This window comes from Theobroma cacao, chromosome 9 (genome assembly GCF_053813885.1).
Source record: "Theobroma cacao isolate CCN51 chromosome 9, ASM5381388v1, whole genome shotgun sequence".
Lineage (NCBI taxonomy): Eukaryota > Viridiplantae > Streptophyta > Magnoliopsida > Malvales > Malvaceae > Theobroma > Theobroma cacao.
Window position 1 is genome coordinate 19,155,330 of NC_142647.1, and position 72,089 is coordinate 19,227,418.

Below are 72,089 nucleotides of genomic sequence, written 5' to 3' on the forward strand. Positions count from 1 at the left end.
GGATTCCACCACACCAATAAACGATTTCTCGACCAAACAAGTTTACCACTTATTCTTCAAAAATACTTTCAACTTGAACCTTGAGTGGACAAGGTGTGGAATGCAAGACTACAAGATGGCAACCGATTTTGTTTTCTTTTCTTTGGAAAAGCTTGGAGGAGGAGAAGATAAGTGACAGCTAAAACTTTTTTTTAAGAAAAAGTACATTCTTTTTTTTTCTTCCAATCTTTTCTTTTTTTGATAAAACTCTTGCTTCAAAGATTTAATCAAAATGAAACACCTTTGAATCAATCTTGACCATCCACTTAGAGTTATAGAAGCATCAAACATGCTCCATAATTATCAAAATAAAAATTAAAGAATAAATAAATTAATTCTTTAATTATCATTTAGAGTTCTTCATAAAATAAACTCCTTATTGAATAATAACTCTTATTTTATTATTATCCATCTTTATTTAAAAAGAATTAATATTAAATAAAAGAGTAATAATCAAACGTGGAGTCTCCTTTTATCAACATGGATGTCTAGATTCATTTTGCCTGAATACTCCTAAAATTCTCTTAATTTAAGACAACTCTTGTCCGTAATTAAAACAAAAAATATTTGATCTTGTCTAAATTTGAGACAAATATGTATTCTTGTCTAGATTAAGATAAAAAATATTTTTCTTGTCTTAAATTAAGACAAACATATTTTCTTATCTAAATTAAGACCAAACATGTTTTCTTTTCTAAATTAAGACAAACATGTTAAAGCAGCCGATTTTTTACACAATTTAATTAATCAAATTAAAGCATGCATTCCAACTTAAACAAGTTAAATTCTATGAAGCTAAGTGGGGAACCTATTTGGACATAGATATTCCAAGCTCCAATAAACTTAGAATTATTCTTAATCTCATTAAAAATAATTCAAGCTTATTAACCATGAAATCACTCCACCATAGATTCATGGTTGCACTCTTGGATTAACTATAATTACAAGAAACAATTCAATATTTGATATTCATTATTAGTTGTCCAATTGCAAACCTTATATTGTGAACCCTCATAACCATCCAATGACAAAAGGTAAAATTACTGTTTTACCCTTTATGTCAATTTTGTCCCCTAGTATCAAATTTCATTCAATTAGTGATTCAATACTCTGGATATAATCTTTTCAGTATCTAAATGTGATGAGTAGCTAATTCATCAATCCACTAGGCCCAGATTAATCACCAATCTTCTTGAAATCACTAGAAGTGATGTTAATGCTATGAACTCCATCATCTGGATATATGTTCCCAAATGTTCATCTCGATTATAATCCCAAAATACGGAGTCTAGATCAACGCTTTATGATGATCATGCTCATGGTAAATCAAAGATTGTAAGGAGATTAAACACGAGTCCACTATCCATTAGGATTTCGACTCTACTATAAGCAAATGCATAAGTGTGAGATCAGGATTTAGGTAACGGTAAAACTTAAATTTGATTCTCACATGATTCCAATTCATGTTATAGTGTCATTATTTGAAGTCAACCATTTCCAGACTCATCATTCCCTTGAAATGAATCACATTCATTTCGTTGGAAGTAATCTGGACACTACACCCTTAACACAATAAAGTGACTAGCTTTATTATATGGCTGTGAACAATTTTTAGATTCAATTAAAATACATGTCTCCTATGTATGACTCTTCATACAAATGTATTTTAATATCTCAATAGAATCTTGGTACTTTAATAACTAGATAATGAATGCTTACTAAAACAAACTCTTCTTCTTATTATCAAAATGTACTTTCATTACAAATAAATTTAATGAATTTAAGCATGAAAATATACTTGCTTTCTAGGGCACCATATTCTTAAAATTCCTAACAATCTCCCACTTGCCCTAAAGCAAGTATGACATATCCCTCATTCCAAGACCTTCTAAGTGACCATCGAAACTTTTGTGTTAGAGTCCTTGTGAATGGATCGATGAGGGAATTTTCTTCACAAGTACTTCTCCACGTCGTATGATCTCTCGAATGAGATGATACTTCCTTTCAATATGTTTTGCTGCTTTATGATTCCGCGATTCTTTTGAGTTAGCCACTGCTCCACTGTTATCAGAATAAAGTGTAATAGGCTTTCCCACTTCTGGAATTACTTCAAGGTCCATAAGGAACTTACGGAGCCATACAACTTCCGTTGCTGCTTCACAAGCTGCAACATACTTTGCCTCCATAGTAGAGTCTGCAATACAAGATTGCTTTACACTCTTCCAAACTATGGCTCCTCCTCCAATGGTGAAAACAGATCCTGATGTTGATTTTCTAGAATCAACATTAGACTAAAAATCTAAATCAATGTACCCTGTTACTACAAGGTCACTTCCAGAATATACAAGCATGTAATTCTTCATTCTATAAAGATATTTAAAAATGCACTTGACTGCAGTCCAGTGCTCCATGGCTGGGTTTGACTGAAATCTGCTAACCAATCCAATTGCATAGAAAATATCTAGCCTAATGCGTAATATAGCATACATGAGACTTTCAACGACAGATGCATATGGAATTTGTCTCATGTTTTCAACTTCCTCTGGAGTTTTAGGTGACATTTCCTTAGAAAGTTTGATTCCATGTCTAGAGGGCATAAAACCCTTCTTGGAATCTTGCATAGCAAACTTGGCCAAAATCTTGTCTATGTAGGATGCTTGAGATAATGTTATCTTCTTGTTCTTACAATCCCTTATAAGTTTGATCCCTAGAACATAGCTAGCTTCTCCTAAATCCTTCATATTGAATTGTTGGTTCATCCAACCTTTAACTATTGATAACATTCCTATATCATTCCCAATGAGTAGAATGTCATCAACATAAAGGACTAGGAAAACAATCTTTTTATTCTGTATCTTGTATAGACACAAGGTTTGTCAATATTTTACTGGAAATCATATGATTTGATAGTAGTATCAAATCTTATGTTCCAAGACCTAGATGCTTGCTTAAGTCCATAAATGGACCTATGCAATTCACAAACCTTATGCTCGTGGCCCTTTTTAATGAAACCTTTTGGTTGAGCCATATAAATGCGCTCTTCAAGATCTCCATTTAAAAATGTGGTCTTGGCATCCATTTGCCATATCTCATAACCAAGATGTGTGGCTATAGATAGGAGGATCCTGATGGATTTAAGCATAGCAACCAGTGATAAGGTTTCCTCATATTCAATCCTTTCTCTTTAGGTAAAACCCTTGACCACTAGTTTAGCCTTAAAGGTCTTTACATTCCCATCATTTCCTCTTTTTCACTTGTAAATCCATTTGCACCCTACAGGTTTTATCCCTTCAGGAGGATCTACTAGAGTCCAAACTTTATTAGAATCCATGGAGTCCAACTCAGATTTCATTGCCTTATGCCATTCTTTAATATCAACATCGTTAATAGCTTCTTTATATGTAATAGGATCATATTCATGTTCGTCTGAGAGTGCAATCATGTTTTCTCCCAGACCCATGTATCTTTCTGGTTGTCTCACAACCCTCCCACTACGTCGTGGCACCACTATTTGATGTTCAAGTTGTGTTTCTGTTTCAACCCTTGAATCAAACTGTGTTATGACATCTTCAGAATTAACTCTTAAATTTGAAGGATCAGATAATTCTTCTAAGACAATTTCACTTGTAGGTTTGTGATTTCTCACAAACTCTTCCTCTAAGAAAATGGAATTCGTACTAATGAAAACTTTCTTATCTTGAGGACTATAGAAGTAATAACCTTTTGTTCCCTTTGGATATCCTATAAACAAGCACACCTCAGTCTTTAGCTCTATCTTTGTGGACTCAGGCTTTAAAACATGTCCAGGACACCCCCAAGTTCGCGGATGATGTACAGATGATTTACGCCCTGTCCACAGCTCCCTTGGTGTCTTAGGCACAGCCTTAGATGGAGCAAAATTGAGCAAGTATTGAGTAGTTTGCATACAATTTCCTTATAATGAGATTAGAAGGTTAGCAAAGGACATCCTTGATCTAACCATTTCTAAAAGAGTCCTATTTCTTCTTTCAACTACACCATTATGTTGAGGTATTCTTGGCACTGACAAATTGGAAATTATCCCATTGTTAGTGAGATATTACTAAAATTCATCTGATAAATACTCACCTCCCCAATCTAATCGAAGTTATTTCAATGGCTTGCCTAGTTGCTTTTCAACTTTGGCTTTGAATTCTTTGAACTTTTGAAAGGATTCATATCACAGCCCAAATCCCAAGCCATGACCGGCTCATGGGCCTAATAGGCATAGCCCACTAAGCCCAAGCAAGCCTTTTTATGCAATCCCAATCATCATTCCCAACCATCATTTCTAAAACCACATATTGTAATTCTCTACTAAAAATATTTCAGTAACATTTTATAGTGACCCAATACTTACAATTTTATTATGTCAAAATAATGTCACCCGTTTGCCAACTCCAAGTGGCATCAGTAATCAAATATACATATTTGACTTATAACATGGATACTAGCAGATTACATTACATATACGTGTTCACAAGTAACAAACCCTTGACAGTCAGCGGAGTGACCGTGGGTGAAGGTACAGTTACTGAGATGCCAAAATACCTACCAAAAAGGCGAGCATACATGGACAACTCAATCTAGGTCCCAACTACCTCTAAATCTGAAAACATGAAGTTTAAAAATGTGAGTGTAAAACTCAGTGAGTGAACATAAGAAGGGAACAAGCAATCGATAAGGAGAAGTTGGAAATCATGATGCACTTGTTTCAAAAACAATGCAATTGATTTAATTCCTTACTAAAAACCCCTCATTTCAAACTTTGATTAATAACCTCATAGTGCTGTAAAAACCCATGATCAATCCATGAAGTTAAATGGGTGAAAAATATGTCAAAATCAAGCAAGGTAGCAAGCATGACAGCAAGTTTCTCACTGCAGCGAGAAATAGTCTCAATTTGCATATGTTTTGGTTTTTCAAGAATATCTCCAACTACAGAAGTCCAATTGATATTATTTTAGTACCATTAGAAAGATAAGATTTTGGGCTACAACTTTTATGTTTACCACTTTGCCCAGTTCTAACTAGAAAGTGGTCAAAATTGTTTTCAAAGTGGAAGCACTGCACTAGAACTTTAGGACCACCCGAGAGTTTCTCGCTGCAGCGAGAATCCATTTTCGCTGCAACAAAATACCTAGCTGCAGCGAGAATTCTTTTTCACTACAGCGAGAAACAGGGCTGGTTTGTGCCCCCACCACCCAAGAGTTTCTCGCTGTAGTGAGATTCAGGGCAGATGACAATTAAGGGATTTTCACATGCCACAAAATCCATTCCTACCATATTGCACATCAAAGTGAACACATTAACAATAATCAAGTTTCTCATTATTCATTTCAATCACACATTATAATCATAAACTTTCCATCACATATACATATATAAACATATATATAAACACGTACACACCACCCCACTTCATTCATCATCATGTGCACTCCCTACTCGCACACTTCAACATCATCATGTGCACTCCCTACTCGCACACTTCAACATCATCATGTGTGCACTCCCTACTCGCACACTTCAACATCATCACACAACATTATTCATCAATGCACAACATATATTCATATATATACATACCAACATAATATAGGAGCACATGGATTCATCTTTTTACACATTTCACATTTTCACAACATTAAAACATTTTATCAAGGGCTTGTTCCCATGCATAATTTAATGAAAAACCAAGTAAAATCATTTAAATGCTTCATCCCAACACATATGTATTTCCCAAAAACACTTTGATGCAAGTTCACTCACCGTTATTTGTTGAATCTTTAATCGACTTTAACTTCGATTATTGCTTCAAATGGACATGTGAGGCCTCGTTGGAACCTATCACACACAATATAACCATCGAAAATATAATAGCCCACAATTCTAATTATTAGCCATCTCTAACCACCTAAAATCAATCCTAACTCTTCTTTCACCTTGTGGACTTGTAGTTGAACTCCTTTTCAAGAGTTTTCAAGCTACTATGACAAGTCTCTCTTTCTCTCTCTAAAACTTCCAACTAGTGAGAGAAAGTGCTGAAGAAAGACTTTTGAGGCTTTTAAGGTGAGAGAGTGAAAGAGCACCAAAGGTTCTATGAGAAAGTGTAGCAAAGCATGTAAATTGAAGTTAATTTTTTTTTAAACAATAAAAGGTGCTTTTATTTCATTTCTTCCTTTTTCTTCAAAAAAGAAACAAAACAATGAGAAAAACAATTGAAGTTAATTTGAGAGAGCTATGGAAGATTTATGAGAGGCTCCCATGGAGATGAAGAAACGTGAGATGGGAAGGGAAGAAGAAATGGCTGAAAGCTGCTAGAAATTACTGAAGCTTTAGATAAGTTTATCCAATTCTTCATGTAATTTACCAAAATGCCCTCCATAAGGTGACTTTGTCTTCTTCTTTCCTTCGGTTCAACTTTTTACTCTTTGGACATTGAGACAAAGTCCATAATGGTCTAAAAGTACTCAAGTTCTCAAAAACTTAAAAATTTAGACCCGAGATGCAAAACGACCATTTTACCCCTACCTTGGAAATCATCATTATTTCTATTTCCTTCGTCATCTTATCCTTATTTTCATCATTCATTTGTGCCTTAGGCCTACTTAAGCCTGAATAATGTTTGAAAGCATACTTCTCGGGGCTCACTAAAAAAAATGACGAAATTACCCTTAGTCCATTTTATCACGTCTACTTCTAGTTACGTGTCTATAGAGGTCAAGTTTCACAGGTTCACTTCTGAATTACCCCTTTTACTCGGTAATCAACCTCAATTAGCAGTCGATAAGCATTATTAACCATCACCTCAAAGTACCAAGTACAACAATCTCCCCCACTTAAAATGAATTCGTCCTCGAATTAGAATCGGCGTGGGATGAACAATTTAAATTCTAAAATTATTTTACATCACTTTTGTTGGCCATTCTTAACATAAGATATATAATTATGTGTACTACTCTTGTTGGATCAAAATGATACCATTTTTCATCTTATGAAGAGAATTCAAATATGCTATTAATTCTAGTCACATATCAATCAAATCATCCTTAAATCATCAATTATACATGTTTACTTAACCATCCACAATTCCTTTACCTCGACCTTTTATCAAACCTTCCAACATTCAAGCATTTATTCCACCATTGACTGTGGGTTTAAATCATCAACCAACGTCTATTCCATTTTACATACTTCCATATAAATTCCATTCAAGCATTTCATAATATGTAAGCATCAAAACAAGCTTTATTTATTTCAAATATATTTAACATCATGGATGTTTCAAATCTAGTAACTATTAGCAACCATATTCCCAAAAACAAAACTCTAGTACTTTCATGATCGAGTGCTTACTAGATAAATCTTAACTTATACCACGAAGCATTTCAACAAATCATGACATTCATATACCTCCTATGATCTTAACCAATCGCTTTAATCAATAACTCAACTTCTCAAGGTTAAAGTTGCTCAAAATTTTCCTTTAAGGTTCCTTTCCAAGTCTCATCTTGATTACTAATCATTTCTATATTTCCAATGTCATAGCTAATTTGTTCATCATCAATCACATACAACATATCTAACTTGAAATTCTTCAAATTTACTCCAAATGCTAAATCTTGTGACCTTACTAGTTTATTAGTCCGAAGATGAAATTTGATACTTACCTCTCCTTAAGTGTACTTTAAAATCAAGGAATGATTTGTTAAAACCTATTCGAAATCAACTACTTTAGCCATTTTTCCTTAAAAAATTAAATCCATAATCCTTCATTTTGAATCATGGGCTGTATGCCAATCAAGGCAGATTTTACACTTTTAATTACACGAATTCAAATGCACACCTTTACGCATAAGCTATAAATTTTTACCCAAATCTTTATAAGTCAAAACCTTATATTAAAGCTATACCAGTACTCATACATTCTATTCCATTAGCCTTTAGAGAATTAAATCTATGGCATACTTCTCTATTTGGGTACTTCATAGTAGCCTAACAAATTCTAGCTTACAATAAGCTAGTTCATATGCCAAGCCTTTCAAGTTGTATCAAAACACCAAATTTGATCATGATATAATAAAAATTGAGGAACTTATACCAAAAGTATAAACACTTACTTTTAAGCTAACAGCATTATAACCAACTTGTTCACTGCCAAAATCATCGATAAATCATTTAAATCATTGTCTAGCGCTATAACCATTGATAGAATATTATCATCGAATCAAATTATAACCAACTCCATATGAGTTTTTTTTTTTTTTGCAACATATATATCCATACATATATATTTTTCCAAAAATTTTAACTTTGGGTAGCTTTAGGCATATCAAGCACAATAAGCCATCTGTAAAACCAAAATAACCAACAATCAAGTTTAGAATCAATTCTTCTTATAGTTGGTTAGATCATGCTCATCATTTGTGGTGAATACACAAAACTGCTCCCAATATTCTATTCTCATACGAGAATCGACCACTAATTGGCACCATCCCCAAAGCACCATGTGTCTTAACAATCAATTTTTCTTAACCAAAATTCATATTCTAATATCATGCTTCTAGGTCGTAGCTCATTACCAAAGTCTTTACTCGTATATAAATACTCGAATCATCATTTCTTTTCTAAGTAGATTTCTATAATTTTCGTAGAGTATTTCTATTCCCTTACCAAGGGTAGTATCATTTAATCAAACCATGTCACCCTCCTTCTCTAAACATTTGAAGCATAATTCAACCTTTGCCTATCCCTATCAGGCACTTTACCTTGATATTTACTCAAAATAAATTGGAACTTGTGGGGGAAGCATATTTCACAATTTATGCCTTGCCTCTACAATTAAGTCGAGACCAGAACTTCATCGGGTCCATAAAACGATAGGATAATCATTGCCTCAAACCAGCATTTCCAAGTATACTTATGCTTGTATCATATCTTCATACTTATGTGACATATCAGTCACGAGCCCAACTTGACTATATAGCCATTTGCTTTTTACCCGACAGCATACCCCACCCCTCTTTTCCCCTTTTGTTTTTAATAAAAAAATATTTTAATAGAAGAAAATATATATTTTTATAATAAAAAAATTTTAATATAAAAAAACCTCTTTTTCTTTAAAAAAGATAAATACAAGAAAAACTCCTTTTTCAAAAAAAATTAATAGTCATAAAAAAAATAGAAAGACCAAATATTACCTAAGTACCTTTTTCCTTTTGGCTTTGAACTTCTTTCTCCATGGATGCACCAATACATCATGAAATATTAAAATTACATGGTTTTCCTAGTTACATAAATCTAAAGAAAAAAAAAAAAAAAAAAGAAGGAAACATGGTGATGATAGACCACCCTTCTTGTTACATAACTAAAAGAAAAATGTTACATGTAAAATTTTTTAGGACAATTAATGTAGCAAAAACCTTGAATCATGCATCTTAACATATAACCATACATTGATCACATCAAGATAGTTAAACATATGCGAAGGTGCCAACCATGCAAAATAAACATAGGAAACAAACATGCAATAATCCTTGTTCTGATATCAATTGTTGGAGTAGAATCTTAGTAAATTAATGTGATTGTGTAAAGTATGGATTTCAAAAACTTATTTTATAAAGGAAGCAAAGAATCCAATTACACAAACGGAAACATACATTATTATTATTATTACAAGTAACATTATCACACCAAAAAAAAATAAGACTCTATTAAGTAAGAAAAACCATACATTTTATTTTGAGATTCTTATTTTTGGATTCCACCACACCAATGAACGATTTCTCGACCAAACAAGTTTACCACTTATTTTTCAAGAATACTTTCAACTTGAACCTTGAGTGAACAAGGTGTGGAATGCAAGACTACAAGATGGCAACCGATTTTTTTTTCTTTTCTTTGGAAAAGCTTGGAGGAGGAGAAAAGAAGTGACGGTTAAAACTTTTTTTTAAGAAAAAGTATGTTCTCTTATTTTCTTTCAATCTCTTCTCTTTTTATTAAAACTCTTGCTTCAAAGGTTTAATCAAAATGAAACACCTTTGAATCAATCTTGACCATCCATTTAGAGTTATGGAAGCATCAAAGATGCTCCATAATTATCAAAATAAAAATTAAAGAATAAATAATTTAATTTTTTAATTATCATTTAGAGTTTTTGATAAAATAAAACTCCTTATTGAATAATAACTCTTATTGTATTATTATCCATCTTTATTTAAAAAGAATTAATAATAAATAAAAGAGTAATAGTCAAACGTGGAGTCTTCTTTTATCAACATGGATATCTAGATTCATTTTGCAAGAATCCTCCTAAAATTCTTTTAATTTAAGACAACTCTTGTCCATAATTAAGATAAAAAATATTTGATCTTGTCTAAATTTGAGACAAATATGTATTCTTGTCTAGATTAAGATAAAAAATATTTTTCTTGTCTTAAATTAAGACAAACATATTTTCTTGTCTAAATTAAGACCAAACATGTTTTCTTGTCTAAATTAAGAAAAACATGTTAAATTTGTCAATTTTTGTACACAATTTAATTAATCAAATTAAAGCATGCATTCCAACTTAAACAAGTTGAATTCTATGAAGCTAAGGCGGGAAATCTATTTAGACATAGATATTCCAAGCTCTAATAAACTTAGAATTATTGTTAATCTCATTAAAAATAATTCAAGCTTATTAACCATAAAATCACTCCACCATAGATTCATGGTTGCACTCTTGGATTAACTATAATTACAATAAACAATTCAATATTTGATATTGATTATTAGTTGTCCAATTGCAAACCTTATATTGTGAACCCTCATAACCATCCAATGACGAAAGGTGAAATTATCGTTTTACCCTTTATGTCAATTTTGTCCCCTAGTATCAAATTTCATCCAATTAGTGATTCAATACTCTAGATCTAATCCTTTGAGTATCCAGATGTGATGAGTAGCTAATTCATCAATCCATTGAGCCTAAATTAATCACCAATCTTCTTCAAATCACTAGAAGTGATGTTAATGTTATAAACTTCATTATTTGGATATATGTTCCCAAATGTTGATCTCGATTATAATCCCAAAATATAGAGTCTAGATCAACGCTTTATGATGATCATACTCATGATAAATCAAAGATTATAAGGAGATTAAACATAAGTCCACTATCCATCAGGATTTTGATTCTACTATAAGCAAATACGTAAGTGTGAGATCAAGATTTAGGTAACGGTAAAACTTAAATTTGATTTTCACATGATTTCAGCTCATGTTATAGAGTCATTATTCGAAGTCAACCATTTCAATGATTTGAGACTCATCATTCCCTTGAAATGAATCACATTCGTTTCATTGGAAGTAATTTGGACACTACACCCTTAACACAATAAAGTGACCAGCTTTATTATATGGCTTTAAACAATTTTTAGATTCAATTAAAACACATGTCTTCTATGTATGACTCTTCATACAAATGTATTTTAATATCTCAATAGAATCTTGGTACCTTAATAATTAGATAATGAATGCTTACTAAAACAAATTCTTCGTCTTATTATCAAAATGTACTTTCATTACAAATAAATTTAATGAATTTAAGCATGAGAATATACTTGCTTTCTAGGGCACCATATTCTCAAAATTCCTAACAAAATCAAGATCACAAAGCTCCAATTATTAGTTTTCTCTCTTTACTTTTGTGTTTTTCTTATTTTCTTTGACTTGGATTATGGCTAATTTTCTTTGGATAAAGTTTTTATTAGATATTATGAGCTAAATTTATTTTTCTAGGATTGCAATTGAACTCACATGAAATCTAAATTTTTTATCTTTTTTTTGCTTATCTTTAATGGGATTTGAATTGTTTATTCCAATTTGTTCTTAATGCTTTTAATTGTTTGATCACCAATTAAATTGATTTAGGAACCTAAACAAACTTGGGAAAGGGAGTTTAGTGTAGATTAAAATTGGAATAGCATATGATCATATTAATTGATTTGCTATAAGATAAGGATATACCTATAGGCCATATGTAGCCAGATTAGAGTCTAAACTTAATTAGTCTGTTTTAATTTCAATTCACATAAAGATATAGTGTTTTGGTTAAAATAGATATTTTTATAAGATGAGTCAAGCGACCTTTATAACTAGGTTAGTAATTCAACCCATTGAAATAAGTTAAGGAAGAAAGTTAAGATTTAGATGAAGTGTGAGGGATATTGTAATCCTAGGCTTGTTTGATTTGACTTTTACTCAAGTTATTATTACTTTGATTTTTCTTTTTAGTTGAAATTTTGGTTATTTAGTTTTAGTTAATTAATTATTTTTGATTGTTTAGATAAGATTAAATTCTTATAAGTTTAGTACTTAGTAAAATTTTAAATCAATTATTTGTGGAATTGATGCTCTACTTGTTTATATACTATATATTCGATATGTATACTTGTGTAGTAGAATTTTAACTGACAGTATGCATCTAGATAGCTCAAGAGGCATGAGCAAAATTACCCCACACATGATTTAGAGATGGCTATCATAGTATTTGCCTTGAAGATATGGAGGCATTACTTGTATGGTGAGATTTGTCAGATTCATATGGATCACAAAAGTCTCAAGTATATTTTGAGTAGAGAGATTTCAACCTTAGTCAACATCGATGGATGGAGTTGCTTAAAGATTATGATTGTATGGTATTTAATCACCCTAGCCAAGCCAATGTGGTGGTAGATGCATTAAGCTGAAAATTTATGGGGAGTTTAACCCGCATCTTAGTTTAGAGGAGAACATTAGTGCAATGCATGCAAAAGTTAAGCGATATGGGTATTCAATTTGAGGTTGATGATACTGATGCATTATTAACCCATTTTAAAGTGAGATCGATGTTGATGGATCAGATCAATGAGGACTAAGACAAGGATAATTTTATGGCAAAGGCATTAAAAGATCCTAAAATAAGGAAAAGATAGATGTTCACTAAAGGCACTGATGGATTACCCAGATATGGATTCAGAGTATATGTGTCGAATATTGATGATTTAAGAAGGGAGATCTTAGTGGAGGCCTATGTGGCAGCATATGTTGTTCATCTAAGCACCATTAAGATGTACCATGACTTGAGGGAGGCGTATTGGTGGGAAAGCCCTAAGAATGATGTGGTCGAATTTGTGGCCAAGTGTTTAGTGTGCCAACAAGTTAAGGTAAAGCATCAAAGGCTTGCTAGATTATTACAGCCTTTACTAGTTCTCAAATGGAAGTGAAAGCACATTTCTATGGACTTTGTGACTGGAGTACCCAATACAAGTAAAAGGTATGATTTTATTTGGGTAATTATGGATAAACTGACAAGTCCATTCATTTCTTACAAGTAAAGACCACCTATGGAGTGGCACAGTATGCTAGACTATACATTGATGAGGTAATGCAATTGCATGGAGTTCCATTCATCATAGTGTCAAATAAAGGCTCATAGTGTACTAGTCGATTTTGGGGGAAAGTTTAGAAGGCTTTAGGAACAAAGTTAAATTTGAGCTCTCATTTCCACCCAGAAATAGATGGATAGTCTGAGAAAACCATTCAGACACTAAAGGATATGTGACAACTTGAGTTGTAGATTTTAGAGTTGCTTGGGACCGACACTTGCCATTGATTGAGTTTGCCTACAATAATAGTTTCTAAGCTACTATTTAGATGGAAAGCGTTGAAATTTTATGTTTGCATTAAAAAATATGAACATAAAATGAAACTTTCCTTTCTAGGTACTTTTCCACATTCTTTTCCATCTCATGTAATTATGGAGGTTCGGTTTATGTCCTCCTCCCTAATGTACTTAATCCTTTCGATTATTAATAAAACATTTACAAGGTAGTTGGGCCTTACGCGAATTTTCAGCATAAAAAAAAAGCTACTATTTAGATGGTGCATTATAATGCTTTATAAAGGCAGAGATGTAGATCTCACATATGTTGGTTTGAGGTTGGCGAAAAAAAACTCATTGGACTAGAAATAGTGCAAGAGACCACCAACAAGATACAGTTGATTAGAGAGAGGATATTGACAACATAGAGTCGTCAAAACTTATATACCAACCATAGATGTCGAGAGTTGGAGTTGAAGGTTGGTGATCATGTGTTTTTTAGGGTTTCGCCAACCAAAGGTGTTATGAGGTTTGGCAAGAAAAACAAGTTGAGCTCAAGGTATGTTGGACCATTTGAGATTTTGGAGATGGTTAGCGTAGTAGCTTATTGACTAGCACTTCTACCTAATCTAGCTAGCATTCATCCTGTGTTTCCTGTTTCGGTACTACAAAAGTACCAACTAGATCCTTCTCACGTGATTCAACACGAATCCTTACAGCTGAGTGATGACTTGAGCTATGTAGAGGTGCCAAAAGTTATTTTAGATAGGCAAGTGAAAAAGTTACGTTCCAAGGAGGTAACATTGGTCAAGGTACAATGGATCAACCATTCAAATGAAGACGTAACTTGGAAAGCTAAGAATAATATGTAAGCACGATACCTACATTTATTCAGCGAAGGTTAGTTAGTCATTTAAATTCGAGGACATATTTTCATAAAAGGGGAAGAATGTGAAATCTCACCTTAATGTAAAAACTAAGATAAGAAATCATTAGGTGAGCATGATGATTTTGTGTTTTGAACATTCAAAACAAAGTTTTAATCTTGAAAAAATTCATGTTTTGATGCATTAAGATGATTTGATAAGTTTGGTGTTAAAAGGAGTCCAATTGGACATGTTTCTATGGTTTATTTTTGCTTACTGAAGCCTATCTACTGATAGATGTTCGTCATCTATCGATACATACAATCTAAAAAGGTTTTCTTAAAACAATCCTAAAGAAAATTTATGGATAGATGACCAAATCTATCCATAGATAGCTAAATTTATCGACAAATGCTCTATCTATCGATAAATAGTAGCTAGAAAACTTTTTAAAAAGACACTAAAGCCCATCTATCGATAGATAGACCCTATCTATTGATAGATGATGTCGTTTTCTGAAAAATAAAAAGAGTAAAAAACTATTTTCACACCCAATACTATAAATACATCACACTTTTCAAGGGTTTTCAACCTTCAATAGTTTTTCCAAGGTATTTTCTAAAACTTTAAGCTCTCTTAGCCCATTTTTTGTTCAAATCACCATTTTTGATGATTTTAAGCTTGTTTTGGATTTTTAAGAAAAAGGTGGCATTTTTAAGCTTTAAACTCTTAAAAACTTGATTTTTAGATTCTAAAAATATGGTTTTATTGCTAGATTTTTGTTAGTTGCTGAAGCTCAAAGGTTTTGTAATTTTACTTAGCGCGTAAACTTACCTAAAGTAAGAATAGAGGATTCATGAGTTTCTAGAAATGGGTTTTAGCTAGAAACTAGTCGTAGTCAGAAACGAATAAGTTTTGAAAGTACCTAGAATCAATATTATGTGATTATTATTCTAAGAAATGATTGTTGAATGCTAGAAACACTTAAAAACTCCACAAATTTCATCAAAACGGGGTTGTAATTAGAGTTAGGAATCGAATCTCCAATTAGGTGAGTGGATACACCTTTTCAAGTATTTTGATATGTAAAACTAGCATGATTTATGTGGAAATGATTATTTATGCAATGATGCAATATTGTTTCCATTAATGGTTTATAAAGAATTTAAAGTTCAAGGTTTTCCAATGATTTTCAATGAGAATGATTAAGGAAATGGATTTGAAAGTGAGATGACAATGATTTTCAAATTGTTTACGAATCTATTACATATGTAAATATGTTATTATGTATTAGTTTTCAACAAAGGAGGACAAGCCCTTTTTATGTTTGTATTACACTTGATTACTCTAGCCTTTGGGCTAATGTGAGTATGAGACATTATCCATGTTATTGTATGAATGTTATGATGCACATGCTTGATACAATGTAGCATGTAAGATAATGATGGATGCATGAGTCTTCATCCATGATGCTATGTATGAACATGATGATGCTATGATTGCGGATGTATGAGTTTCCACTTATGAGATAATGAAAGATATGACATATATGCATATGACATCTTTATGTTGGAGGATGTATGATTTCCCTCTTAAGTTAAGAAATGATATGTAAGCCATGAGTTGTATGTGTTAAGGAGAATTCATGTACACTATGGGCTAAGTATGAAAATATTTACATGTATGAGAATGATCTACAAAAATGCACATGTTTATGATGTAAGCTAAGGATGAGAACGATCTTAAGCTTAAAAGATCCTATGAGGATTGTGGGTGAGCTTGATGTCCAATTATGATGGATGTTCACATGAGGTGGACTAGATAGTAGTGAGGACCTTGTCCTCTACCCGCCTAAGTAGGGTGGGACCACTCATTAGTTCGTGGGTGAGGCTAATGTGCCATCCACGAGAGCACATTTGGAACCCATGATAGGAGGAGTTTGTATCATTATTCATTGAGATAAGGTGGACCCACTCATAGTTAAAGATGTCAAGATTAATGAGGTTAATGAGTCTAAGTTATGATTAAATGAGTATGAAAATGATGTGTTTTACATCAAATGTTTATGTTATGATGTAACGTCTGATGATAATGTTATTCATACTAAAATTATGGTGATTTTTGGCTTGGTTAGATGGAGCCTTCGCCTAGGGAATGATCCTTTAAGTTAAAAGGACATATGGAATGGTGAAGTGTAGGATTTTACCCAAAAAACAATGTTTCAAAGACTATCTATTGATACTTGAAGAACATCTAGCGATAGATAGTAGTTAGAATGCTACAAGAAACATTCTATGCTCCATTTATTGATAGATACCCTTATCTTTTGATAAATGAAAGACAATATTGAATGTTTATGCATGTTTAAGACCTTTTCAAAGGTAGAAAGGTTTCTAAAGGTTATACAAGCTTGTTTTTCATGCAATGCTATTTAAAAAGGTGTTTAAATACCATGTTTCATGAACTATATGGATTTAATGAAATGGTTTATGAATTGCATTAGAATATAGGTACATGTTTACGAAATACTCAATCCCCTTGGCTTGTCCCATTTTCGTATCCACTCACAAAGTCTTTATGACTAACACATTATTTTTCCTATTTATTTTTGTTGTAGATCAGTGATAGCACTATATTTCTAGTAGCTAGAGTCATGGTGATGTGATCCATTCATCCTTCATTGGTAAGTGTCTAGCAGCCCCTTGATGCCTAGCGAGTTAGGTCATGTTTCGTTGACGAGTCAATCTTATTTATGTTTATTTTTATGGATAATGAACATGTTTATGATGATGTAGCCAATATTTGGCATTTTACTTATGAATGTTATGTTATATGTGCAAAGGATGACTCGAAAGCCTACATAGACTCCCAAAGGTGTTGATAAATGTTTATATGATATTGTGCTTGGGACTATGGCACTCTAATGACATATAATATGTTTCCACATACACTATTTATGTTGAGAAGTTCCATATATATGTAATGTTGCCTATGGTTGCATGCATGTGATTACAATGTATGCATATGGGTGATTGAATGTATGCTTCTGCACATGATTATGAAAGTTTAATGAATGAATGGAATAAGGCTTTCTTAAGCTTAGCAAGCTATACCCATCTGGGTCCATGTGCCAATCATATCCCACCATAAAATGGGTTATGATATTTTCCAACATCAAACATACTATCAATTCACAAACAAACTTAGAATTTTGAGATATTAAAACATTTAAAGTGCTTGTTCCCCATGCACAAAACTAAATACATAATAGGCATATTTACATATCATATACATAAATTTCATCAAACTCATTTAAACTTACCAAGCAGCGTCAAAATCCTTTCACATAATCCATGCTTCATCAAAATCAGATTTTTATATGAAATCGTGGACAAGGCATGCTTGATTATAAAAATAATTAAGAACACCATATCTACTCACCTAATTGAAGCATTCATTTCCCTTTAACACTTTCGACAACGAACTCTACCAACCCAAGCTATTAACACTTCCAACATAACTTATCAATGTGTAATCCATTATCAATACCTCTTTCTTTATTCATAACTTTCACAAATACCCATTTATCCTTTCACAAATTTCTTCAATCATTCTCTAACCTAAAATTAGTTACTAAATCTTAGTGTAGCTATGAATTTACAACTCAACTAATTAGAGAGGCTAGTAACCTTACCTTGGTGAGCTTGGGAGAACCAGAGCCAATCAACAAACTTTGGTTTTAGAGAGAGAAAATGAATTTTAGAAAGCTAATAAATCTGAAAATCAAAACTAAGTGATTTGGTATTAAAGATGTGAAAACCTTACCTTTCGAAGTCTTTAAAATGAAAATCTAAACTCGAATCTATTCTTAAACATTTTTAAATGGCTAAGAAAGATGAAATAGAGAGAGAGAGAGTAGAGAGAAAAAAGAGGTTAAGAGTAGAGAGAGAAAGTGTAAAACCGTTTGAGGGGTTTTTGGGAGGTTTAGGGTATTAATTTGGTTGGAAGAGTTTGTTTTACCTTTATTTTTTTCAAATCCGTAATGTAAATATCGATACCTTGGGTATAGGTATTGATACTTTTCCTTTCTGGGTAAGTGCATCAATACTTATGAAGCAAGTATCGATACTTGTTCATCAGATGCCTTTCTAGGTTTCAAGTATCGATACCTTGCTCAAAGGTATCGATACTTATGGTACAAAATGCATTTTTAAGTCTAAAACAAGGCCAATTGACCCTCTCTAAGTTTTATATTTCGAATGGGCTTAATGATTTCATGAAACACGCATTTTCCAAGTTGTAAACATTCAAAAATTTCAAACAAAAACATTAAATCAATAGCTCACCAATCTAAGTTACATTTCTTACCTTAATTCAAAGTTGGGGTTCCACATCTTTTCATGATGCACTGGGTTTTTAGCAATAGCTATTGCAAATTTGTTGTCAATGTTCAATATAGCACCTATGGCTTGTTTAAACCTAGATCATCAAGTACTTTTCTTACCCCTTAGGCATGATTTATAATGGATGCAGTTGCAAGATATTCGGGTTCAGTAGAGGATTAGGCTACCAACTCTTGCTTCTTGGAACTAAATGTGAAGACTACATTTCCCAACAAGAAACAAAAACCACTTATGCCATGAGAATCATCTACACAATTAGCCCAATCACTGTCATGAAATCTCCCCAACTCCTTGTAATCCTACTTAGTGAATTTGAGTCCAAAGGTCAAGGTCCCTTTAATGTACCTAAGTACCAGTTTAGTAGCTTTCATATGTAAAGCAGAGGGATCTTGCATATATCTTGACAATAAACTTGTAGCATATGTGATATCTAGTCTAGATGCTGACAAATAAAGTAAACAACCTATCAAACTCCTATAGCTAGTAGCATCAGCTTTGTTATCACCATCTTCTTTACTCAATTGACAACCAGAAGCTAGAGGAATTAGTGTAGGTTTACTAGTGTTTATTCCAAATATTCTTAGTAGATCTCTTACATATTTGCTTTGATGTACTAGTTTTTGATCAATCTTCTACTTAAACTCCATCCCTAGGAATTAGGTTATCTCTCCAAGTTAGTCATATAAAATTCAAGCTTCATTTGCTTTATGAACTCATCCATACCATAGTTGTTAGGCCCTGCTACAAATAAGTCATCAACATATATAGAGACTGTGAGATTGACCAAACCATTAAAGTTCTTTACATACAATGTAGGCTCATTTAAGTTGTGTATGAACCCTTTACTGAGCAAGCATGCGTCTATCCTTTCATACCAAGCTCTAGATGCTTGTTTCAACTCATGGAGAGCTTTGACAAGTCTGCAAACTTTGTCTTTGCTAGTTTTTGACAAGTCTGCAAACTATGTCTTTGCTAACTTTGACAAGTACACATTGAAGTAGACTGTAACCTCATTAAAGAGACTATGCTAGCTGGGATATTCAAGTTATGTATGGACAAATTTTACAGTTAGTTGACATTTTTATGAAAGCTTTACTGTCAGGACAACTTCAATTTTTGTTAAGCAAGATAAATGTTCAAAACATACACACCCATCTTGAGGGGAGTGTAAAGGATAATGAACAGCAACAAAGAAGAGTCAGGCTGTGCACGTGCTTAATTCCTGAATTTTAAGTTAACTTTGGTTAGCTTTGTAATTATATAGCTTAATCATAGTTAATTTTTTTAGAATGTATAGTTAGTGTAACTACCCTAGTTAGTTGCAGACATTAATCGCAAAAAAAGAATTTCCGTGTTTAATGCTTGAGACTATTGACTGTAATACATCGGTTTTCCTCTCTCTCGCATGCTTTCTTCCTCTTTCTTATTCTGGTTACTCGAGTCTTCTTGATTATGCTTGGATTTTCTGGAATTAACAGGGTCCGAGCCAAGTGAAGAACAATAGCAATGTAAGTGTACCCCAGAGGATTGAGAGTGGAACTTTCAACAAAATTCCTCTTAAGTTGTTCCCTCACATTCCCAAATTTCTTTGATCCGGGATCCTTTATTATATTCTCTCTTTGAATTTTTTTCTCAAAGTCTCAATTTTGATATTATCTTTATTATATATATGAATTTACAGGATCTTGTATCGTTCTTGTTGCTGTGCAATTTCCTGAAATATGCGGCATCATTGTCATTAATGAGAGAAAAACAAAGACAAAAAAGGAGGTTGGTTTGAATACATAAGATCTAATTCAATAGAATACGGACTTGAGCTAGAAGACTAGAACCTCATCTAAGCTAGACGAACACAAGAAAATAGGTGTGGTATTCCTACGAGTCTAGTTACTGAATGACAGAGGAATGGTCAACTTCGGCTAGAAAAAAATAGTTTTAGATCATAGCAAAACCTCTATAATTTGGTTAAACAATTTAAAACCATGCACAGAGCAACCCATATTCCCACTTATGGTAGGAAAAGGATTTAAAGGAAACCCCTAAATCAACAAAGAAAAATAACAAGGGGATGTAAACTTAATAAATCTTATGCCCTTAATGAATGCTTGAAAATGTCGAGGAAAATGACCTGCCATTCATGTTGGTTTAGGAAAAAACACATGACAAATTTTAGCTGGAAATGAGAACGATGGCTTTCTTACCCACATCTGTACGGGTTGATTAAAATGAATTTCAGCAAGATATTCCATCTCTAGATCTGTCCTAATCCATAACAATGAATTTCAACTAGGAGTCTGACTGTTTTACTGTATTTGGTTTCTGATATTCCAAGTTTCTCTTTCAAAATTTGTTGATTGTTGATACATCTTGGTCGGTCAAGTTATTTGCATAATGCATTATTCATGGTACCAACTCTTAAATCTCATCTTCGTTTTTGATAGAGAGTGCCTCTCCCTTTCTCATGAAAACTTAATTTAAAAAGGAAATACAAAATTGATTCATTAGAAAAGCAAAGATTTGAAAGTTGAAAGTTGTTTTCTATATTTTTAAAGTTTTTTTTATTTTATGAGTATTGTAGTTCTTTTTTAAAATCTCTTAACTTCATTTAAGGTTTTGAAATGAAATGTTCATTTTCAGCATCAATAGATCCAAGATCAATTATACTCAAAATCTAATAGTAAAGGTAATTTAACTTATTTTAACATATGTAGAAATCTTGTTGACTCCCATGGCCTATTGACATTAAATTTTTTTTTTTTGTTTTTCCTTTTTGTAATGAAAGGTAGAAAACATATAACCCAGTACAGAATTGGTTAATAAACTTTGCACGTAAAGAAGAGAGACAAGATAACTAGAGAGCACAAGACACGCACGGGCCCTCGCTTGGTAGTACGCTAGAGATGTAAGTCCTTAATTTCTACTGCTTGAAACAAAGGAAAAAAACCCTCCCTGCTCCTAATCCATACTCAAAAGTTTAAGGCAATTTGATTCATACATGTAGTTAATAACATAATCCTCAGATAAAATTTTAAATTATTTAAAAATATTTAAATATTTTTTTATTTTTTATTATATTAAATTTTTATATTTTTATTTTAAATTAAATAAATTTTTATAATTAATGGTAAACTGATTACTTTTAATCAAAATATAATTTATTATTTTATATTCACACAAATTGATATTACGTTAATGTAAAAGGTAAAAAATATTAATGACATCTTATCATGTCAAATTAATATATTACATTATCATCAATTATGATATATTAACATGTCACGTTATTATCAATTATAATATATTAATATACCATTTTAAAACCATACAGTATAAAATAATAAAAAATATTTTAATTAAATCAATTATTAGTAAGAATAGCTATTTGACTTAAAATATAAAAATATAAAAACTTATTTGATTTCAAATAAAAATATAAAAATTTAATTGAATACAATAAAAATACAAAAAAATTTTTAAATTTTTTTAAATGTTGTGTCTAATTTAATAAAATTAAAATGGTTGAAAAAGACAAAATTAAGAGTTCATAAATTTACAAAAGAGCCCTTGTTTAGGCTAAACCCCTAAACCCTTAACCCAAAATTTTCCGGTTCCAATCGACAGGCTTTTTGATTTCTTTCTCCCGTCTTCGAATTCTCTTCTCTGCACCGCCTAATCTTCTTTAGCTCAAGGTAAATTTTTATTGCTAAAGTTTTCTTTCTTTTTTTTGTTTTTTCACTTAGTTTTGATGATCAATCTAGCTGGTTTTAGGAAAGTATTCGGAGAGACGAGTAAAAAGACATGACTTGTTTGTTTGTCTGCTGAAGTTGGTAGTGAAACAAATGTCGGTGTCTGACGAACAAATCACAAAGCTATTCAAAGCTCGTAGAACAGTTTTGCAGATGCTGAGGGATAGGGGATATTCGGTTGATGATTCGGATATTAAAACGACAAGACAACAATTCATTGAGAAATTTGGTGACAATATCCACCTCAAAAGGGATGATCTTTTGATCCATTGCAACAAAGGAGATGCTCCAATTGATCAGGTGCATATCTTCCAGCCCCATTGTTCTTAGCTTTTATTACAATTGTTTTAGAGTTTATCAAAGGATATAAATGTTCATGTCAGATAATGATGTCTAGTTTTCTTCTTACTCATTCTGCTCTATTTCTAGAATGCACACTTCTGTTTCAGTATACACGTTTGTGTAATCGATTGATGCTTCATATTATTCCACTGCTCAGAATTTGTAAAGATGTTGTTGCTTCACTAGTAGTTCACTAAGAAAATTTCACCCAATATCTCGGGCTCTTGGAAAGCTTAAGACCTTGAAAAGTTTTTAATGAGGACTGATCAATTGAATAGAATTGCTTTCTCATATTTTGGGCTTTAGAATAATCTTTCCATAGATGATGGAGAAAGGAAATAAAGTGGCGAGGAAAAAAATTTGAGTAAAAGGCTACATCAGTAGATTTATGTCATCATTTTGATCATTGCAAAATGCTGTCAATGCATGGCAAGTATGTTTCTAACAAAATTGGGTATCTATGGATGCCATTATTATCAATCATATATCAATTTTAAAGTAGGAAAGTTAATATGCTGTCTTTTCTGATCTGTTAATATTGGTAAGCCTACTTTGCTGCATCTACAAGTTTTTTCTAGCACAAGCTTATTTGGTCGTTCATACCCTATCAATAAATTTACCTTGCTTTATTCAATATTTAGTGCTATATATAATGCACTTATTCACATGTGCTTTTCTAGTTGTTCTTAGCCTTTAGTTAGCATTAAGATCCCTCATTTGGTGTTTGCAAATATAAGGTAATAAGTATCTCAAATAATAGTCTATGCGTCTATTTCAGAATCACCAGTTTTGAATTGAAAGTCCACCTTTGGATTTTTAGAGTTTTAGAAATCTTTTAAACAATGGCCTTCTCATTGTAAAAATTGTTTAAGTAGTTGTTGTGCTGCAGTTTCTATTTTGAATGTTTTCATGTTTCTTAATATCCAACGAGCACTTTGTTCTGTTTGTGGTATGGTGTTAACTTTTACTGTGAAGCATCCAAAACAATCAAGTGAAAATCAGGTCATGTTGTGTTCTGTCTTGAATATTAGAATTATGGTAATGTCTATTCCCTTTTTTATTTATACGAATAATTTTATAACAATTGATGTACTGGTCTTTCTTCTTCTTCTGTTTTTTATTTTTATTTTTACTTTTCTTAATAATGATGTATTGATGGTTTATTTGTCTCTAGATTTATGTCTTCTTTCCTGCAGAACTAAAGGTTGGTGTTCCTATGGTAAGAAACTGTGCAAAGCGTATGAAAGCAGATAATGTCTTTAATGCAATTTTGGTCGTTCAAAAAGCTTTGACAGCCCCTGCTAAAGCAGCGATAAATGAAATTAATTCATATTTTCATATGGATGTTTTCGAGGTGAATATGATTTTTTTTTTTTCCTTTTTTCATTCTTGAGCATTTTTTAGCTTATTTAAAATTGGAAATTCTATGAATTGCTTTTGTTTTGTCATTTAAAACTTTGATTCGTTTTTAAAATCTATGCTTGCAATACAGTCGGTTTACTAAATATTTCCATTCAGTGGATCACAATGGCTGAATCTCATGATTTTGATTGTCCCAAACAAGTATTTAAAAGAAAGATATTAATCAAAAAATAGTTGTGAAAGATTACGGAAAGTTATTCTAGTCGAAGGTAGGCTAATCTGAAATTTTTCATTCCCTAAAATAAATATTATATTCATTTCTCTGAAAAGCAAGGAACAAAGTTGAAACTTAGAGATAGTTCCATTTGTGATTTTGCTTATTGGAATATCATACTCAAGGACTGTAAGTCTACTGTGAATTAGCCAACATTTGATGATCTACTACTTATATATATATAATATATATAAAAGTACAGATATTGTTAAAACTTTTTATTGACGAAAATGGACATATTTGTTCACTATTTTTCTAAATTGTCATTTTAATTTTTTTTATTATAAATATTAATAAGGTTTATCCATTTTGTAAATAAGAATTCTAATCATATTACTAAAAATTTCTTTCCTTGATCCCAGTAGTATTGAATAATTTATAGATTAACACAAAATTTAAATTATTTATATTTTAGAAACATTTGTACTTCTATATAATTATTATTTAAAAATAAATAAAGAAATAAGTATTCACATGCAATGCATGTGACAACAAATACTAGTTCATATTAAATGCTTAGAGTTGTTTTCATTGATTTTATGCAACTTATGCATGCATGTCATAAGTTTTATAATTTACTGGTATACAGAGATGATAACATTTATTTAAATGCTAACTTTTATTACTGTTAGCTGGAATCACAAAATATAAGAAGTAATAAATGCAGACAACTTATTGGACAGAGTACTGAATTTAAATCTAGACAAATACTATGAAGAAATTCTCAAAGTAAGGGAAAATAAAATCACCATGCGTAATAATAGTAACAATTCTTAGGGTAAATATTAAAGTTTTCCATGACACCCTTCTAGAGCCCTTCTATTCAGTGTTTAATATTTTGGTTCAAATTCTAAATTCACTGGTATCATGCTGCTGTCCTTAAAGCTTTAAGAACTATTAACATGCTATGTAACATTCATGGTAGAGTTCTGAAGCCATGAATGTGGACAGTAAGAATATATCCTTTCAATTGTTGGAAAAATTAAATCTCTAGATAATATTAATCTAACTAGTTCAATTCAAGCATATAATGTAGCTGAATTAGCTGTGTGCTTACAAAGCACATTCTAATATAACTAATTGCTGTCAAGCATATAATTTAGCTGAATTAGCCTTGTGCGTTCAAAATAGATTTGATTATAACTAGTTGCATCTAGCATATACTTTAGCTTTATTAGTCATGCGCTTTCAAAGGACATTGTAACACTTTAGAACATTCTTGCAATTCTTTCCAGAGAAATTGAGTTTAGTCCACTATTCAGACCTAGGAATGTCTATGACATTTTTGATATTTCATACCGAAACACAGATCCATTGCATAGGTCATTTAATATATGCATTTTGTTTATGGAATCATGTTTCTATTTATGGTAAGATGGTTTTCTTAACTTCATAACAATTTTTTTGGGGGGAGAAAAGTACTTTCTTAACATTTTTTTGTTGTATTTTTTTATAATTTTTGCAAGAGATGTCAATGATGACAAATGATGGTTATGTAATGTCTATGCAGGAGGCGGAGTTGTTGACCAATATCACAGAACATATGTTCGTCCCCAAGCATACAGTACTGACAGATCAAGAAAAGAAGAAATTACTGGAAAAATACAGGGTAAAGGAAACACAGGTTAGTGATTGATCGGTGACCTCAATAATGGATGTTTTAGATCTAAATGCTTGTTAAATGGTCTGTACCGGTGGCTTTGGCTTTGATAAAACTGTTTTATTGTGGTTATTTCTGTGGTGACTTATTTACATATCATGTGCTAACACTTGAGATATGAATAATTTCTACCGACCTGCTTCCTCTACCTGAATGTTAAGTAGGCAAAAAGAAAAAAAGAAAAAAGAACAGAACAGAACGAAAAAGTGGAAGATTATCAACCTTGAGGTTGTTGCAATCCTTGCTTTTCATACCGAGATAATCATGCACTCTAAAACCTGAATTTTGGGCTTTAAGATGGAGCAGATGAAGCTAACAATCGTTCTTCGAATGACTTTAATTACTTTGGTTTATTCAGCTTAAGTTGTGTAAAGATTGAGTGCAAAAGAATATGATTTAATTGACCAAAGCTTCCAAATATGAAAATTATTTAGGTACTAGTGAGAAATTCTCACAGTATTCCTTGTCTTGTGTGGATTAGTATTAAGCAATAGGAAATATATTATAATTAAATAAAGATCCAACTTGATTTAAAGGAAATAAATTAAATTCTATGAAATTAAGTTCAACTAAATTGCGAGCATACGTGTACCCTCTAAAGGGTGCAATTCAAGGGGAAACTTTCTAACTCAGAAAACTTACATACAAAGAAAAATGGAAGATTTTTTTTCTCCTGCAGGTGCATCTAACTGAATTTTACATTTTTGGTATCTAGAAATTTGATACTTCCACCACATGACTTATCATATGATCCTTTACAATCCTCATAAATCCTCATAGATAGCTTTATTTTGAAATTATTTTAGTGAACACTTAATCAGTACAGGAATAAGGTCTGCTGCTTAGTTATTTTATGGTTTAGGGGGTAGTTTTAGTTGGAAATATTTTGAGTTGTGGAGCAACTTTCAACCATTATCTAGGTTGTATTTACATTAAGAAACATAGAGGTGCAATTTTTTTTATGAACATGTAGGTGTTTTGATATTTTGAAACCAATAATATTTATGATTATAAGGAGACAACACTGAACATGATTTTTGAACTGGTTTTTTTCCTTTAGTTAAGAAAATGAGAGAGAGAGAGGGATCTACATTTTTATGAACATCTAGGTGTATGGATAGTTTAAAAACAACTTGTTCATGATTATAGGAAGTTCGTGGTTAGAATGGTTTTTGAAGTGGTAGTTTTGGTGTAGTTAAAAAAAAAAATTTACACACACATAAACAGAGTATCTATGATCAAATTTTAAAGTACTAATCTCTTCTTGTTCTGCTAATATTATGCCAATTTTTTTCATATGAAAGAATGAATGTGAAGTGGCTTTATGATTAACCGACACTGTCCTCCCGAGCTTTCTTTTGCCTCGCCCCTTATGTTTTGGCTTGCCAGACTCTTCTCTACTCAATGCTGTTATTTTAAAACCCCTGCATCTTTTCTATCAGATTCTGCTTTTTGCTTTCTCTTCACCATTTTTTCTCCTTGCCTCTCTTCTTTTCTTATATTTTTCTTGTATCCCTTTCTTCCCCTTTCACACAGCAATATGTATGTCAACTTTCAACTTTCAGCAATTTTTATGCATTTTTATGAACCTAGTTCCAAATTCCTTGTTTTAAACAAAATGAAGTGGTTGTGTTGCACAATACACCACCGTCTTTATCATCACCCAGCAAAGTAAAATTTGCAATTTTTATTAAATGGATCTTTTAAGAGAATTTTGATATATAATTTTTTTTGTTTGAAACTGTTGAAAGATATTTTCACCAGAATTTTCATTTCTCTGTCCTCATGGACGCCATATGGAAAAGAATTTCAGTTCAAAACATTCTAGGGGTCAAAATCTCCAATAAATTGTATATATTCACCTTGAGTGATGTGTCTTACTGCCTTATTAATTTCTTGATGAGCTTACTGATGCAGACTCATGTTATATTTCCAGTATAACATAATGCTGGTTTCACTTATGAAGATTAGGCGATTAGCACATCTTTTTTGTATGCATCTTGATTTGCTTTGATTTAATTGTCCTGATTTTGCTCTTTCATTTGAACTTCAGCTACCTCGTATTCTGGTTAGTGATCCAGTTGCTAGATATTATGGTATGAAGCACGGACAAGTTGTCAAGATTACTCGAGAAAGTGTGACTGCTGATACATATGACACATACCGATATGCTGTATGAGTTTCTTCTCATTTCATGGTTTTGCATATCGTTTTTTTTGGTTCTAGAGAATGGTTGAAGTTAATACCTTCTGTGTTCTTATTCAAAAAGCAAATTATTCTAGGAGTTCGAAATCCTACTGGAAAAAAAATGGGTTTCAATCTGCTGGCAGGCTAAAAGATTTGAGCTTGTGATCTAATGTTTTTATTTGTTTAAAATAATTTAGATTTCTCTCGATGATTACACACTTGTCAGAAGCCTAGTTTGACATGCTTAACTTATGAAAATACACTTTTAGTGGATAAGAGATTCAATAAGCATAAATGCAAGTTCAGGGTGGACTCTTTTTTTTTTTTTTTGACTTTAATTGCAATTATATTATAAATTGAAATATTACAACTCGAATTTAAATCTTTAACAAATAAAAAACCCTAACTCGCACATTGAATCTCTAACAAATAATGAACCTTAACTCTAACTCTCACATTGAATTTCTAGTAAATGATAAACCCTAGCTCTCATGTGATCAACTTTCTTCATTTCTCCGATATCTTCTCCACATAATCATTGTTTTTAATCGACAAAGCTAACCATGATCATTTTCGGGCACCAAATTAGTATTTAAATTATACTCAAGCATGATCCGTTAACTTGTTGCGACATTTCATGCTCATATCGCAATCTTCTCTTGAATCCCAAGAGTTGTATTGTTCACAGAGTGGTTGATCCTTGAACCATTTTGGGATTTCTTCTTTAACTTAGTAAAATAGAGATTGTCACAGATTGAAGACTGCACTCACCCTACAAATTCCATATTTTCCAAGGTTCTTTCTTTCCATACAAGTCAAAATATTTGATTAAATTTTGCTCAAGATGCAGCATGAACTTGCTAGTGACTTTGCTGAAAAGATAGCACATTAGCACCGTGTCAGAAGGCTCAAACTTGAGTGCCACCAACATGGCTGTGAAGTAATTTACTTATTTTGTTCTCTAAAAACTTGGGCTTTAGAAAAGTACAAAATAAAAAGGACCCAGCCCAGCCCAAGTGTCCCAAGTCCGTGCCCTCGTTTTCTTCCAAATTCAGCCGACTCTTATACCCTTTTTTCCTCTATAATTCCAGATTCTCATATCCAAAATACAGGACACGAGACTGACCAGATATGTAAGCTGGTGAGAACCAAAAATAGCCAGTTTTATGCCCAAAGTAGTGTCATTACCGTAAACGGCATGAACGCCAGCCCAAAACAAAATCCTACCATCACCATGAAATCCCTTCCCTCAGATTCATTTATTATCTTCCTCATGTGGAGTCTCGACTTTGCATGCATAGCTACTAAATTTTTTGCTCTAATATATAGTATCCGGTTTTGTATAGAGAGACTAGTTATGTTTATCCATTGGATTTGTTTTATTAAAGTAGTAGTTAATCTCTAGTTTTTATTTATACCAATCAGCTAAATAAACAAATATTCTAAATAAAGTAAAATTCAATAAATAAAGATGTGATACTTTAAAAAGTCAAATAACTATTCAAGAAAATTTAAATAAACTTTTATTCTTCTATTATATTCAATCAAATTTTTATATTTTAATTTTGAGTCAAATAGATTCTTATGATCAATAGTTTAGTAATTATTACTAGTCAAAATGTCACTTATTTTTTTTAGCACGTGACATTGACGTGAAGGATGAAATATCATGTAATCATATTTACTATGACATTAATATGCACAATCAAGTTACATAAAATAACAAATGATATTCTAACTAATAACAATTAGTTAAGTTATGAGTCTATTTGATGTAAAATAAAAGTATAAGAGTTTAATTGAACGTAATAAAATAATAAAAATTTATTTAATATTTTTTTTAATATTTTGAGATCTTTTTAGGTATTATGCCATAAATAAATAATGATTGATGTTATAAAGGCAACCATAGTGGGTAAAACTTATATTCAGGAATTTTTTAATTAAAAATAATTAGATGGTTTTTAAACTAAAATTTTAAATGCATTAAGTCCGTGTAAAAGAATGCATAAATTATATATTTCGATTTATTAAATCTTTATTTTAATTTACGAAAGTAATAAAATAAATATTAGTAGTGAGAAGGGAAAAGAGAGGGAGAATACTTGTACCATTGGAGTACGATGGTACCAAACAAACCGTCCTATCAATATTTAGTACTTTTGGGGTATTTTGCTGTATATATTACCTTCTGATGGGTGAAGGGTGAGCAATGCCGCACCAAGACTCATGCCAATAAAGGCTCGAGACTTGAAAAGGAATGGTTGTAATTCCCTTTCTTATTAATACAAGAAAAATTTACCTTTGAAGAAAACAATAATAATTTAAGACATAATCATATTTAAATTTTCAAAATTTAGAACATATCTAAAACTTGTATATCTAATTGATATCTTGTGAGAAAATAAATCTTTTATAAAAGTATTACAAAAATCTAAATTCATAGTAAACAATATTATAATATAAGAAAACCCATCATAAAATATTTAAATAAAAGCCTGAAATGAGTTAAAACTACTTCAATTTTGAGAAGTCTCAACTATTCTGTCGACGGATATGTCGGGAGTGTGTATCCCATGCATGATTCATCAATAAATTTTTAGCAGTTGCCCTGAAAAAAAAAATAGTTTGATTTGCTTCTTTTTTTCTTTAACAAAAGTATTCATACACCTACGTGTTTACATAAATTAAGAATAAAAATCTATTTTTAAAATTGATGAAGGTAAAGGTAATTTATATAATTTTAAATTGGGATATGTGTGATTTAAAATTGAGAGAGGATAACCCTTTTCTTGTGACTCGTACGAAAAGGGATAGTAAGTAAGACATGTTCTTTTAAGTTAAAGGGTCCTAGATTTAATGAAAATGATCATTTCATTGAAGGAATTCTAAGTGATTTGCGTGGTAGATATGTCGCCATAAGCTTTTAAACTAATTTATATTCTCCATATGTCCCACAAATTCTGTCTTAGTTTAATTTTTTGTAGTCAATTTTTTTTAACTTAGATTTTGATCATTGAATAAATGATTGAATAGGATTATTTAGGATACAAATAAAATTGAAGAATTATCCTACGTGTCATGAACATAGATTGTTATCGTAGACATCAACATAAGCATACCTTATCTAGTAATTTTATACCTTATAATATAATATTATACATAATAATTTTTTTCCATCCATTAGAAATTATCACATTAACTGTCTATGATTATATTCAATACAACAAAATTACTATAAACTAAAAAAGACCCGCGCTACGTAGCGGAAATAAATAATTACGTTTTAAAAAATTAATGAAGAATAACATATTCTAATATGATTTTTTTTTTTTTTGCGTGGAGCAATAAATTTCTGTATTTGTTTATAATGAGATGAAAGTAAAGAAAAAAAATGGAGAAACGATGTGAATTCATATACCATTTCCCCTTAAAAAACATTCTCAAACAACAGAAGCTGAGTTATAAATACGTGCATAGATCCATACATAATAACCCGTCACTATCTCATATAATGGGTGTAACATTTGAAAGAACTCTGGCTTCCTTGCTGAGACCATCACCTATACAAATTTAGACCAGCAAGAAACAAACACATCAATAGGCTATACCTGTATTGCTATCACATCTAACATTCATACTTCCATCCATTGAAGCAATTTCATCATTTATGAGAAAACCAGTTGCTAGAAGTTGTGGGAAGAGAAGACAGATAAGAGTGTGATAAAGCTCGTCTTTTCTGGCATATAAATAGAAGCAACAGTTCGAAAATTTCCACGTCGCAAGGTCATCAGTTTCTATAATTTGACTTGAAGAAAGAAATTTAGAAATCGGTATCTTGCTAAAAACAATAATCATAAGGTAAGCATGCAGCAGAAATTATACTTACTATGTCAAAAAGCTCTCGCCAACCCATGTCTTTGGGCAAGAGTTTATTAAAAGAATGCCGCATCACTTTGTCTGTGTAATGGTAATCTGAGTTCGTAATAAGCAGCAACCTTTTACTCGCTTGATGCATGTAACGTCCAACTAAATAAGAAAGAACATGATAGTTTTACATGTCATACCAGGATGAGAAGGTAAAACCGTAAAAGAGATACCTCCTTTTGATCCAAAAGTGCTAAAGTAGCTCTGTATCAGGCTCCACAAATGCTCAGGTTTGGACATTATCTCACGTTGTATAATGCGACTCACCAGTATGCACTTGTTATATTTACCTTAAGTTGGCCTTCTACATGTGCTCTAAGTAGAGTCTTTCCAACAGCCTTAAACCAAGCAAAGAGTTATAAATAAGCACATATTTATCTTAGAGCTGATTGAATACTAAGTATGCTCCAATAATTTACCTTGTAAAGTCCTTTATAGTCTAGTGGACCAAGATCTGCTGGAATAGCTCCTTCATTCAATCTGTCCACCACCTGGAAATAAAGCCATATGATATTAACATAGGTTTGTTGACAGTAACGGTAAAACAAATTAGTAATCTAAACAAAGAATCAGAATACTATGACTTTAAATAAGGAGAGTACAAGAGGCTGAACATATTACCACCATAACAATCTAATGTAGCAAATTGTTGGCAAAAACGCAAGGTAGAACGAAGGGAAGGTGATTTGGCAATTAAAGGTTTTAGCATCTCAAGATGATAGCAGGAAAAAAAATGTGGATTTCGAGGTCTTACAACCATGACACAAGTGCCAATGTAGATACACAGCAGGGAAAATTGTTGACGACACCAAGGACATGAGGAAAGTGATAAAGTTGCACAGGTATGTCGTAAATGCTAATTATATTCAAGAAGAAATGGGAAGGAACTCAATTATTAAAATTTCACAATGAAGTGCAAGTGGCCTAAAATAATTTCTACTTTTCTAGGGAAAGTATATGAAAGATGAGAACACTAAAAGTTATGAGATTGTATTATAAGATATTGAAAACATTCATATTTGTACAAAGGGATGAAGAGCTTTTTTGCATGTATGATAAAATATTGAAAAGATACATGTCTGTACAAAGAAATGAAGAATATAAATATACATATCACTAGGCAGTTTAGAAAACAATAATAGTAAGAGGTTCGAAAAGTATTATATACCAATAGGGATCCGCCTTTAAACTCCACTAAGCAAAAGTTCAACTCACCAAATCCCTAAGAAAAAAAAATAAACACCAATTATCGTAACATGTCGGTCCGGGAACTCGACTACTAGACGTGGAGAAAACTAGGAGTCGTCATCAATTTTTTTTGTCTCGGTGCGATTGATCACCTATTAAATTTATTCTATTCGACGAGGTCTTAAATTGACTTTAGGTCCATCGAAAGAATGATGAATTGGTTTGCAATTTTTTAGGGTAAGGCTTGGAAGTACGGTTACACACAAGGAAGGATTAGCACCCTGTGACACCCCGTTCCGCAAATAGTTCCACTTAATTATAGGTTATCATATTGAAACCCTAATTCTTAAATTTATTTCATTGTGTTTCCTTAACTATTGTTTATTTATTTTATCTTTTATTTTATTAACAAATTAAAATATTTTATTTGATTTTACGGATGTGACGTGCACATTATACAATTATGAAATGCATGGCATAAAATCCGAATAATGTCAAACGAAAACCTTTTATTAAGGATATTTCCCAAATCCTCCCATCATACTAGTGGGATTCGAGGATATTCTCTCACTTAGAGAATTATCCAAAAAACTCACCTTTGCAAGTTTAATGAATAAATTCTATCATCGGGGTAATCGTTTGCATTTAAAAAGTAATATTTTCGTGAATGTAAACCTATTACGCGCACAAGCCTTTTATTAAAGATGTTTTCCGAGCCTTCCCATCGTACTGGTGGGACTCGGAGGTGTCTTTTCACTGAGGAAATTTTTTGAAAAAACTCACCTTCGCAAGCTCCTTCGAAAAGTCCCATCATCGGGGCTTATACTCGTATATAGAATACGTCTACATGCCATGACATTAACAATGCAATGATGATGTGCGATGTGCATAGATAATTTCAATATTCATACTTAACTTTCTCGTAACTCTTTTGTACCTAAAGACTATTTCTTTAATCAAATATTTTATTTTAGAATTATTATTATTTATGCATATATTTCTTATAATTTAAAATATTTTATTTTTTTAATAATTCTATTTTTTGATGATTATATGCATTTGCTTGTTATATTTTAGTTATATTCATTATTGTTATGAGTTTGCTATCTTTGAAAATTTTACTTTTTACTATTTATTCATCGTTATGAATATCATTATTTTATATAATCCTATATTTCAAAACTATATATGTTTTGTCTATTCTCTTTTGTATTTACTATTATTATTATTATTATTTCATTAGTTCTTTTTGTTTTTATATTTTTTTTTGTTTGATTAGTAATTAAACTAATACAACTTTTCATTTACTTAAAATTGCAAACATTAGGATTCAAAATTAAAACCCTCCCATCATACTAGTGGAGTCTTAATCGAAATCTCTAGCTTAGGAAAGTTCATTGGGTATTACGACTTCTCGCATTCCAAATGAACATTCCATCATCAATACAATTTATATAACTTATGTCACGACCCAAATTTCGGGTCATGACCGGCGCATGGGTCCAATGGACGTAATCCACTAAACCCAAGCAAGCCTATTATTTATCTTACTTATGATTCTATTTATTATCACTAAGTCCTATTTCATGACTTTGAGTCAAAATAGTGATATACATTGCCAACTCATACTGGCATTACTCTTTTAAAATTTACATTAAGTTCATCTATACATAACAAAATAATACTCGACCTCCAGCGGAGTGATTCGGATGGATATACAGCTACCGAATGCCGAGACACCTACCAAAAGATGTACACAGATCTATAAGGACACCTCGTCCTAATTATCGGCTACCTCGTGATCTGAAAACATGAATTTGAAAATGGTGAGTATAAACCCAGTGAGTGAACAAGGAAGGGAACAAGCAACAATTAGGAAAAATTTAAAATCATGATGCACTTGTTTCAAAACAATGCAATTTAGTTCATTCCTATTTAAGACCCCTCCAAACCCCAGAGTTTTTCGCTACATCGAGCATGAATTTTGATGCAGTGAAAACAAAGCAACAAGAGAAACATTTTTCCTCACTCAACAAAAAGCCATCCTGCTAAACTAATAAAATCAACCTAACATTCATGAAAATTCTCAAAGTACAATGTCTCAACTTTCATGTACATCACATCCATAAATCATTGTCCATCCATTTGCTATATCACACATATTTACATATGTATATATATACATATATATATATGTATATACCCATCATCATCATCTCACCAACCCATCATCATCACCAGCTCATCATCATCATCACCAGCTCATGCGCACTCCCTAATCGCACATGGCTGGGTCATCACCGGGTTATGCGCACTCCCTACTCGCACATAACCTGGTCATCCTCGGCTTATGCGCACTCCCTACTCGCACATAGTCGAGTCAACATAATTACACAACATTATATTCAAGTGTATATGTATATCAACATAATACAACCATATAGAAATCCATAATAACCACATTTCATAACATAAATTTTTTCTCAAAAGCTTGTTCCCAAGGAATTCAATTTCATAAAAAAAAATTTATAAAATCATTCAAACACTTTGTTCAAAGCAGTCATATTCCCAAAACAATTTTAATAGGCAGTCCACTCACAGGTGTCGAAAATTCGGATTCCGGGTGAACTCTGACTAATAGTCCTCAGGCGTAATTCCTTTGCCTTTTCCGGACGTCTCACCACCTTGACAAATAACAAAGTCGAGGAATATACTATATTGTCCCTAAATTGATATAAATTAATTTTAATTACTAATGCTTGATATGTAAATGCAAAAATATGTCCGATTACCGTTTAATCACGGTATCGATTAAGTTCGACCGATCACCCGATTAATTAGCGATTGTGTCCAAATCACCTCCAAATTAATTCATTTCTCCTCTAATACCTTAATTTACCACATTCATTTAAATAAAGCCAAATTCAGCATTAGAACCCTCACAGTTCCTTATAGAAAAATTTGGTCATTTGGTGCACTAGCATCGAATTTTTTTCTACATAACCGTTTCACCTTAATTCATCATTTTCCATGCCATTTTCCTAGAAATAAAAACAATCCCCCATTGATATTCAGCCCTCATGGTTCGGCCAACAAGAAACCCTCGAGAAATTGAATATTTTTTTTGTGTTTTTGTTCATAACCATGCTTAACTATCCCTAAACACTAACATAGTCTAAAATCAAATTATTCCAACAACAATTCCTCTTCCATACCCATTTTTCAGAATTGAATTCATCATGATAACTCAATATTCAACCATGGAAATCAAGAACAAAAGCATGGGTAAGCTAGGTATCAAGGAGAATTAAAGAAATTTTAACTTACCTAGCTTGTTTCCTTGATTTCTTCACTTTTTCTTTGAATTTCCACCTAGGTTTTCTTGTTTTTCCTTTTGTTCTTCCTTTTTTCTTGTTGCTGGATGTCTAGGCCGAATATGGTGAGGGAATTGGGGATTTAATGGGCTGATTTCTATGAAAAATAATAAAATAATCAAGCATGCCATGTGTCACATGCTTATTGGCCCAATTTTAAACTTTTTGACTTTTTCTTCTTAATTTTCCACCACAAATATTCTGGTATTTATCCAATCCTACCACAATTAAAATCCCTTGGTCTTGACAAGTGCTGGGCTGAAAATTTTACTGATTTGCCCCCGAGACAATAAAATTACGATTTTACCCTTATACTCCGAAATGTACCGGAATCTCATTATTTCTACTTTTCAACCTAAAATAACACTAATATTGATCAATATTAACCAAATGGGGCAAAAATTGTTTAAAAAAAAATTTTCGTTTAGTCCTCTAGTGGCAAAATTACCATTTTGCCCTTCTGCTCCATAAATACCGAGAATCACAATTTTTCACTACTAAACATCATTTTATACTCCAATAATCATAATTATATTTCATATAATTATTCTTAGTCAAATGTGATCAAATATTGGCTAAAAATCTCCATTTTATCATCAAATGGTAAAATGACCGTTTTGTCCCTAATTGGTCAATTTTCTGATGGACTTCAAACTGGACCTTGAACTCCAAATCACTATTCTAAGCCATTTTGTTGGTTTTAAAATTTTCAAATTCCTCTTAGAATTTCTATTTGAACTAGTTCAAGGCTCGATTTAACTTAGTTGTACCACTCGATACAATACCGTCTTTTAATCGAGCTTGACAAGGTCTCACAACTTATATATTATTCCCCGTGATTAATATTATTGCATCTTTTCAACCAAACCTATGTGCATTCCTATCTATTAAAAATAACCCTAAACATATTTTGTCCTTACCTTATCATTTTTAATATTTAGTTACAAATGTCTACTTTTTACCTATATCTATTTTTTTGCCCTGTTGCCATTCATGTGCATATTTTAATTAACCTATCCCTTTTGAGAATAAATGTCTTTTCTATCTTTTTACTATATCTTATTTTTATGACCAAATATATTTTCTATTTTTCATTTGCCTAATCTATTTTTCATATGACTAAATATATTATTATTATTATTATTTTTATATTTTCTATATCTTCTTTCCTCTAGCTAAATTGATTATTTCATAACTATATATTATTCTTACTTACTTGGATATATTTTTTACTACTAAATATTTATTTATTTCTCTCATATATTTATATTTTTTAAAAAAACCTAAATCTACTACTATTATTATTTAGATTAGACATTCATTTGCTTCCTATATATACGTATATTTCATCTAACTAAATCTATTATTTTATAATTAAATATTTGTCTATCTTTTCATTAACAGCTTTATATTTTTTTGCCTATATTTTCCTAATCTAAAAACCATCATGTAATCTTTCCTTAATATATTTATTTTATTCCATTTAAACTAAGCAAATTTAGACAACATATTTTTAACTAAATAAGTGGGCAAGCCCCAATAAACCATCCATGGCAAACCCATACAAATAAAAGTAAAAGGCTATACTTTTTTGGGCTAAGAGCGGCCCGCGAGAACGAAGCCTGAACCTGCTGTGGTCCACCAAGTTTTGGTTTTAGAATGACTCAAAACGGCATCGTTTGACACAGTAAAGAATAGCTTTCCTAAATGCTTAGAACGACATCGTTTCTTCCCCTATCCCTTTTGTTAGAAACCCTAAGTATAAAACCTATTTTTCCTCTCGTCTCTCTTCATTTCCCTTTTTCTTTTCTCTCTCTAAACGATGGCTGCTCTCTCCTTTCTCTAAAATCCACTCTCACCGAAGCCTTCTCTTAGTCTCTTTAAATCCAAACCCTAAAAGTCTAACCATACCTCTTTTTTCTGCTAATCGAAAAACAAAAAGGAATCGTCGAATCCTAAATCCTGTCATTGATAGACTTAATGCATGTCCTATAACTAATCTGTTGGATATAGATATATATTCTTGTTATATTTTGAATTATGTTTAATCAATAAAAGCTTTTTTATATGTATGTTTATATATAATTCTTATTATTTACTATTAAGATGAAATCCATAAAAAAATATGCTTTACAAAAAAGAATCTTAATAGTGTTTTGATTATGAAATCCTTATTGTATCAAAGTGTTATTTATAAATGTTTCTAGTTGATACTTTATCAAAATAGGGCATTGACAAAATCGAAAAACTAACACATGTTATGTTTCTTTTTCTTATGAAGTAAGCAACTATTCTCGTAAGTTGAAATATGGAAATACTTGAACAAATAAGTGGATGTTTGTTAAATGAATAAGTTTACTAGACATGATCCATCATGAGGAATCAATCTAACCACACTCAAGTGTCTAGAAATTTTTATTAACTTTAAAACAAGTTTACCATAACTGTTGGTCCCTATAATATGTGCTAGAGGGGGGGTGTATAGCATAATTTGGCTCTTAACAATATTGAAAACTAATTTCCAGAACTTAAGAAAATAAAAACAGAGTATAAGATGCACAACAATTTAGAGTGGTTCTGTCCAAGACCTACATCCACTACCTTGATTATCCAACCAAGGATTTTCCCAACAAATCCACTAAGATTCAGTGAAATTCACAAGCTTTCACCAAGCTTTACAATGGCTTTTCAAGGCTAGGCCAAAACCTTTTACACTAGTTTTTCACGGGCTAAACTAAAACCCAAAGTGGTTTTCCAAGGCTCAACCACAACCTAAAACAATCAAGCTATTCCAAGCTTGAACAACCCCTTAGAGTGACTTCCTCACTCTAAGAATACAAGGAAAGTAGTAAAAGAAAGCACCTATGATCACTGGTTGATCTTATTGGTACAATATTGAGTGCAAAATACAAATGCAAAAAGTAGGCGTTTAAGTGCAAATAAGTGTATTGAAGATTTTTTGGTTTTTCAACTCTCTATAGCTCAAATCTCATTCAAGGCTTCTTAAAAACTTGTTTCTAATTATTGGAAGACCCTTTTATACTTGGAGATGCAACTCTGATGGCAGTTTGACAATTTTATGCCCGTTGGAAATAGTTGAGGATGAGTTCTAGCAATTAATCTGTCTTGTAGTGCTCTGGTTCAATTTGCAGACAAAGAGCTCTTAGTCGACTAAGTTGGTTCTGTTTCAGGTTGCAGATTTTGGCAAAGAGCACTTAGTCGATGACTTGATCGACTAAGTTGGTTCTGTTTCTCAAACTGTTCAGCCTACCATTCCTTCAATTTGAAACTTGGTCAACCAACATTCTTCCTTGTTTCACCAATAAGCTTCCTCCTTGTTAGATAGTTACATCTTGTTATTTTTATTCCTCTTTCTCTTTTGATATACATTTTGAGGAGTTAAATGATTAATTTCATATATTAATTTTCCTGCACACTCAAGTAAAGATATTAGACACAAATAAGTGAGAATGTTTTATTATCATCAAAAACTAATGGAGCCAACAATCTCCCCCTTTTTTGTTGATGACAAAACATTCCTTGATTGACAGCATAATGTCCTTTTAGTCTTTTTAGTTTTCTGCAAAAAATGAGGATTGCTCCCCCTAAGTATATGCTCCCCCTTAGTGTGTGCATATTTTGCTTACTTTATTCTAGCAGATTTTATTCTTGTCATATAGAGAGAATGACATTATACACTTAGACTATATATGTGTATATACATATGCAAAAATCTGGAATGATTTACAGCAATGAATGTTGACAGATTTTTCATAAAGAATTCAGCAGAGTTCTGTCAACAACATACAGTCATCAGATTTTATATATTCCCTTCATAATTCAATTGACATTCAATACACAACATCTATATCTATTTATAAACAGAAGTTATTCTCAATGCCATATTGAAAATCATTTGTCAGCTTGTAAATCAATGTCAACTTAGTGTCAGCAGATTTTGTTCATGACAGTAAAAATACCAAGATAACAAAATATCAGCAGACTTCAATTTGTAGCAGTTAAACAACATAGACATTTCAACATTCACTTTTCACACACAACTATATAAACAATAGAATTAAACTTAAGTGTTCAAGTGCCACCATGGCACAAATAACAGTTAATAAAAAAGTATTTCGAAATTGCCCTTAGATAATTTTGCTTCTTATCTCCTATTTTTCTAAGTTCTTGCTCCTAATTTTGCTTTCTTTTCTTTCTTAGGTTCTTGGTTCCTCCACCCTAATAATTTTTTTTTAATTTATTCTTTGGTTCTTACACCCATTCTACTCCCCCTTTTTGTCAACATTAGAGGAAGGGGCTTTTATTCATCTGATGTGTTAGAGGGTGAGGATTCAGTGTCATAGAAAGGGTTTAGAGGAAAAGGAGAGGGCTCTCGGAGAAGTGATGACTATCTAAGGCAAGGTTTTGGTGAGGACTTGTTTGAGATAGGGATTGGACTCTGAGGAGAAGAAGTTGAAATTGGTTTGGATTTCTCTGCGAACCTGGAAGACTTTCTTCTTTTGAGAAAAGTTGTCTTGGTGGTCATAGTCTTCTTTGCCTTGGTTGGTGGTTTTGCCTTAGTTGACAGTGCTGCAGTGGCTTTTTCTTTCTCGAATTTTGTCTTTACTTTGGGAGCTGATGCAAGTTTCTTTCATTTTCCTGCATCTCTACTATCTTTTTGAGTTTCTGTCCTGGAGGTGTCTTTTTCAGCTTGTCCCTCCTTAACCGTTTGGTGGAAGACATCCATAATGGAAACTTCCTCCGAATTTGAAGGAGAGGCCTGGTGTTTCTCTGTTTCTGAACCAACCATTTCAGTCTCTTGTTCTGATTCATTGTTTCTTTAAAGTTCAGGAGAGGGTGTCTTGGTTGGCTGATCATCCCCTTGGTGAGAGTCTTTAATCTGTAGAACAAGACTGGCAGATTTGTAGGTGGAACCTTCAACTTGAATGCCATAATTTCCAACATGAGGAGCAAATTTTTCTACTGACTTAGCTGAACCTTCAACACCTTACTGTGTTGGTGCAGTGCTAGATGTTGTAGAGTTATCTGCAGCCACATGTTCAGATGGAATGTTTTCCTTCTCTTTCAGCTTGTTTTCCAACTTAGTGATTCTCTCTTCAATTTTCTGCAGCTTTTCTCTTTGGTTAGTCAGCTTTCCACCAATCTTCATGAGCAAGTTGAAAATTACTTCATTTGAGAATCTGAAATAGCCTCTTTCAGGTTGAGCAGGTAGTCTGTGTTCTATTCTTGGACCAATCTTGAGGTTCTTAATGAACCTTTCCCCATTGAGTATATATCCCATTTTAACCAAGCTCCCATAATAAATAGCTTGATCTCTGGTTTTTACTAAGTCCATATCATACCTCTTTGCCCATATTCCTTTCTTCTGCATAAGGGATGTAATAACATTCCCATACGACAGATTAACCTTGTCAAGTCTGCAGGCACTTCTCATTTTTTCAATCATATATCTTCCCAGATTCAAAGATACCCCGTTGAAGGCATGTTCCATCAGCTAAAGGTTTTGAAGGCTAATGTAGCTAAAACTTCCACTTCTACCCTGAATATTTGTTGTTATAAAATAGTGTAAAATTCTAATTTTATGGGTAAAAATCAGACCCGAATTGCCTTTTGAGGAGTATTTTTCCTTTCTCCTGGTGATGATCTCCCACAATGAGGATGGATCATATTTTTCAGAGAGCTCATACTCACCTTCTTCACATTCTATTTTCAGCAAGTTTCCTAAATCTTCAGCAGTGACAACAAATTCTTTTCCATTCAAATATACATTTAAACCATCTTCAACATAATCATCAGAATCAACTAAGTTCTTTCCTTTCAAAGCGATCCCAGAATAGAACTCTTTGACTAGACTTGCACTATAAGACCTATTCTTAAAGGTGCTGTAACCTTTTAGTTTTAGTTCATCAAAGTATTCAGATAAACTAGTCTGAAATTCTACATTTTCATCGAAGCTCTTCCAATCACTAAATTTGCCACAGGAGATTGATGCATTCTCCATATTTTTGAACCTATATTCATGCAACTTATTCCTAAACTTCAAAAAAGAAGAACTAGTACCTTTGTGGAGTGAGGATTCTGTATCTTTCTTCTTGTCAGTTTTCTACTTCTTTTCTCTTAGTTTCTCGAATATTTCTTTCACTTAAGCAGGCATGATTTTCTGTTTCTTCTTCAGACTTTCCGTTCCTGTTCCTTTCTCCATTGGCCTTTTCCCTTTCTTCTTTTCTGATATCTCTTTACTCTGAGATGTTCTTGCCATTTTGATTTCAGAAATTTTTAATGGTTAGGGTTTGAGTAAGTTTTAGAGGCAAACAGGAAGATTTGGGTTTTTGTTTTTAGAGCAACGAGTTTCAGGGGAGAGAAGAGGAGAGGTTGTCAGCAGTTATTTCTTAGAAAACACTGCTCACCTTCCCTTAAGTGCTGCCCAACTTTCATTTTTTATAATTTCAAAATTCCCTCTAATATTTTGGTTATTTACCTTTGGTAGTATTTCTTCTTTCTCTTTGCACCCGGTAATATTGTTACCTCATTTTACTCCTCCTTTACTAAACTGACTGAGTCTTATTATTTAATGCTGTTAGACCATTCTTAGTTGACTAAGATTTCCTTAGAAGACTAAATGCACTCTGTTTTCTATGTGAGAGCCAAAGGTTTTCCTATAATTCCTTCATACTAATCATCCCTAAATTTCTTCTAATCTCACAGAATCTATCTTCATTCAAAGGTTTGGTAAAAATGTCTGCTAATTGATGTAAAGTGTTCACAAATTCTATTTTAATATCATTTTTCACAACATGGTCTTTAATAAAATGGTGTCTTATTTTAATGTTCTTTGTCATAGAGTGTTGCACAGGGTTTTTTGATATATTGATTGCACTTGTGTTATCACAGTATATTGGTACGTTATGAATAGTTATTTCATAGTCTTTTAATTGTTGTTTGATCCAAAGAATTTGTGCACAACAGCTACCTAGTGATACATACTCTGCTTCGGCTGTTGACAAAGCTACTGAGTTTTGCTTCTTGCTGGACCTAGACACAAGCATGTTTCCTAAAAATTGGCATGTTCCACTAGTGTTTTTCCTATCAGTTCTGCTGCCAGCAAAGTCAGCATCTGAATCTCCAACTAAGCTAAGAGTTGAGTCTCTAGAGTACCATATTCCTAATCCTTTAGTGTCTATGAGGTATCTAAAAATTCCCTTAACAGTTGTTAGGTGTGTTTCTTTAGGCTGTGACTAAAATTTAGCGCACAAGCACACACTAAACTGAATATCTAGTCTACTTGTTGTTAAGTAGAGAAGAGAGTCAATCATACCTCTATAGAGCTTTTGATCTGCATCCTTACCTTTTTCATCTAAGTCGAGTTTGGTGGATGGACTCATTGGTGTGGAGATTGATTTCAGCTTGAGCATATCAAATTTCTTGAGCATATCCTAAGTGTATCTTTCTTGGTTGATGAAGATTCCTTCCTCACTTTGTTTAATTTGAAGACCAAGGAAGTACCTCAACTTTCCCATCATGCTCATCTCAAATTCACCTTGCATTTCCTTTGCAAAGTTCTTGCATAAAGCCTCATTAGTTGCACCAAATATAGTGTCATCCACATATATTTGCACAACAATTAAATCATTTAAATATCTCTTAATGAACAATGTAGTATCGATGCTGCCTCTATCATACCCTTTTTCAACTAGAAATTTTGAAAGCCTCTCATACCAAGCTCTAGGATCTTGTTTCAATCCATACAAGGCTTTATGAAGTTTGAAAACATGATCAGATTTTTCAAAGTCTTCAAAACCAAGTGGTTGTTCTACATATACTTCCTCTTGAATTAATCCATTTAAGAATGCACTTTTTACATCCATTTGGAACAATTTAAAATTCATGAAACATGCAAAAGCTAGAAACAACCTTATGGCTTCAATCCTAGCAACAGGAGCAAAGGTTCATCATAATCTATTCCTTCCTCTTGGTTGTATCCTTTTTCAACCAGCCTAGCTTTATTTCTAACTACATTTCTTGCTCATCTACCTTATTTCTAAATACCCATTTTGTACCAACAATAGGGTGATTTGAAGGTCTAGGTACCAATGACCATACACGACACCTTGTGAATTGATCAAGTTCTTCTTGCATGGCCATTATCCATCTTTCCTCTTTTTCAGCTTCTTCAAAGTTTTTAGGTTCAATTGAGATATAAAAGCTAAAAACTCACAAGTTTCTCTAGTTGCTTTCCTAGTTTTAACTTCTTGTGAAATGTCACCTATTATTTGGTCTTATGGGTGATCTCTTACAAATCTCTAACTCCTTGGTATATCATCATGCTGATTTTTTGCTCTTTGCAGATTTTCTAGAGGTGGAGTTTCATTTTCTCTTCTAGGTGAGCTTTCTTCATTATTTTTTGTTGTTTTCTAAACTCATTTCCTCCATTTGTTTTTCTAAGACTTCTACATCATCATCATCATGAACTTCTTTTGGTAAAACATTTGACTTATCAAAAACTAATGAATTGATTCTTCAACGGTTAAGGTCCTTTTGTTAAAAACTCTATAGGCCTTTGAGTTTAATGCATATCCTAAAAATATTGCTTCATCACTCTTTGCATCAAACTTCCCTAGAGGCTGTTTTCCATTGTTCAATACAAAGCACTTGCAACCAAAACTCCTAAGGTGAGAAATATTTGGTTTCCTACCTTTGTAAAGTTCATATGGAGTCTTTGAAATCAAAGGTCTTATTGAGACTCTATCAAGAATATAAGCTGTTGTATTTATTACCTCAGCCCAAAGATATGTATTTAATACATAGCATAGTCCTAGCCATTTCTTTTAAGGTTTGATTTTTCCTCTCTACAGCTCCATTTTGCTGGGGTGTTCTAGGTGTAGAAAAATTGTGATCCAATCCTTTTTCATTGCAAAATTTTTCAAACTCATCATTTTCAAATTCTCCTCCATGATCACTCCTTATGATAACTATGGCTAGTCCTTTTTCATTTTCTACTTTCTTACAATGACTTAAGAAGGTTGATAAAGTGTCATTCTTATGAGCAAGAAAATAAACCCAAGTATATCTAGAATAGTCATCAACTATTACAAAGCCATAAGATTTTCCTCCTAAACTAGTTGTGCTTATTGGACCAAATAGATCAATATGAAGCAATTCAAGAGGTATAGATGTTGAAATAATCTTCTTAGACTTGAAAGATGTTCTAACTTGTTTTCCTAGTTGGCAAGCATCATATATTCTATAATTTTCAAATTTTAACTCCGACAGTCCAGCAACAAGATTTTTCTTAATTAATTTGACATGGTATGCAAGCTAACATGTCCTAATCTCCTATGCCATAGCCGACTATCATTTTCAGCATTTGCAACAAGACATACTTCACTATTTCACTATTTACTTCAAGATCTTCAAGAAAAACTACATACATATTTTTCAATCTTTTTCCTATAAATGAGATTTTATTTGTTCTCATATCTATTACTTCATACTTAGCTGAATCAAAACATACTTTAAATCCTTTATCACATAATTGACTAATACTTAGTAAATTATGCTTTAAGCCTTTAACCAACAACACATGACTAATTTGAGCTTGGGAATTCTTACCAACCGTACTTATATCATGGATTCTTCCTTTTGAATCATTTCCAAAGGATACGGTTCCTCCCTTTCTCTTATCTAGCTGAGTAAACAGCATTTCATATCCTGTCATGTGCTGTGAACAGCCACTATCCATATACCAAGGCTGTTTCTTTTTGAGTTGAGCTCTTGAACATGTCTCTTTTAAGTCCAGCTCAACCTACAAAACAGAATTTTAGTTTTTCTTTATAGGTACCCATACTTTGATGGGTCCTTCAGTGTTAGTTGCAACAAAAGATCCCTTAGAAACCCAGATTTTCTTAATTTTTTGTACTTTTCTTTTCTTAAAATGGTCATGTGATAAGTGACCAATTTTACTACAAATGTAGCATCTTAGTGATGCATTAGCAGAATCTTTCTTTTTGTACACATCTCTTTTTGGAAATTCATTTTTCAAACTTTTAAGAGCTGTGTTTTCATCAAGAGTTATTTGCAAAGCTTCAGACTTGTCTTCCAGTTCTTGTTTTAAAACCTCAAAGTCTGTTTTTTAGTGTTCTAACTCAATTTGCAAAATATTTCTTTGCTCAAAAACAGAGGTGAACTCTTGTTTGATTTGTTCCAAATCATTTTCAAGTAATACAACCTTTTCCTTTAATGATTTGTATTTTGAAAAAAGCTTTTCAAATTCATCGTAAAGGCATTCATACTTATCTTGCAAGTCATCAAAAGAATTATTGCAGGGGGATAAGGATACCTCTGTTTCATCATCTTGTGCCATCAAACAAATATTGGCTTTTTCCTCAGATTTTTCATCTTCAACTTCAGAGCTTGAAGTGTCACTATCGAACCATGCAATAGCCACCATTGCTTTCTTGGATTTCTTATTTTTCTTTGGAGTTTCATCTTTCAGCAATGGGCATTCAGACTTGAAGTGACCAAGTTTCTTGCACTCGTAGTAGATGAGCTCCTCCTTTTTCTTGGAGTAAATTTTGTTTCTGTTTTTCCATGAGGCACCTTGGTCTTTCCTGAAACCTTGTCTAGCTAGTCTTCGGTTTCTTCTGCTCATTAGCTTTCTGAATTTTATTGCAACTAGAGCTAATTCTTCATCATCATCATAGGAAAGCTCTTCCAGCTCTTCTTCAAGGATGTTGGCTTTAAGTGTAATACTATTTTTCTTTTCTTTTGCTTCCCTTCGATTTTCTTCTTCTTCTTCCTTAAGCTCTAGCTCATAAGTAAGAAGAGAACCACAAATCTCATCAAGTGTGATGATGTTTAGATCTTTAGCCTTTCTAATGGCAATCACTTTAGGCTTTCAGTTTTTTAGTAGACTCCTAAGCAGTCTTTTTACTAATTCATGTTCAGGAATAGGCTTGCCTAAGTGACTCAATTTATTTGTGATGTTTGTAAATCTATCAAACATGTTGGTGATGTCTTCACCAGGCTCCATTTTGAACATTTCATAATTATGTGTTAAGAAGGCAATTTTGGACTCTTTAACTTGAAAAGTCCCTTCATGGATTATTCTAAGTTTCTCCCACACTTGTTTAGCTGTTGTACAGCCTAAGACTTTGTTAAATTCAGTAGGGGTCAAGGCACAATGTAATGTGTTGATGGCCTTAAAATTTATTTGACCTTTCTTAGTTTCAGCCTCAGTCCATTCAGACCTTGGCTTGGGCATCAACTCATTTGTCACTACATTCACGGTTGAAGGCATAAAGGGTCTATCAGTTATAACGTCCCACATTTCATAGTCTATAGCTCTAATATAGATTGACATTCTTGTGCTCAAATAAGGGTAATGAGAGCCATCAAACAGAGGTGGTTTGCTTGTTGATTGTCTCTCAGCAACTATGGATTTTTGTTGAGCTATTTGGATCCTCCCAAAGGATGTTAAGCCTTAATAATAGCGAACTAGCTCTGATACCAATTGTTGGTTCTTATAATATGTGCTAGAGGGGGGGTGAATAGCATAATTTGGCTCTTAACAATATTGGAAACTAATTTCCAGAACTTAAGAAAATAAAAACAGAGTACAAGATGCACAGCAATTTAGAGTGGTTTGATCCAACACCTATATCCACTACCTTGATTATCCAACCAAGGATATTCTCAACAAATCCACTAAGATTTGGTGAAATTCACAAGCTTTCACCAAGCTTTACAATGGCTTTTCAAGGCTCAGCCAAAACCTTTTACACTAGTTTTTCACTGGCTAAACTAAAACCCAAAGTCGTTTTCCAAGGCTCAACCACAACCTACAATAATCAAGCTATTCCAAGCTTGAACAACCCCTTAGAGTGACTTCCTCACTCTAAGAATACAAGGAAAGTAGTAAAAGAAAGCACCTATGATCACTGGTTGATTTGATTGGTACAATATTGAGTGCAAAATACAAATGCAAAGAGTAGGCGTTTAAGTGCAGACAAGTGCAGTGAAGATTTTTTAGTTTTTCAACTCTCTATAGCTCAAATCTCATTCAAGGCTTCTTAAAAACTTGTTTCTAATTATTGGAAGACCCTTTTATACTTGGAGATGCAACTCTGATGGCAGTTTTATGCTCGTTAGAAACAATTGAGGATGAGTTTTAGTCGTTAATCTGTCTTGTAGTGCTCTGGTTCAATTTGTAGACAAAGAGCTCTTAGTCGACTGAGTTGGTCGACTAAATTGGTTATGTTTCAGGTTGCAGATTCTGGTAGAGAGCACTTAGTCGACTGATTTGATCGACTAAGTTGGTTTTGTTTCTCAAATTCTTCAGCCCGTCATTCCTCCAATTTGAAACTTGGTCAACCAACATTCTTCCTTGTTTCACCAATAAGCTTCCTCCTTGTTAGATAGTTACATCTTATTATTTTGTGAGACCTTGACCTTTATAGACTTGTAAAGGGAAGTATACGCGATATCCCTAATTAGGGGTAATTTCATCATTTCCTTAGTAAGCCCATAAAAGTAAGATTTTTTAACAACATTATGGCCTAAGTAGGCCTAAGGCATAAATGGATAGTGAAATTAGGGGTAAAATGGAAAGGAAACCAAAATATTGATGATTTTCACGGTAAGGGCAAAATGGTCATTTTTCACCTCGGGTTAAAATTTTAAGTTTTTATGAACCCGAGCATGTCTAGACCATTATGGACCTTGTCCTAGTGTCAAAAGAGCAAAAAGATTGCATAAAAGATTAGAGGAGAATAAGCTAATTGGTGGAGGGGCATTTTGGTAATTTAAGTGGAATGGATAAGATTAGGTATTAATACTTTCTTCTAGCAGCTTCTTCTCCCATTTTCTAGAAGCTTGTCTTTTTTTTCTTCTTTTCTTTCACGTTGCTTCCAACCTCCATGGAAGCTTGATATGGAGCTTGCATGATTTTCTCTCTCTAGCTCTAGTTTTCATACCTTTGAGCTGTTTTGACTAGAACCCTTGTATTCTTTCACTCTTTCTCCTTAAAACCCTTGAAAAATCTTATTATCATACTTTCTTTCACTAGCTAGGCATTCTAGAGAGAGAAAGAGAGAATTACCCCATTGATTTGAAAGCTATTGAAAGAGAATTCGACTACAAAGGAACCCTAGGGTGAGTAATGAACCAAGCTTGATTTTTAGCTATGAATAATGGCTAGTAATTGGGATTATGAGTTGTTTTATTGTTGAGTATGTTCATTCATTTTATAGTGATTAAGATAGTGAACATAGATAGCCATTTAATGTGGCAATTGAAAGCTAGCTAAGAGATAGCTTTTAGGGTTCATAGTGTGTGAATTGACTTATTGATTATGCTAATGTGATCCTAGGTTCTAATGAAGTCCCATCCTTCCAATTGGATCATTAAGGGAAATAGAGTCAGCTAAAGGCTCAACAATAAATCGGTGAGTGGACTGCCTATCAAAACTGTTTTGAGAATGTAACTATTTTGTACAAAGTGTTTGAATGATTTTATACAACTTTTCTTAAAAATGAGTGCCTTGGAAACAAGCTCTTGACAAATGGTTTATGTTGTGACATGTGACTATTATTGATTCATGCACTACCAAATTGTGTTGATATATATATATGAATATATTGTTATGTAATGACATTGACTCAGCTATGTGCGAGAAGGGAGTGTGCATAACCCGGTGATGACCCAGCCATGTGAGAGTAGGGAGAGCGCATGAGTTGGTGATGATGATGATGGGATGGTATGCATGATGATGATGGGTATATGTATATATGTATACATACGTAAACATGTGTGTTATAAGAAATTTATGAGTTATGTATATGGATGTAATGTATGTGAAATTCGGTATGTTAAACTTTGGGAAGTTGTTATGTATTTCTTATTGGTTTTGAACATTTCAGCAGGGTGGTTGTCTTTGGGAGAAAAGGAAATTTTACATTGGTGTCCTGTATCTTGTTGCAGTGAGAAACTCTCGAGTTTGAGAGCCTTCACCAGAACTGGTTCTTGCTGCAGCGAGATAATCATTATAGCTTCTCGCTGCAGCGAAAAGGAATCCCGCTGCAGTGAGAAACTCTCTGTTTCATCAGCTGAATTTCGCTGTAGTGAGAAACTTTCTGTTTTTGGGTTACAATTTCGCTGAATCTCATTGTAGCGAAAAACCTTTTGTTTTTATCTTCTATCTTGTCCAATTGCTGCCCTATTTTTTACTTCTTTGCTACCATATCTAAGCATGGACTTTCAACATTAAAGACTAAATGAGTTAAGTTTAAATTGAGGAGGTTTAGTGAGAAACCCTCAGTCAGTTGAGAAACCCTCATTCGGCTAATAACTAAATCCCAATGTCGCTGCAACGAAAATTCATTCTCACTACAGCTACGCTACAATGAAAATTCATTCTCGCTGCAGCGTAGCTGCAGCGAGAATGCCTTTCCGCTGCAGCAAAGATTCGTTGTCGTATTTGACTTGCTTGCGTATCACTAAAGCTTTCACTCTTCAAATGGTTCGTTATGTATGGGTTCATTATCTTCAAATGATTAATCATTTAAGGGCTTGATGAGGGGTTTTTAATATGAATGGAACTAAATTGCATTGTTTTGAAACAAGTGCATCATGATTTTAAATTTTCCCTTGTTGTTGCTTGTTCCCTTCCTTTTTCACTCACTGGGTTTATACTCACCGTTTTCAACTTCATGTTTTCAAATCATGAGGCAGCCGGTAACTAGGACGAGGTGTCCTTGTAGACTTGGATCCATCTTTTGGTAGGTGTTTCGACATTCAGTAGCTGTACATTTATCTGAGTCCCTCCGCTGGAAGTCGAGTATTATTTTGTTGTGTATAGACGAACCTAATGTAAATTGTTAAGATCATGTTGTAGACAATGTATATACACTTGTTTGGTATGCCAGTATGAGATGGCAATGTGTAGTATTATTTTGACTCTAAGTTATGAAATGTGACTTAGCAGTTTATGATGGAATGATAAAAATGTCAGATTAGTAGGCTTGCTTGGGCTTAGTGGATTGCGTCCATTAGGCCCATGCACCGGTCATGGCTCGAAATTTGGGTCGTGACAATTTTTTTTCCTCTTTCTCTTTTGATATACTCTTTGAGGAGTTAAATGATTAATTTCATATATTAATTTTCCTGCACACTCAAGTAAGGATATTAGACACAAATGAATGAGAATATTTTATTATCATCAAAAACTAATGGAGCCAACAATAACAGTTACGTAAGTAATTTTAATTTTTTATCTTGAGATCATTGAGTTGTCTTGTTTGTGAAATATCATAATTTGATACGTCTTATGTAATCCTAACCAAATATGCACAATGAAAAGGATATTAGTCATAGCATAAATCATGTACACACCCTAATTGATCTGGTAAATTTAATCACCTCCCTTTTAATTCATTTGTTTGTTTTCATTTTTATTTACTTATTTTAGTTTATTTTTGTTTATCCCTAAATGATATAGGTTTTCTTAAATCCAAGTTTTTTTTTGTTTGGGCTTAAGTTGTATTAAGTTTTGGATCCAATTTGATTCTTTTCTTTGGATCAAGTCCAAGTTCTATTTTCTTTTGTTATTAAAGTCTCTTTTTACAATTTTTGTTATGAACAAATATGGGAATGTACATTATATTATGATCCATGAAGTATGGACCAAGTCAAACAGCCCAATAGACAAGATACAAAAAATGTAATATGATTTAAACTCTTAAATAGAATTAAATTAGGATTATGATTTAAGGGGTTATTAGCTTATAAATAGGTCTCTCACTTCATTTGTAAATAGATACTTGAATAAGATCTTCTTACTCCTTCTAAATACTTTTCTTTCCCTCTAAATATTTTTTTTTATATTTCTCTTATAATTGTTATTTTCAGATTTATTTCATAGTAGTTTTGAGCTTTTTTAATTGAGAAAATAGAGATTTAAATTTTACTTTTTAAATAAAAGATTATACACCAACTAATAAGTTAAATACTCAGATATAGCATGCACTAATAAACCTTTCAAATATCTACCTAAGATTGGGAAGAAATGCTCGCATGCACCTATTAGTTCTTGTAGCCACATTTTCGGTACAGTTTTGCATTTTGTGAAAGAAATTTCAGTCATCAAGTTAAGGTGAGCCTACTTAATTAATTTCCTTTCTCTAGGGTATAGTAGTTAGAGATGTCAACGGGTCTGGTGCCCTATAATTTCAAGATACCCAAACCCTAACCCTATTAAAAATTAACTACCCTAACCCTATTAACTACTCGAATAATTTAAAAATTACTACCATAACCTTAACTCTAATACATTCCTACTACCCTATGATTACCCTAACCCGGTTAAATACCTGATTAAATAAAAAAATTATTAAAATCTTCTTCATAGGTACCCAATTACCTAATTAACTTTTCTAATCTCATAACTTCTCTTTAGATTTATATGTTATAAGTTTATATAAACAAATGTATATATACTGTAATTAATAATTTTATGAATCATAATTTTTGCAATGTTAATACAAAATAAAAAGTAAATATATTTATATTTAAATTACATATATATATATATATATATATATATATACACACACATGCATACATAAAAAATATTTTAATATATAAAATAGTAATTATATTTCTTATAAATTAATACAATATATAAACTATATATATTAAAAGACATTACAAGTTAATTAATAATAATAGTTTCATGAATTAATTTAATTAATTATAAGGATTTGTTCTTAATTTCATGAAATTAAAAAAAACATTTAGGTTCTAAAACTATTCTAATCTCAAAAGCTTTCTTTAAGTATATACATTATAAGATTATATAAATAATGGTATATATATTATAATTAATAATTTTATAGTAATAATTTTTGTAATGTTAACACAAAATAGAAAGTAAATATATGTATATTAAAAGTATATATATATATATATATATATAATAGTAATTATATCCTTTTATAATATGATATAATATTTGAATTATTTAAACATAATTAATAATCTAATAATTCTTTAATTTAAATATATTAATGTCATCCTATTAATAATTAGAGTAATCATACTTTTCATATATTTGTTAGTTTTTAACAAAAAAAAAAATTGCTTGTAAAGTTGATAGAAATTGTAAATTTTTAATTTAATTATTAAAATAATAATAAAATATTTATAAATAGTAATCGAGTTCAGGTAACGGGTACCCAAGTGGTGGTACCCGAACCTTACCCGAACTAGATTTGGGTAGTGAAATCACTACCCGAACCCTTTTATGGAGTACCCTAACCCGATGTAACCGGGTAGGGTACCCGTGGATACCCTATAACAGGGTACCCGTTGACATCCCTAATAGTAGTTAATAGATTGGGCTACTTGACCAGGCCCATGGGTCTCATAGTGTTTAGGCCTAAGCTAATTCGGCCTAAGCTCGATTAATTTATTCTATCAAGAACTATTATATTTTTTATTAAATTTTAATTCTCAAATATATTAAAATATTATTATTTTAATAGATTGGATTGAGCTCGGACTAGACTTGACTTTTAAGAAAGGAGGCTTTGTACCTGGATTGGCCCATGATCACCGCTATTATAAGGTATACCATAAAAGTAAAATGTTTACTTCAGTGTATTTTATGTTGAACTTTTCTTATATAACATGACTTTAATATCAAAAAATAAAAAATATATGTATGAAAAATAAATTTAAGTGATTTGTGATATAAGAAGAAAGTTGAACAAACAAAATAGTATATGAAAAAGGGAAAATTAATACTGATTTGTTCGACTAATTATAAGGGTGTGGAATAATAAAGAATGACTATATAAACATTGCATTGGCGTTCGTAATAAACAATTAAATTATCAAATTTTATTCTTTTTCTAGAAGATAAAAAAAATAGATAGCATGGTATAAATAGATAAATTGATGTAATAAGCATTTAATTTAGAAGCATCCCTCCAAATTCATGAACTCTTTTGCTTCATTTGCAAGGGTGCATTTTAAATCTTGGTTCCTATACTATACTAAAAAAATTAATAAAAAAAAAATTTGAACAAAAAGATATGCATAATATTTGGTTGTCAAGTTACTGGGCTTACCTAATACCTCATACATGAATAACCTTATACTCATATTTTTACCAATTATCCTTGATAAAAAAACAAATCACAACAAACAAAACAGCAAATAAAAAATTGAATAAAATATGGCCAAGCTACTTGAGAAGTTCCTGTATTACAATGTATTTTTCAATTTAGTTCATTTACTCAAAAACTGGTCAATTTAAAGTATGCTTTAAATAACCCTACCAAAACAACATAGTTTTGGCATGTGAGCAACATCTGATCAGTTAACGTCACGTCAACAATGTTAACGACCAATTTAGATAGAGTTACTCATAAAAATCCAATTACACACAATATAAAAGTAGAGAGACTAATCTGATCAGTTTTTGAGTAAGTGGATTAAATTGAAAAAAACGCTACAATGCAAGAATTTTTTACGTAATTTGACCAATAAAATATGCAATGAATAAAACAATGAAAATTACTTCCAACAATATTCCTATAAAGCTGGGTTTCAAATGTGAGAAACAAAATAAGTAGAGGAAAATTAACAAAAATTAACTTTTAAATTAAACTGACTATTTTTGCCTAAGTTTAGCAATAAATCATTAATTATATAATTAAGCTAAATAAAAAAATGAGTACTATTAGCAACTTACTTTAATTATGAAAAATCTACTAAATTAAAATATTTTTGTAAAAAATAATTTAAGATTATGACATATGTATTTTGGTCAAGTCAAGCCATATTGTTGGAAAAGTTTTTCAATATTATTAGTAAATGTTATGTTTTTTGGTGGAGTCCTAAACATGCTTTTGTCACAACCCGAAACTCCCATCGGGCCCGTGATAACAGCCGCGACGTCTCGATAGGCACTCATTACCCCGAATGCCGATCAAAACCCCGCAAGGCTTAGCATTAGCTTTCGCATCTCCTCGGTGAGTGACAGTTATTAAATCTCGCATTTCAAGAAATCATAAGTCGTTTCCAAATCAAAACAATAAAATATTATTTTCTGGTTCATAGGGGCATTTTCGTCATTTTTCTTCAAAAATACTGAAACCCACCAAAAATATGGTGTAAAAGATAAATATGTTCATACATACTTTAAATCAGATACTAAAGTATAAAATTTCTTTTACAGTGACACGTGGGCCCCCAACTGACCAAGAGGGTGTAGGGCTACGAACCCTTACTTTCTAGGATGCAACTCTGAGATTAATTCTTGTCTTACTCAACTATCAATAAACTGTCTTGAGCTTGAAAAATGGATAGGAAGAGGGGTGATATTATGATTACATAATCCCAGTGAGGAAACAAACACCATCTAAATAATCTAAAGGCGAGTAAAGGGAGACAATTAAAAATAATTCATTTCAGCAAATTTCTCACAACACGAATATTCATTTCAACCAAATAATCAATATGGCTCGTGAATTTCTCAAAACTTGGCTCATGCCAAATCCTGTACTCAGGGACACTTGGACCAGGGGTATCCAATCGAGTCCGCCAAGTCTATGAAAAATTTTATATAATCATAAAACTTGTTTTTATTTTAAAAAAAAAATAGTTGTTCCTTGGCGTTGACTGAGTCTCACTTCACGTGGTGGTTAACGTGAAGTGCACTCAAAAAGCCCACCTTAGGAGATACCCTACGCGCCTCTATGACCGAGGTGAGAATATAAAGGAGTTTACCATGCCCTTCTAATAGGCTAGTCCATGGAACCCCGCCACTGCAGTAGCTAATCTTTTATCTACCACCTGATTTATAAAATCTTTTTTTTTTCTGCATGACATGGCAATTTATCGCAACCTAGCCTCTCAAGACTGAATACATAGTACAAATAATTCTAACACCAAAATCAATTTACCCATTCATGCTCATTTATTGTCATAAGCCATTCAATTTAAAACCATAAATTTACAACACAAGCAAGCAGTCTCCAATTACTCTATTTTCAAAATCAGTATTCGATTTTCAAGAAAATTTATAAAATCATTTTATAAAATCATAATTTCTCTTAAAACATAGCAATTTACCATTTAAACCCATTTTCCATAAAATCACACAATTGTATAAAACTACTCTAGATAATTAAGACGATAATAAGTTTACTCACAGTTTTCGAAAACTAAATTTGGGTACTCCAACTATTACTCATCGGGTGCGATTTCTTTGCCCTTGCTAGAAGATTGAACAGAATTCAACCACACCGGAATGGATGACCTTGACAAATTGCACAATTAAGAGGTTTACTACTTTGGTACTAAACCAAAATAAACTAATTTATACTACTAATGCATGATATGAAGTGCAAAATGTCTAAGTTTTGCTTAAACGCGATGTTAGCCTATTTCGGTCTTTTACCCGATAAATCGATATACGCGTCCGTTTAAACTCCAAATTAATTTTTTTCAGTTTCTATACCTCAATTGCACCCAAATTGACTTAATGTTCCTCAGTGTGGTGCAAATTATCAATCTCAGTATCAAATTATGAAAATACCCCTAGTGGGAAAAAAATTCGTATTTTTGCTTCAAAAATTTCCATTATTTTTCTATGCTCATAATTCATCATTATTCATCATAATTCCTCAAATAAACATCAAGATCAGCATCCAATATTCCCCTAGAAAATTCGGCCAATAATGGTAATGGAGCAAAATGAATTCTTTTCTTGTTGTTTTTTTTTTTCTAAATATGCTAAACTAACTAAAAACAGTAACATAACTTAAAATCAAATTAATCTAACTTCATTCTCTCTCCATACCCATTTGGGCACCATAAATTCACCATGAAAACATGAAATCTAACCATGGAAAATAAAGAAAAATGCATGGGAAAGGTAGATCACAAGTCAAAATCAAGAAATTTTACCTTTGATTGCTTGATTTCTTGAAATCCACCAATTTTCCTTTAATTTTCCCACCTAGGTTTCTTGTTTTTTCCTTTCCTCCTTTTTTTTTTCCTTTTTCTTTGTTTGGCCAGCCATATGAAAGAGAATTGGCTGATTTTATGTTTATTTTAAAGTTAAATAATTAATGAATATAAACTTGACAAATGTCACCTTATTATTGGTCCATGTGTCATTTCTTAACTATTAAGCTTTCTCTCTCCACCACACATTATTCAAGGGTAAAAAATGATGATGGGTGAAGACCTTGTGCTGACAAAATGCTCTGGGGTGCAAAATTACCATTTTGCCCTCGAAGTGGCAAAATTACCATTTCGCCCCTGTATTCCAATTTATACCGCAATTAAATTTTTTTTTCACTTCTAAACCTCAAATCAAACTCCAATAAATCAAATGGGGCCAAAAAATCTTTTCTCAAAATTTCCATTTTGTCCCCAAGTGGCAAATGACCATTTTGCCCCTAGATAGTGAAAATTTCGGTTTGACTCCAAATTGATCCTCGAACTCCGAATTACCATTTTGAGTCATCCTTGAGCTATAAAACTCTTAATTTCACCTTAAAATTACTATTTGAACTAGTTCAAGGCTTAATTGACTTAATGGTACCGTTGGGGGCAATATTGTCTTTTAACGATTCCTCGAACTTCCTAAACATGTAAACATTCTATTGAGCATGTAAATAACGTCATAATAATTTTATAGAACAGGGTTTGATAGCTTTTCTCATCTCAAAAATCTATTTTTGAAAATTGTTATCATAATTTTTCGTTCAAGATTCCATCCTAAGATAAATATGAATATACATTTGAAACACAAGAAGTTTTACTTATCTAAGCAACCACTATGACTAGTTTCTTCTTAAACTTTTAAGCCACCATTAATTTGTGGAATATAATAAAACAAAAATAGAATAATTATTCTGTAAAAATAAATAAGATGAAAATAATTATTATATAATTTAAGTTATGGAATGAATTTGATATTCTAACATATTTCAATGTTTGGCTGACAAAAATGGTTGTGGAATAACAAAAGAATAGGTAATAAATAGCTTCAAGAATTCACACAACGAAAATAATCAAGCTTGTAATCATGTAAGAGCAAATGTATAAGAGCTAAATCATTTCAAGAATTTGTCAAGGATCATTCAAATAATATTCAAGCAAATTTGATCAAACTGTAACCATTAAGAAGTGTTATATAAAAAAGGTATATAAATTTGATCAAGCAAATGTATAAACCTTCTCCCCTTTTTTGTTATATAAAAAAGGTTTAAGAAGTGTGAGCATTAAACACTTAAGCTCAAGAATTAATGGTTAAAATATAGACATGAAGATCAAGATTACGTAACCATTAAGCCATCAAGTTATGCATAAAGCCATTTACTACTTAACTATGACCAAGTATTGAGACATTAAAAGCTAGTATGTCACCATATATACAAGTGTGTGAAGTCAAGGTGTAAGCATACTATTCATGAAGTTCAAGGAAAGTAAGCATAAAGATGTTCAATAACCACATAGATCATAATATCGTCAATATTCAGCTCCAAAATCAAGTATTAAAGATCAATATATAGCTCAAAGCACCAATTAAAAGATAGAAGTAAAATCTCCCTCTTTGTAAGAGCAAATAAGCACAAATTCAATTTTAAAGGATATAATCATTTTAAAGCTCATTTTATCAATTGGTAAAGTTCTAGTAAAGGCTCCCCATTTTGAAAGTACTTTTAAGCATATCAAGCAAATCAATTTTACAAAGCTTCAAACTCATTCAAAAAAGATATAATCAATTTAAAGCTCAAGTGAGAGGAAATAATTCAAAAGGTTGATGCAAGTTTCAAAGCTAGAAACTAATTAAGAAAGCTTAATGCTAGATACCAATTATGCATTTCAACATCCAAGTTCAAGTGAGAAACAATATAAAGCACAATATCAAGTCAGTGTTTAGAAAGATGTTACCGATAGTGAAGAATATCAATTGTTGAATTCTCACTAAACCTTGTTGTTGAAGATCTCAATTCCTCCCGATACCAAAGACAATGATTAACTCCCCCTTAAGATATCATAAGCTTAACACAAATAGTTAGAAATTCTTAATAGATCAAATATTAGAAGAGAAATAAGGAGCTTAGAATAAATGAGTGTTTAAATAGATATTCAACATGTTCATTCAATACTCAAGTATTCATGGAACAAGAAGTGTATGAGCATTTAAATAGATGTTCAACATATGTATCAAATACTCATATTTTTAAGAAATATATGCAAATTAGTTCCAATGCATGTCCAAGGTATCTTTAGCCATCAAGTATCATTCCTAATCATTTTCAAGCATCAATAAGCATTCTTCAAATTTTATCAAGCATAATCATTAAGCATCATCAAGCATTATTAACCAAACAATAATAATCATTTCATAAGAATTCTCCAATTTATATAAGAATTACAATAGGAGAGTTTTCACAATGAGAGCATATCATCAAATATTAAGAGCTTATCATCATTAAGCACTTTTAGCAAGCATTCTTCCAAAATATTTTTAGCAAGCATTTCAAGGAATATTATCCAAATAATGTATAAAACTATCAATTTAAGGAGGATATCCACATCAAGAGAGATATCATTATCAATGAAGCATTACCAAAGCATTTATCACATGTTGCAATCATATAATGAAATATTATGATCAAATAAGCACAAGCATTATTGTAAGAAAAAATTGACTATCTTCATTAACATGATTCCAATTTAATCCATGAATGCAAGCATGAATTCATTCTCCCAAGAATATTTAGACATATATCAATTTAAAAAGATGTAAACATTTGAAGCTCAAGATATATGCTATTTCTCAATAACCTTCATAATTCATGAGTGATACCAAATGCTATGGAGTGATTGAAATCAAGCATTCAACTCATGAATATGATTAAGGTCTGTATCCATGCATCAATGAATACCAATTGTCAAGATTCAAGAAATGAGCATTCAATTGGTAACCTATAAGCTCAAGTAGGATGCACACAAAGTTTTTAGATCATGCAAACATTTAAGCTCATGGAGAACATAGTTAACATTTATATCCATATTCAAAAATATTTCAACTATGTCATCACAATATATGTCATGATCTAACTTGACAATCAAATTCACATTTAAATGCATAGCTCAAGTCAAGTTTTAGGCTTCAAATCTTAAGGTCAAGCAAGATGAGATATCACGTAAGTATGTGACTTGGCCAAAATGATAGATGAATTAAAAATAATTTTTTATGAAGTTCAAAGTATTCATCATAATCAATTTCATATGCATAATCAAGGAATCAATCTTGAAACAATCATGAAGCATATTTCAAAAATTGATTCTAGACTTACCATTTGTTCATTCCAATTCTCAAGAAATGATAATTCAATGGAAGCACATAAGAAATGATAAATTCAAGCATAATAAGCATCAAACTTTAACATTCTCAACATTTTTTGGCATGTGGACAAAAAGCCCTTGAAGTCATTCATCCATTCATTTGTAACAAGAACATGTCATGATAGTATTTTTAACACAAGGCACATTTGTTTAAGTTTTATATCATTAAAATCATTATTACCTCAAGAATGTTAAGCAATGGAGGAAATGTCATTAATATTTGTTCATTTGCTTGAGAAATGTTATAAATGTCAAATTATAATGCTCAAGATCATGCTTAAGAAAATACTTTCAATCGATTTCACAAAGCATGAGAAAATCATCATTGAGTAAGAAACTTATATGCATGTATCAAAACAATATGTTCAACCAAGTTATATCATCAAAATCAAGGATAAATCAAATTCAATAAAATGAAATCAAGAAGTTTTTGCAAGAAAATCATTTGAAAAAAAATTAATTTTTCTTTTTAAAAACTTTGTATTTGAAACACATAAGATTTTGAGTTTGGCATGCTTTGTGCAAAACTCATGAGTTCAAAGTCATTCAATTTCATTCAATTATGCTCTAAATGATTTATGAAATGTGTAGTGAGCATAATTAATGATTTTTAACTATACTAAGGGTCATTTTCAAATATGTCTCACTCATGTACCAATCATGCCTTTATGACCATTCAAGCTTACAAGCAATCATGCACATCCAATAAGAACAAGTCAAAAAGTACTTTCATCATTTAGTAAATCTTTTTCAATTCATAATTCATTATAAGCTCTAGGATGACAACCATTTTTCTCGTGTAAGTTCATTTCGCTTTGAGAAAAATCAATTCAAGTAGTGAAGACATATCATGCTCATTATTAACTAATTTGGACCATTCAAGTAAGTTCTAAACTTTAAGATTGTTCAAATGGATAATTTATCATAGACACGAGGAAATAAAAGAATGAACTTTGAAAGCTCACTTTTCCTTGTTTAGATTACTAGAATGAATGATAATGTAACTCATTAGATATGCCCATATGCTATCACATTATCAAATCTTTCATGCTCAAGATTATGTTCAAAAATCTTTTTTCCTCAAAAATAATTATATGAAATTGATTTCGCAAAACATGAGGAACTTTTATGAAAACAATTTTCACAATCAAACAAAATCAATAAGGAAAACAATGATATATTCAAGTTCAAATATAAGTGCATAGTTTTAGTTTCTTAGGTTCATACTTTCTTTAAGATTATGCAATTTGTAGCATTTATATCATTTAAATCAATTTGCATAATCACGGTTTGTCAATAAAGCTCAAGGAAGAAAATATGCACTCAATATTCACGCAAGAATAAGCAAGAAAACATTTTCAATGAAAAATGCAAACAACTTTTAGAAAACAAGCTAAATAAAATAATCTCAAGTAATATTCTTAAATTTGAAAGCATAAAGAGATTTTTGAAAACGAAGTCGCCTCTTTTCATTTTGTGTGTCTGGATAGCATTCAATCTTCAAGTTGTTCCTTTTTGTTTTAGCACACTTGATTCCTCATCTCTTTTTGCCTCTTGGAGTTAACAAATATCTTTACTCAAAGGCAGTTAAACCTACAAGATTAAGACCATGCTCTGATACCAATTGTTAGAAGTGTTAGCTCAATTAAAAAATGGCAAGAATAATCGAGAAAGGGAGGGGTGAATTGGACTTTAAAAATGGAAAATGAAAACAGAGTAGTTGTAGTCGACTAATGATGAGTAACTAGTCGACTATGGTTATGTCTTTTTTTTCATAAACACTTTTCAAAGCTATTTGATAAAGTCTATAGTCGACTATACAAATTTAGTTGTCAATTCAAGTGTAGAGATCATTTTGAATTGAAAAAGAGATCTTTTGAAAACTTTGATAATTTTGCTAATCATAAGTAAGTCTGCACAACCAAATATAAACCAAAGATTAATTTTGAAATACTTAAAACAATTTTTAAGTTTGAATCAAACAATAGCAACTCATGAACAATATTTCAAGAAATCTTTCAACAATTGATAGAAAAATGGTGATGGTTGAAAAAGGTTTAACAAAGAGCCAAATCAACATGTGAAGAATATAAATAAAAACACAAGCAATTTATGAAGTGGGTTTTCTTGCAACAAGTTAAAGCAAAAACAAAATTGAAGGCATTAGGTAAAAATCAAACCTCTTTCAAAATGGATTTCCTACTTGTGTTAAAATTAAAGTAAGTGATTTTTTTACAGTAGAATTTCAACAATAAACCATAAAGCATAAAAATAAATCAAGATAAACAAGAATCTAATAGCGGTTCAACTTTCTTAAATGCCTACATCCACTATTTTGGCTCACCAAGAAATTTCTAATCCACTAAAACGATTCTTACTTTTTAACGGCATGAAGTTTCTAACCCACACAACGGCTTTTTCAAGGGATCAAGTGATAACCTTTACAATGCCTTTTCATGAGAGCAACCATAACCCTCACAATGCTTTTTACTAGAAGCAAGCACAACCCATGGTTTTTAATGGGTTCAACCACAAACCAATGGTTTTTAACAAGTTCATCATAAACTCACTCTAAGTTTTTAAAGATGAGTTAAAACCTTTACAAAGAACAACAAGAATGCCTCTAAAAGGTAGATTTTGCTAAGTGGGCTTAATTTCTCTAAACCTAGTTCTTGATAAATGGAAAGTGGCATCAAATTTATACTAATACCCAAATCACATAAAACTTTAGCAAAACAAAGAGTACCAATAGTGCAAGGAATAGTAAAACTACTTGGATCTTTAAGCTTTGGTGGAAGCTTAATCTAAATTATGGCACTACACTCCTCAAAAAGTGCAACGGTCTCAAACTCATCTAATTTCCTCTTTTCGGACATGATGTTTTTCAAAAATTTCATATAACTTGGCATATGTTCCAAAGCTTCAACAAAAGGAATATTAATGTGCAACTTTTTGAATACCTCAATAATATTCTAGAATTGATTGTCAAGTTTTTCCTTTTGGAAACGTTGAGAAAAAGGTAATGGGGTTGGTTGTGAAGATTTTATTTTTGAATTTTCTACACCTAATTTTTCACTAGAATTTTCAACCACAATATCTTTCTCAACTTCTTTTTCAACAACTTTTTTAATTTGTTTTTAAGTATCCTTAACCAAATTTTAAAATTTAAATTTGTTCTGCTTACCTCTTTCCTACTACAAAGAGTGATTGCCTTACAGTGCTCCTTGCCTTTCCTTCTTAGGTTGGGTTCCATTTTGCTTGGTAGAGTGCCTTAAGGTCTATTGTTGGCAGCATTAGCTAATTGGCCCAATAATGTCTCATGATTTTTGGGAGATACTAATTGGCTTTGGATTAATGCAGATTAACTTTGAATGACAGCATCATTCTTTGCCATGTATTGCATAAACATCTCTTCCATTCTTGGCTTTTTCTCTAGCATAGGAGCTTAAGGATGTGGTGAATATCTTGGAGGAAAATTTGACGTAAGAGATTATGAAAATGCTTGGTTGTTGTTCTAAGAAAAATTAGGATGATTTCTCCACCCCGAATAATATATATTGGAATAAGGATTATTTTGTGGCTATATATTTCCAACATAATGGGTTGTTTCAATGTAAATAAGACATTGGTCACTAAAATGTCCTTCCCCACCTAAATCACAAGTCACAAAAGGGCTTTGAACAGCATGGACACCCAAATTATCAATTTTTTTGTTGAGATCAGCCAATTGTGAAGTCAAAGCATTAATTGCATCAAACTCATGGATACCAACAATTTTTCTTGCCCCTAATCTTTCAGATGGCCATTAATAACTGTTTGAAGCCATCACCTCCAGCAAATTATAGGCTTTATCAATGGATTTACTCAGAAGTGCACCTTCAGCTATAGTATAGCAATTGTAGTTCTAATTGGTCCCAGCAAACTATTATAAAAAATCTAAACTTGTAGCCATTTAAGTAACCCATGGTGTGGACATCTCCTTAACAAATCCCTATAACTCTCCCAAGCCTCATACAAAGTTTCAAAATCAAGTTGCACAAAAGAGGTGATATCCTTACACATCATTATTATCTTAGCTAGTGGCAAGAATTTTGCCAATAATTTCTAAGCTAAATCATCCCAAGTACTAATAGAACGAGCTGGAAGCGAATTCAACCAACTCTTTGCCTTGTCTTTTAGTGAAAATGGGAAAAGTCTTAATCCGATGCCATCATCAGAAACACCATTATTTTTGAAAGTATCGCAAATCTCTAAGAAATTCACAATATGTGCATTAGGATCATCATTTAGCAATTTGCCAAATTGAACAAAAGTTTGAATCACTTGAATGATTGCTGGCTTGATTTGAAAATTATTGGCTTGGATGGTAAGTCTATGGAAGGTCTATGGATGCTAGAATGAAAGCTTTGAATGAGAGGTACAACATATTCTCGGAAGGATTATTTTCTTGTTCTAGTTGCCCTTGAATTTGCTAATTTCCTTGTTGTTTAGCCATTGTTTTGAATTGAGTTGAAACTAGTAAATTTCCCTCTTGAGTTTTCGAAAAGTCTTTTCAATTTTCACATAAAAAAGGAACAATTTCCAAATTTCTAGCTCTTCACATACAATGAGCAAAAGTGCCTGAAAACAAAGAAAAAGAAAGTTTGAATTAAGACTAAGATTGCTTGGAATTAATATTAACAAAGAAACTTTGAAACAATTCCCCAGCAACGGTGCCAAAAACTTGTTGTCAGATTATCCACGCAAGTGTAAGTATCGTAAACAAGTAATATAGTGAAATGTAGAGTATCGATCCCACAGAGAATTGAATTAAATCTCTTTGATACATACTAAAATTAAAACACCTTAATCTTATCCAAATAATCGTATTTAAACTACTAAAAAAATAAATAAATTAAAATCAAAATTAAACTGAAATCAAGAGTCACGATTAAACTAAAATCAAATAATCAAAAGTTCTAGAACCATAATATTCCCTCAATGTTTCATCTAAATTCCTTTTATTCCCTTTTTACTTACTAGATAAGCTTAAGTTGGTAACCTAAAGTTCTAATTTATTTATAAGTCTTCGTCAAGTTTCTTATAAAAATATCTATCTTAACCAATTTCCTATATGTCTATGCAAATTGAAATTAAGAAAAACTTATTAAGTTCAAACTCTAATCTTGGTTACATATGACATGTAAGTGTATGTCTACTCTACACACAGATCAAATCAATCATCTCACACAATTGATATTGAACATATTTTGTTTCATCCATGGTTTACTTTAAACTCCCACTCTGAATTCCTTTTACGTTTTGAAATCAATCTAATTGATGGCCTGTCAATCAGACACATTAAGAACATGATGGAAATAAACAACTCAAATACTACGAATCATAAGTAGAAAAGAATATTAAAAACTCAAACTACGCATTTGGTTCAATTATGATTCCAGATTAAAAACATAGTTCAACTTAATGTATGTGAAAATCATCCAAAAAAGTATAAACATTAAAAAAAACAAGAGAGTAAAAGATAACAAGAAAGAACTCTAATAATTATCATGCTTTTCATCCGTAACCCTCCTTACTTTCCTTGTTTTTTTGCTAGCTTCAATACCTTTTTTACTTCAAACAATCCTATCTTAATTGTTGTTTTCCTGATCTTCTTAAAGGGGAATTAAATAGGGCTTAAGTCCAATGCCAAATATAAGTCAAATCACCGACAAAGTCTTCTTTCTTTAGTGGGCATCGCGGCCTTTTTTGCTTGGGTGACATGGAGCCGAGCAACATATATCATTTTTTTCAATGTTTTGCATTGGGCACTACAGTGCTAGGTGCTTAGGAGCCACTGCACCAATGCTCTTATACACCTTGAGCTATCATTTCCAATCAAGGTGCCGCGGTGCTAGTTCCATAGTGGTCGCGGTGCTCAAAGCTCTTTGTTACTCATTTAGACTTCGCTACATTACTTTGACTTCAACATGATTTTTCACTATTTTTCAGAGTAAACTGGGTGAAGTAGTAAACATAAAAGTTGTAGATTTGCCTCTTAGATTTCTAGTGGTTTAAGAATCATATCAATTAGACTTCTGTAGGGAAAGATATGCTCAAAATATTGTAACATGTATAAATGAAGTCTGCACCTTACATGCATTTCCTTCACTAAATAGACTCTCTTTCCAAAGCACACCTATAAAAACATAAAACTTAACTTAAATAATAACTGAACTCAAAATAAAACATCACAAAATAACTTAACACAATTAAACCCAATATATTAAATTAAATAGATGGCTACAAACTCCAAATATTTAAATTAAATCTCAAGAACTTAGACACAATATATTGGAAATTAAGCCAAATAACTCTATAAAATAGAGTTATCAAGGAGTGCACCAATGCAAGGGCACTGCGGCCTTGATGCTAAGGACGTTATGGCATCGTTTTGATTTATGTTATGAAATATATAAATACTATTAAATAAGACATGCAAAAGGAAAAAAAACAAAAATCAGCAAATAAAAATAAAATTGCAAGTAAAAATAACTCTAACTACTAAGAATAATAAAGTAAGTTTAGAAAACTTGGGTTGCCTCCTAAGTAGCACTTGCTTTATAGTCATCAGCCAAACTCCTTTTCAGTTCATTTCAGGTCGAGTAGAATAATTGAGGATCGTTGGCAATCAAAGTCGCCTCCCAAATACTGTTTTAGTCACTGCCATTCACTTTGAACTTCTCGTTTGTCTTCTCATCAATTGCTTCCACAGTGTTGTGAGGGAACACACTTTCATTACGATGAAAGGTCTTGACCACCTCGATTTAAGCTTTCTTGGAAAAAGCTTCAAACGAGAGTTAAACAATAATACACGTTGTCCTAGTTCAAACTGTCATTCAATAATCTTTTTGTTGTGCCATCTTTTAGTCTTTTCTTTGTAGATATTGGCATTCTCATAAGCATCAAGTTTAAACCCATCCATCTCATTCAATTAAAACAGACGTTTCTCACCAATGGCTTCAAGATCAAAATTCAACTTCTTGATGGCCTAATAAGCACTGTGTTCCAACTCCACTAGAAGATGACATGTCCTACCAAAAACCAATCTATATGGAGAAATATCAATTGGAGTTTTGTAAGTAGTTCGATATGCCCATAGCGCATCATCTAATCTCTTAACCCAATCCTTTCTTGATGAAGACACACTCTTCTCCAAAATCCACTTAATTTCTCTATTAGATGTTGGTCCCATTAATGTGTGCTAGAGGGGGGGTGAATAGCACAATTTGGCTCTTGACAATGTGTGGAACTAATTTCCAGAACTCAAGAAATTAAAAACAAAGTATAAGATGCACAATAATTTAGAGTGGTTCGGTCCAAGACCTACATCCACTCCCTTGATTATCCAACCAAGGATTTTCTTAATAATTCACTAAGAATCCGGTAAAATTCACAAGCTTTCACCAAGCTTTTACAATGACTTTTCGCAAGCTTCGCCAAAACCTTTACACTAGTTTTTCACGGGCTCAACTAAAACCCAAAGTGGTTTTCCAAGGCTCAACCACAACCTATAACATTCAAGCTTTCCCAAGCTTGGACAACCCCTTAGAGTGACTCCCTCACTCTAAGTATACAAGAAAAAAGGTTAAAGAAAGTACCTATGATCACAAGTTAATTTGAATGGTACAAGATTGAGTACTAAATACAATGGCAAAGAGTAGGCGTTTAAGTGCAGACAAGTGCAATGAAGATTTTCTGGTTTCTCAACTTTCTATAGCTCAAATCTCATTCAAAGCTTCTAAAAACTTGTTTTTCATTGTTGGAAGACTCTTTTATACTTGGAGATGCAACTCTGATGGTAGTTTGACAATTTATGGCTGTTAGAAACAGTTGAAGATGAGTTATAGGCGTTAATTTGTCTTGTAGTGCTCTAGTTCAAATTGCAGACAAAGAGCTCTTAGTCGACTAACTTGGTTGACTAAGTTGATTTTGTTTCTGATTTGCAAATTCTGGCAGAGGCACTTAGTCGACTGACTTGGTTGACTAAGTTGGTTTTGTTTCTCAAACTCTTTAGCCCGCTATTTCTCTAATTTGAAATTTGGTCAACCAATGTTCTTCCTTATTTCACCAATAAGCTTCCTCCTTATTATTCAATTACATCTTGTTGATTTTATCCCTCTTTTTCTTTCAAAAATACTCTTTGAAGAGTTAATTAAATTAATTTCATGTATTAATTTCTTGCACACTCAAATAAAGGAATTAGATACAAATAAATGGGAATGTTTTATTATCATCAAAACCTAATAGAGCTAACAATCTCCCCCTTTTTGATGATGACAGAACACTCCTTGATTAATAGCATAATGTCATTTTAAATTCTCTTTTTTTTTTTGGTTTTCTGCAAGAATTGGGGATTGCTCCCCTTAAGCATAAGCTCCCCCTTAGTGTGTGCATATTTTGCTTATTTTATTTCAGCCAGTTTTATTCTCATCATAAAGAAAATGATATTGTATATTTAGAGAATATATATGTGTAGCAATATAAAGTGATTTGCATCGAGAGATTTTCAGCTGCAAGTTTTGACAGATTTTTTTCTATTGTTCCAACAGCTGTCAATAGTCAATTGATTTCAGATTGTGTCTACATCATTCACATTTCAATTGATATGCTATATGCTTCATCTATAACTTATTCTCATCAGACATTATATAAACATCATCTATTAGAATGTAAATTCATATCAGCATATTAGTAGCAGATTTTGTTTATGATAGTCAACATATCAAAACATCAGCATACTTTAGTTTACAGCAATTAAATATCATAAATATATCAGCATTCATATTTCACATACATCCACATAAATAACAAAATTATAGTTGAGTGTTTAGTTGCCACCAAGGCACAAATAACAGTTGATTAAAAAGTATTTTGAAAATGCCCCTAGACTAGTTTTGCTTCCTATCTCCTATTTCTCTAATTTCATGCACCCTTGGTTCTGATTTCTTTCCTTTCCTAGGTTATTGGTTCCTCTATCCTAACATTTTTTTTTTAAACATTATTCTCTGGTTCCTGGTTCTTGCTCCCCTGGTACCATACTTCTCCCCCTTTTTGTCAGCATCAAAAGAAGGGGATTCTAGTCATCGGATGAAGCAGATGGTGAGGATTCAGTTCCATAGAAAGGGTTAAGAGGAAACAGAGAGGGTTATCGGAGAGAATATGACTTTCTAGGAGAGGAGTCTGGAGAAGATTTGTTTGAAACATTAACTGGACTGTGAGGAGAAGAGGCTGAAACTGGTTTGGACTTCTCTGCCAATCTGGAAGACTTTCTTCTTTTGAGAAAGGTTGTCTTGGTTGCCATAGTCTTCCTTCCTTTGGTTGGTTGTTTTGCCTCAGCTAGTGGTGCTGTGGTAGCTTTTGGTTTCCCTGTTTTTGCCTTTAGTTTGAAAGTTGAAGCAGGTTTCTTTCCTTTTTTTACATTTGCACCATCCTTCTAAGTTGTTGTCTTTACTGCCTCAGCCCAAAGATATTTAGGTAGGTTATTCTCACATAACATGGTTCTAGCCATTTCTTTTAACGTTCTATTTTTCCTCTTTACAACTCCATTTTGCTAGGGTGTTCTAGGTGTAGAAAAATTGTGATCCAACCCCTTTTCATTGTAAAATTTTTCAAACTCATCATTCTCAAATTCTCCTCCATGGTCACTTATTATGCTAACTATGGCTAGTCCTTTTTTATTTTCTACTTTCTTACAATAACTTAAGAATGCTTGTAGAGCATCATTCTTATGAGCAAGGAAGTATACCCAAGTATATCTAGAATAGTCATCAACTATTACAAAGCCATAAGATTTACCTCCTAAGCTAGTTGTGCTTACTGGACCAAATAGATCAATGTGCAACAATTCAAGAGGTCCCGATGTTGACACTATTTTCTTAGTCTTAAAGGATGTTCTAACTTGTTTTCCTAGTTGGTAAGCATCACATATCCTATGTTTTCCAAATTTTAATTATGGTAGTCCAGCAACAAGATTTTTCTTTATTAATTTAGACATAGTATGCATGCTCACATGTCCTAATCTCCTATGCCATAACCAGCTATCATTCTCAGCATTTGCAACAAGACATACTTCACTATTCACATTAAGGTCTTCAAGAAAAATTACATACATGTTCGTCAACCTTTTTCCTATAAATGAGATTTTATTTATACTCATATCAATCACTTCACACTTAGTTGAATCAAAACATACTTTAAATCCTTTATCACATAATTGACTAATACTTAGTAGATTATACTTTAAGCCTTTATGTCACAACCCGATACTCCCCTCGAGCCCGTGACAACCGTCGCGGTGTCCCGGTAGACACTCATTGCCCGAAATGTCAACCCGAAACCTCGCAAGGCTTTACTACCAGTTTCTCATTTCCCTTGTGAGCAACCATTATCAAATATCGTGTTATAAAAGATTTTAAACTATTTTCAACTAAAAACAAATAAAATATTAATTTTCGTCTCACAGGTGTATTTTGGTCATTTTTCTCAAATATTTCGAAACTGGCTAAAACGTAATATACAAGTACAAAACACATAATTCATATTCAAAATGAGTTTAAAAGTCTAAAATCTTCATTTAAA

At 32.0% G+C, this 72,089-nt stretch overlaps 1 protein-coding gene and 1 non-coding gene across 2 annotated transcripts; both read left to right on the forward strand.

Moving 5' to 3' along the window:
* Positions 1 to 22,519: 22,519 nt before the first annotated feature.
* Positions 22,520 to 28,822, forward strand: LOC18589470 (DNA-directed RNA polymerases II and IV subunit 5A-like). The gene is made up of 5 exons (XM_007014452.3): positions 22,520 to 22,645; positions 22,781 to 23,002; positions 24,219 to 24,398; positions 26,191 to 26,304; positions 28,394 to 28,822. Exons 2-5 carry the CDS (start codon positions 22,796 to 22,798, stop codon positions 28,517 to 28,519), a joined length of 627 nt encoding a protein of 208 aa, XP_007014514.3. The 5' UTR covers positions 22,520 to 22,645; positions 22,781 to 22,795; the 3' UTR covers positions 28,520 to 28,822.
* A 36,605-nt stretch (positions 28,823 to 65,427) lies between these two features.
* Positions 65,428 to 65,534, forward strand: LOC148760814 (small nucleolar RNA R71). Its single transcript, XR_016028672.1, has one exon. It is a non-coding gene; the product is annotated as a small nucleolar RNA R71 (small nucleolar RNA).
* The last annotated feature ends 6,555 nt before the right edge of the window (positions 65,535 to 72,089 follow it).

What these genes read in the sequence shown, in the direction of transcription:
- LOC18589470 (XM_007014452.3), top strand. Translation starts at nt 22,796, where the DNA reads ATGTCGGTGTCTGACGAACAAATCACAAAGCTATTCAAAGCTCGTAGA. An exon ending in TTCATATGGATGTTTTCGAG is followed by an intron (nt 24,399 to 26,190) that starts GTGAATATGATT and finishes ATGTCTATGCAG; the next exon opens with GAGGCGGAGTTGTTGACCAA. An exon ending in ACAGGGTAAAGGAAACACAG is followed by an intron (nt 26,305 to 28,393) that starts GTTAGTGATTGA and finishes TTTGAACTTCAG; the next exon opens with CTACCTCGTATTCTGGTTAG.